This window comes from Coffea arabica, chromosome 8e, assembly GCF_036785885.1.
Source record: "Coffea arabica cultivar ET-39 chromosome 8e, Coffea Arabica ET-39 HiFi, whole genome shotgun sequence".
Lineage (NCBI taxonomy): Eukaryota > Viridiplantae > Streptophyta > Magnoliopsida > Gentianales > Rubiaceae > Coffea > Coffea arabica.
Genome location: NC_092324.1, coordinates 34,492,990 through 34,565,078, shown reverse-complemented (window position 1 = coordinate 34,565,078; position 72,089 = coordinate 34,492,990). Strand labels below are relative to the sequence as shown.

Sequence of the window (72,089 nt, the reverse complement as noted above, 5' to 3'; positions counted from 1 at the left end):
ATATTTCAGGGTTTATTGTGTGTTTAATGCTATCGTTTTTGACATTAGTTGTGCTATAATTTTTTGCTATAGTTGCTAGAAATTTTATTTTGGACATTCTAAACTTAGCTTAGTGACAACATCAGGGAAGGTTGTCACTGCTGCAAATTCAACCAGTGACAACAATTCTTGTCATTGATGAACAGGACTACAAGTGACATGTGGAAGTCAACACTGTAGAGTCGTAATTTGTGACGACTTTTGCATTATCTATGACAAAAATATAGGTGAAGTAATGACAACAAAAGTCGTCACAAAATACTAATAGTTAGTGACGACATTATCCTCGTCACAAAATACTATGAATTTGTGACGACCTAACTAAGGTTGTCACATGGACCCATTTGTGACAGAATCTGTGACAATCAAGTGACAACAGAAAATTTTGTCATTGTTTCTTTTAAATGACGACTTTTTCAATTTTAGTGACGACATTTGGTGGTCACAAAAGACTGATTTTCTTGTAGTGAGTTGACTTTGTTATTTGTAGAGGGAATTGCCACAAACCCGGTAGTAAAATAGTGGGGGCAAATTTCTTTAAGGAAAGTGAATCTTCACGCCAAAACCATTTTCTGTAGTTGTAGTTATTGCTATTTCCTAACAGTATCATATGATCTAGGAAGTTAAAACTTTATCTAGAGGGTTATGGTGACCGGGAAGGCAAAAGTGTTTCCCTCTATCTGGAATTCCATGACCGGGAAGCTGCAGCTAGAATATATGCCGATTAGATGATATGCTTAAAATCCGAAAAGAATGGAAAGGACTGTAAAAGAACAGGTGAATATAGCTCATATACATAATGTTACCTAGAGATATAGTTGCTTAGGACACATACATGCATGTTGTTTGATTATTCCAAGGACTATTTTACTTTTGTTTTGGGCAGCCAATCATATGTTATCTGCTTCAAGCACAAACTGGGCTTGGCCTTTCTTTATGTCTCTAAATGATATTGAAGATGCTTCCAAAGGCTTCCTTGTAGAAGACACTTTGATTATCCAAGTTGAAATCACCCGAATTGCTTTTGTTGAAAGCTTTTCCTAATATTTTGATGATTTGTAAGCCTCATTTTATAGTTTTTTGGCTGCAAAGAAAATGGAAGTAACATATTACTTCGTTAGCTCTAGAAATCCATTCTTTTTGCTTGTTGTAAAAAATCGGAGTTTTTGCCATGTGCTTGAATTAGCCTAACATGACTAGACTTTATCTTGCATTCTAGATCTTGGATCTTTTGCACTGGAAACTTGTTTTAGGTAGTTCCGACATTTTGCAGAAAAATATTGTTTTTGATGATTTGTTATCTTAACCGTGCTAATCATAACAATCAAATTATACTAAAAAATAATCATAATTATTTTTTAAAAAATAAAAAACAACATCAGTCGCACTCATCAAGCATCCCTAAGCTTTTTTATTGTTGGACTTTTGAATTAAAGTGTTTGAAGTTTATGATTTGCTTTCCCAACATCATTATTGGTAATTAGTGTATGTAGAATGTCCTTTTAAAATTTATGGTTGTGCTGTCGTTTTCTTTTTAGTGGAATAATTTCCATAGGGTCACTCTATCAAGCAAGTTTTTGGTTAAGTTTGTTTGCTACAAGTTTTTTAACAACTTGAACTACAGTAACTTCAAAAAACTTCTCAAAATTTTTAAACTATACACTTCAAAATATTAAAAAATTTACACACTTCAAAAATTTTTTATACAACTTCTATAGTAAATTATAGTAAAGTTTTAGACAAACAACCAAAAAACTCACTTGCCAAATAGGGCCTTAGTCTTTCGTGGTCTGAAGAGGCCTCCATATGGGATTTATATGTCAATGCTATATAGGGCAAATTACACTTTACCTTAGTGTGGTTTAGTGCTTTTTGATATAATCCCCTATGATTTTAAAAGTTATATGTAACTTCCTCATAATTTGGATTAAAGTGTCAAAGTGATGAAATTTGTATTTCATAACGGAGTAAACTAAAATATCAAAAATACTCCTATGTAAAGATGAAAACTATTTATTAACCACAAGATGGTTATGTATATATTTTGAAAACCATAAGGAGGTTATATGATAAAATATAAAATCATACGGGGCTAGAGTGTCATGCATATTATATTTATATATTTTAGTCACTTCCACAATTTTAATTTTTAAACAAGGATAATTTCGACATTTTCATAAGTTCTGTTACAAATGATCATTTCCGTCACTGTGACGCCCCCACTTCTCCCAAGGGCGAACCCGAGGGTATTGGCGAGACGCCTGCCTAGCTCGCGCCAGGACTCAAAACACAAAGTTAATAAAACTATATAAACCAAAAGAGTACTATTCACAATATATTCAATCCCAAAAGAGTATTTACATCCTCGAAAGGAGTTATCGAGACTACTATAGAATTCTATGCTACTAACAAAGAGCAAAAGTAGACCCGAAGACGGGTTCTTTATACAGATCACCAAAGTAAAAAACATATCTTAGTTGTCCAACCATTACAAACCAACCTAGCTACACTAGTGATAGTGCAAAAGGGTTTCCCCGCGTCATCCCCTGTTAAGGAAAACAAAGGAAAAGGGTAAACTATATGCTTAGTAAGTAAACGGGGTAAAAGCGTAAATTTCACATTTAGATAAACAACTATTTCACAAAAATGTCAAGTCAAGTGCAAAAGTAACAATACAAAGGAAAGATACAGGTTGGCTCCAAAGCCAAGTCGTTTGCCATGCGTGACCTCCTGCTGACACTCCGTCGACCACAAATAAGGTCCGTAGAACTCCACTTGTACTCCCACCTAACACCTTATCACCCTCACTGGTCAGTCACCTCACAAACTTGCTCGAGCAAACGAAACGAAATTGAACTTGCTTCGCAAGCTCGATTCACAAACTTGGTTCACAACTTGAACCTACAAACTTGGTGACCTCAAGACTAGGTTGGACTGGCTTCGACCAAGCCCCGGCTGGCTCGAATAGTCCATCTAGGTCGGAAGATCGACCCCAACTCACGAACGTCACCCCGAGCTACAAGCTCAAGGGGTTCAAACCCAAAATAATTCATTTAGACATGTCATGTATAATTATGCATGTAAATTAGGGTTTAGGTCGAGTACGATGAAGTACACCCTCGCCTAGGTACCTTTTCATTTACCTTAAACATATAAGTAAGTTATATACAAAACGGCCCGAATACTTACTCAAAGAACCAAGATAGCAAAAGTACGAAAATCGCGTCGCGAAGGATAGCTAGTAGTAGGCCCCACCGGCTCCGTCTAGCTCATCACCGTCTGAAATAGAAGATTGCATCACATTATATCACAAACGGCTACTAACATGCCTAAAACAAGCAAAACGGCAAAATTGGCACATGCAAGTGCGGAAACGGCAAACGAAAACGTAAACGGCCGGCAACGGAAACGGCAGATTTGGCACCTAGAGCCGTTTTGATCAAATTTCAGGCTACGATTACCAGATCTAAGTGCATGAGGTACTGTTACAAAGTTAAGAAGAAGGGCTACAACTTTCGTGAAGACACCTCAAGCCAGATCTCAATGGAACTAGAACAAAAATACATAAAACAGTTCCAGCCATTTCATTTCGGGTTACCAAACAGGCCCGGTTTTAAAAGACCATAACTCACGACTCAGAGATCAGAATCAAGAAATTCCAGAGGCGCTAGAAAGCTTATATATAATGCTATAACTTTTGTATTTTGACCAAAAACTGGATCAGTACGGAGCATAGGGAAAAATGGGTTCAAAGTTCCTGTCAGAACTGTCCAAATTCAAAGGCAGTTCTGACAACCAATCTTGTTTGGTCATAACTGAAGCTACAGGACTCGGATTTCGATGCACTTTATACCGTTTCAAAGCTAAGACCAAGATCTATATTTCTTATGGAGGGGTCAACACCCAGTTCGCACGCTATTCAGGTGAACCGAGCATGGTCAGAGGCTAAATCCAAAAGCGTAACACAATCCAGTGTATAAAATAGGTGCAAGTGTTTTGGCTATAACTCGGGTTACACTGATCCGTTTGACCTGAAATTTTGCAGGCACATTAAGAACTTAAGAATCTACAACTTTCATGTTTTGAGAAACCTCTGAATCCACACACAGCATAAACAAAAACAGAACCCAAGTTCGGATTTGTGGACTGCCCTGTTTCCAGTTTTGCCGGTTTCGAACGTCACAAACGCATGGTCCGTTTCCAAGGTTTCCATGCAGGTCTTCCAACCACTTTCATACCAAATAAACACACATATACTAACTTCTAAATGACCTACAAATGGTCTGAAACTTTCCCTCTAAGTCACTACAAAATTGCCAAAAACTAACCATAATCCCTAAACTAACTTTATTTGCATCACCAAACTTAATCTAGCAACCTACTAACCAAACCCTAACTAACTAAACATTAGCCAAGCTAAACTAACCTAAGGAAGCCTAGGGTTTCATGGTGAAATCTGATTTTGCTAAACCATACAAGAAGAAATAATATATCAAAAAGCCAACAACTAACCCAATCAATTTAATGAACCATGAAGCAAAAACTCTAACCTTTCATAGTCTTGACCGAAATTTAGGCAACTATATCTCAACAAAATAAACCATGAAACTTCAATATAACCATCACATCCACCATACAAGTCCATAATCACAACAAAATACATCACTTCCATGGTTTCCAAAAATTAATCACCCAACTTAAACCTCCAAGAGAGATGATTTACCTTTCAAATAAGCTTTGTAGTTGATCAAACTTCAACAATCAAGTACCCAAGTTGATCCCTTAAGCTCCAAAAGCAAGATGGAAGCTAGAAGTTGAAGAATTTTGAAGGAAATCTCTCCCCCTCTCTTGCTCTCTCTCTCGGCCTCTCTCTCTCTCTCTCTTTCTCTTTAGTTTTTGTTTTGTTGATTTCTTATGATTATCTTGCAAGTCTAAGGTAATAAATAAGTCAAAGACAATAGAAGATATTTATCACTTCCACCAATCAAATAAAAGTTTGGTTATTGCCTCCTAGCCCTTACAACCTTTACTTTCTCTTTCTTACTCCTTTGCCCTCAAACATTGAAAATCTTTCAATTAACTCCATAAATGATAACTTAATCCAGTCTAAAACACTTGATCACACTTAATCACTTCACTGATCACACTCCTATCTTAACCACCTATACTTAATCATACTTTATCCATAATGGAACCCACTAAACAACAACCTTTATAACATTGGCAAAATTAGGGTTTTAAACCCAACTTAAGCTTTCTAATCAATGGGAACACTAAAGGGTTTACTAGTTGGAGGTTTTTCTAACTTTTAAACTTCCTTACCCCATATAAAAGAAATCGAATCCTATAATTACTTACTCCAAAACACACACTAGAATAGCTAGCTTAACTACAACTCAATCTTGTACTTAATACAAAAGCTAGGCTTTTAATCTTAACCCAAATTAGGATTTTCTCATTAACCCTAAAACCAAATTTTATCGCGCAAATAATGAATATCACCTAATATCAAACTTAAGAACTGGCCGGGGTCTCACAGTCACTTTGACACTTTAATCCAAAATATGAGGGGGTTATATATAACTTTTAAAACTATCAGGGGTTATATGAAAAATTGCTAAATCACAGGTGGTAAAGTGTAATGTCTTGACTAATATCTATGGTAGTTTAAGTTTGATAAGTATCTTAACTAATTGCTGAACCACCAATTAGCTTCTTAACTGAATGTACAGTTTTTTAAAAGCCCAGGAAACTAGTAAGCAAATGAGCATAACACCTATGATAATTCAGCCGGCTACACTATGAAACCATAATGTCTTGACTAAGTGAGAATCTATTTTGATCATTTAAGAACGTCGTAATTTAGATGCATATTTGGTGATTTAAGATTTTTAAAATTCTCCTAATATTTATATGCATGATATTCTCTATTACGGACCAGATTAAATGAGGTATTTTAGGTTTTACACCCACAAAATTATAAATAATATATAAATATATTCATATATATATACATACATATATACATACGTACAACTTAATTTTTAAGAGTAAAAAACAAAAATCCCTTGTGGTAAATTTAATATATAGAAAAGGCCATGTAGTTTCAAAACGTACAATACGACACCTTATATTTTGAACTAAATTATAAAGGTGATGGAATCCGTTAAAATTAACGTAGATGGATGAAATGACAAAATGCCCTGATATAACTAAGCAAAAGGCAACTCAACAAAATTATTTGTTTCATTCTCTAGAAAGAGAGAATTGGGAGCTAAGGGGTAAAACAGGTATATTTATTAAAAATTAGGTATAAAAAATTTGTTTTTAGATTCCAATAAGTCATTTCTGTTAATTTTAATGGATTCCGTCACTTTTACAATTAAATTCAAAACATGAAAAGTCATTTTGTACGTTTTGAAATTACGAAGATTTTTTTGTATATTAAATTTATTACAAGAGACTTTTTTATGCAGAGACTTCGATCATGTATATGTTTCTGAGCGTTTGTCCACCATGCTTTGGTACTTTGGTTTAATCCTTTCTCCTACTAAAGCATCATCTCGCATAAGATATCAGTTGCATATTTAATTTGAAATGTTTTCCTGCCAGCAGCGAACCACCTTCAGAAGTAAATAGTTGCTTTCACGTAAATGTAACCAACTAAAATGGTGCTAGTATATTCCTGATGTATATGATATCTGACTGGTAGTCCGTAGATTTCTTACACTTGACACGAAAACGAATTCATTGTCTACAAGTTTTTGGGTTTAAAATTCCGTTACCTCCACCAGCTGATGACCTTGTGAAACATGTGATTAGGTGCAAACAACAAAAGTCAAGGGTGCAAATTTCTTGGGGATAATTGCAGAAACCTCCCCTGACTTTTATAGTAATAGCATTGACCTCCCCTATCAATTTTGAAATAGCACTAACCTCCCCTATCAAAAGTTGGAGGCAATTTAATAGGCAAAAGTGGGTCAATTTACTAAAGTACCCCTGACATAATTTAATTTTACCAAATGAATGTTATGAGTACTTTCATCAAACCCAACAAAACATTTGTTAATAAAAATTACACTAAATTAACTATTTCTGCATAGTTTAACTAATTAACTAAATAACTAATAATCAAATTAATTAATAACTAGTTATCTAATTAACTATTAACTAATTAACTAATTATCTAATTGTTAATAGTTATTAACTAATCAAACTATTTCTGCATAATTAAACTAATTAACTAATTATCTAATTATCTAATTAATTAATTAACTAATTAACTAATCTCTATTTATCTAATTAACTAATTAACTAATTATCTAATTAACTAATTAACTAAAGCTGTTATCTGTCCGAAACTAATAAACTATTTGCATGTTAAACTAATTAACTAATTAGCTGCTTAACTAATTAACTACTTAATTATCTAATTAATTAATTAACTAATTAACTAATTTTTGTTTATCTAATTAACTAATTATCTAATTAACTAAAGTTGTTGTCTATCCGAAACTATTTGCATGTTAAACTAATTAACTGCTTAACTAATTAACTAATTAACTAAAGCTGTTGTCTATCCTAAACTAACAAACTATTTGCATGTTAAACTAATTAACTAATTAACTAATTAACTAACTAATTATCTAATTAATTAATAACTAATTTTTGTTTATCTAATTATCTAATTAACTAATTAACTAAAGTTGTTGTCTATCCAAAACTAACAAACTATTTGCATGTTAAACTAATTTATTAATTAACTGCTTAACTAATTAACTAAAGCTGTTGTCTGTCCGAAACTAACAAACTATTTGCATGTTAAACTAATTAACTACTTAACTAATTAACTAACTAATTATCTAATTAATTAATTAACTAATTAACTAATTAACTAATTTCTGTTTATCTAATTAACTAATTATCTAATTAACTAAAGCTATTGTCTATCTGAAACTAACAAACTATTTGCATGTTAAACTAATTAACTGCTTAACTAATTAACTAACTAATTATCTAATTAATTAATTAACTAATTTCTATTTATCTAATTAACTAATTAACTAAAGCTATTGTCTATCCGAAACTAACAAACTATTTGCATGTTAAACTAATTAACTGCTTAACTAATTAACTAATTAATTAACTAACTAATTAACAAACTATTTGCATGTTAAACTATATGCAGTACACATTACCTATTTAAAGTATCGGCTCTTTATAGGTATTTTACTTTCAAACATTTAATTTATGATAAAAATATCAATGTTTGTAAGTAAAATTCAAAAAGTGTTACAAAAAATATCAATATTCTTACTTTCAAATATTTAATTTATGGCTCTATGCCCCTCCCTTTTTGTAAGAATATTACTGTACCACTTTTTGAATTTTACTTACAAACATTGATATTTTTATCATAAATTAAATGTTTGAAAGTAAAATACCCATAAAGAGCCGATACTTTAAATAGGTAATGCGTACTGCATATAGTTTAACATGCAAATAGTTTGTTAATTAGTTAGTTAATTAATTAGTTAATTAGTTAATTAGTTTAACATGCAAATAGTTTGTTAGTTTCGGACAGACAATAGTTTTAGTTAATTAGTTAATTAGATAAATAGAAATTAGTTAATTAATTAATTAATTAATTAGTTAATTAGTTAATAATTAGTCAGATAATTAGTTAATAGTTAATTAGTTTAACTATTAACTAATTAGATAATTAGTTAAGCAATTGTCAAGCAAATAATAATTGTCAAGCAAGAAGAGGGCAAAATTGGAAGAAATTTCTTATCTCACTTCTACAAAAGCTGTCAGGGAGGTTTCTGCAACAAATTGTTACTGTTCAGGGGAGGTGAATGCAATTTCTAAACCTAGAGGGGAGGTCAGTGCAAATGTCAGAAATCTCATGGGAGGTTTCTGCAATTATCCCAATTTCTTGTGTTAGAGCAATCATAGTTGTCAATTCAGTCCTAACTTGAGTAAATTCAGTCCAACAAAAATAATAAATGTGAGGGATAATTTCATAAAATTCTTATCTTTTTCTTAGTGCCTCTGAACTTTAAAAAATTATCATTGACTTCCCTACGCGTAGCATTTTATAACAATGTCAGTCCCTATCCTCGGGGAAGAGAATATAATTTTATTCAAAAAATTGACAATTTCTTATGTTCTCTTAATTGTCACAGCAAAGTTTATTAGTCTTTTTAATTTATAAAACTGATAAAGAATCACCCAAAATGACCTTTTCCACATTGAAACGCACTTCAAATAAGCTTTGAAGCATTTGTCTTTTTCTAACTTTCAGGCAATCAATTTGGAAAATAATTCAAAAATTCAAAAAAATTTAAATGATTTATGAAACTCAATAATTCCCCCAAAACATTTTATAATAAAAAGAGTAATTTATATTGTTGTTCGAAGACACCTCAAATTAATTTTCAAAGACAAACTGTTTGAACCTAAAAGCACTAGCTGCTTGGTGTTGTTGTCGATATATATTTCATCCTTTCAACCTTACAGCTTCACAATTATGTCTTCGTTTTCAACTTTTGGTTGATATATTTAGAATTTTGCACCAAAAAGTAATATAACAAAAGGACAATTTTGGTATTAAATTATCTTCTTCCTTCTAAAATGATATTTTTAATGTTTTATTTTGAAATGAATTGACAATACAATAAATTAAAAGTAAGGGAGGTTAATGATACTTTTCAAACTTTAGAGATACTAAGTGGGACTATTAGAAACTTGAGCGAGGTTTATAAAATTATGCCTAAATCTTACCCTAACAAAATTTGTACACAATAGTATAAGTAGCAATGTGTCAATCCTTATGGCCATAGGCCAATTCCAAAAACAAGAGATATCATGGGTACACAACGAGCCACTTCTCAACTCAAGATGCTCATGTTTCCATGGTTGGCTTATGGCCATATATCTCCCTACCTAGAACTTGCCAAGAAACTGACGGGTAGAGGATTTTCTGTATACATTTGCTCAACCCCGATCAATCTTGGATTCATCAAGAAAAAGATGTTGTGGTACAGAACTGGAAAATGATGCAGGAACTGGAAATAATGGAAACTAATCCAAAAGTAAGATCTGGACTCAAGTCAAGATGAATTCGTAAATCAATCTCACTTTTATTGAATAAACTTCAATGATACAGAAATGGGAAATGGCGGGAAAAGGGAAGAAGGGGAAGAAGAATGCAGGAAGTAACTTGGGGAGGAAACAAGGATATTCTCCTTCTGGTTACAAATTCAAAAATGGAATTCAATCCTAACAATTACATAATTTCCCTTTTAATAGAAAACTAATCTAACTAACTCCTCCCACTTGCTAATGAAACGGAATTGCATGTGAGGAGGAATCTTCTGGATGGTCTGGTGCAATCGTAGCAAGGATGGCATGAACCCAGAGAAGGCGTGTTTTCCAGTTCACGCCTCCTGCGTTCCTCGCGCCTTTCCCTTCCTTGCTTTCACGCCTTCGTCTTCTTGATGAAATGCTGATGATCGTTCTGCTTAGTTCACGTCTTCTTCATCCCACTTCACGCCTGATCACGTTTTCCTCTATTTGTACTTCACGCCTTCTATTTTCCTGTCCTTTGTTTCATTACAATACCTCCCCCTTAACTGCAAATCTTGTCCTCAAGATTGAAATGTAGGGAACTGCGCTTTGATCTCCTCAGCATCCTCCCAGGTGGCTTCTGCAGGGTCTGTTCCCCACCAGTGGATCAGCCATTGAGTTACCGCAGCATTCTTCTTTTTCACCATTCTTCTGCCCAAAATTGCCTCTGGTTCCACTCTCCAGTGCCCCTTCTCATTTATCTCTGGTAAATGGAGGATAGGAGTGACTCTGTTTCCTACCTTCCTTTTGAGCAAAGATACATGAAAGACAGGGTGGACTCTCGAGGATTTTGGCAAACTCAACCTGTAAGCTACTTCCCCAATCCTTTCCTCTACCTGATATGGGCCATAATACCTTGCTGACAGCTTAGTGTTTCCCCTCAGAGCCATTGAGTTCTGTCTATAAGGTTGTAGCCGTAGGTATACCCAATCACCCACACTGAACTCCCTCTCACTCCTTTTTTCATTAGCATACTTCTTCATCCTTTCCTGAGCCTGTTGCAGGTTCTGTTTCAACATGATATCCAGATGCTGCCTTTCCCTGAGATATTCCCCTACTGCATTTACCTTGGACTGCAGGTAGGGCCCTAGAGCCAGTTGTGGAGGTGAGAATCCATATAATGCTTCAAAAGGAGTCATTTGAATGGCTGTGTGGTGCGAGGTGTTGTACCACCATTCTGATAAGGACAACCACTGTTTCCATCTCTTAGGTTCCACATGAGTTAGGCACCTGAGGTACATTTCAAGCACCTGGTTCACCCTCTCAGTCTGGCCATCAGTCTGAGGGTGGTAAGCTGTGCTGTAATTTAGTTTGGCCCCCATCATACTGAACAACTCCCCCCAGAATTGGCTTACAAATATCTTATCCCTGTCTGAGAGCATGCTTTGAGGAATCCCATGAAGTTTACTGATATGGTCAATAAAGAGTCTGGCCACCTTAGGGGCATCAAAAGGATGTGCCAGGCTGATGAAGTGAGAGTATTTGGTGAATCTGTCTACTACAACCATTATGGTATCTTTTCCTTCTGACCGTGGTAGCCCTTCAATAAAATCCATGGTAACATGGCTCCAGGAGTGTTGAGGGATAGGGAGTGGCTGAAGCAATCCTGGGTAGGCTACATGTTCATCTTTGCACTTTCTGCAGGTATCACATTCTAGGACTGCCTTCTTGATTTCCCTGTACATCCCTGGCCAGTAGAATAGCTGCTTGGCCCTCAGGTAGCTAGCTTGGATGCCTGAATGGCCTCCCAGTTGAGAGTCATGCAGTGCAGTAATGAGTTTCTTCCTGGTGTCACCTTGTCCTCCTATGGCAAGTCTCTTCTTGTATCTGAGGATACCATCTTGATAGGAGTAATCTGGAGCTAGTGTAGGAGTCAGAAGCACCAGGGATATGGTCTTCTGAGCCCACTCGTCTCCCTTATAGCTTTCTATTACTTCTTTGATCCATTCAGGTACTGCACAGGAAATGGCAGTGCATTCTCCCACTTCTTCTCTGCCTTGTCTGGATAGTGCATCTGCAGCCAGGTTATCTTTTCCCTTTTTGTAGTGAATTTCGTAGCTCAATCCTAGCAGCTTAGTGAGCCATTTCTGTTGGAGAGGGGTAGTAATCCTTTGATCCAGTAAGTACTTTAAACTCTGATGATCAGTATGTATGATGAAGTGATGCCCTTCTAGGTAGTGTCTCCATTTGGTTACTGCTGTCACCAATGCTAACAATTCCTTCTCATAGATGGATAGTCCCATGTTCTTTTGTCCCAGAGCTTGACTGAGGTAGGAAATTGGTCTCCTGTTTTGCATGAGTACAGCTCCTATGCCAGAGTAGCAAGCATCTGTCTCAATTATGAATGGCTGAGTGAAATCAGGCACTGCTAGAACAGGGGTGGTACACATGGCCTTCTTTAGTGTTTGGAAAGCCTGTTCTGAGTCCTTATTCCAGTGAAAATTGTCCTTCTTCAACAGCTCAGTCAGTGGCCTTGCTATGGCGCCATAGCCTCTAACAAACCTTCTGTAATAACCTGTCAGTCCCAGAAATCCCCTCAGCTGTTTGATATTGGTTGGGATTGGCCATTGTTCCATGCATTCTATCTTTCTGGGGTCAGCCTGAACTCCCTCTGCTGTTATTATATGCCCTAGGTACTCTACCTGCAGTTGAGCAAACGAGCATTTGCTCATTTTAGCATATAACTGGTGCTGTCTTAAGATACTCATTACCTCCTCTACATGCTTCACATGCTCCTCCAGTGTTGAGCTGTAGATCAGGATGTCATCAAAAAACACCAGTACATGCTTCCTCATCTGATCTTGGAAGACCTGGTTCATCAAGCTTTGAAAAGTTGCTGGGGCATTGGTTAAGCCAAATGGCATAACCTTGAACTCATAAAGCCCTTGGTGAGTTCTGAAGGCTGTTTTTGAAATGTCCTCCTCTTTGACTCTGATTTGAAAGTAACCTGCCCTCAGGTCAATTTTGGTGAAGAACTTGGCTCCATGCAATTCGTCTATCAATTCATCAATCAGAGGCATAGGAAACTTGTTTTTCACTGTAAGTTCGTTTAGTTGCCTATAATCAACACAGAACCTCCATGTCCCATCTTTCTTCTTAACTAGTAGTACTGGTGAGGCAAAGGCTGCTAGGCTGTATGATGCCTAGTTCTAGCATCTCCCTTACCAGTCTCTCAATTTCTGTTTTCTGGATGTAGGGGCACCTGTATGGTCTTACTTGAAAAGGTTTGGCTCCTTCCTTAAGGTCAATCTGGTGTTCATGGGCCCCTGGTTGGAGGCATTCCCTTGGGCTCCTCGAAGACATCCCTGTAATGTTCAAGTACCTGTCTGATCTCAGCAGGCAGCTGTGTTGCACTTCCTTCTTCTTCTACTGCCACCAGTTGAGCCACCACTCCATATGACTGTTTCCTCAGCCATTTTGCCAACCTTCCTCCATTGAGCCCCTTCAGTTTGGTGATGTCCCCCTCCCCTTGTAGCACCACTTCTTGTCTCCCATGGTGGATTTTCATACTGAGTTCTCTGAAATTAAACTCTATAGGACTATGTTTGGCCAACCAGTCTACCCCAAGGATCATGTCGCAGCCCCCCAGCCTTAATGTGTTGAAGGCATGTTGGAACTGGTGACCCTTCATTTCCCACTGTAAGGGCTTATCTAGTCCCTTGGAATCCACCTTCTCTCCATTAGCTACATTGACAACCAGGTTTGGTCCCTGAGTACCTAGTTTAAGATCCCTTGTCAGTTGCTCATCCAAAAAACAGTGGGTACTTCCACTGTCTATTAATGCAGTGACCAGTCTCCCTTTAACAAGACCCTTTAATTTCATAGTCCTGTGGCTTGTTCCCCCAGCCAAAGCATGAATAGATACTTCCATGTGTTCATCTGTCAGTTCCCCATTAATGCAATCACAGTAGACATCCTCTTCTGGCTCTCTGACCTCTTCCCTAGACTCAGTCTCCTCAGCTAACAGGAAATGCACATGTGATTGTTTGCATACATGGCCCAGGGTGTAAGGTTCAGCACACTTATAACATAGCCCCTTCTCTCTTCTCAGGTTAAATTCTGTAGGGGATATTCTTTTGAATTGGTTCTGGTTGGATGTTTTCTGGTCATGGTTCTGGTTGGTGTGTTTTGGGTGGTTTTGGTTCCATCTGAGGGCTGGGGTTATTTTATTGGGAGGTCTATGGTTGCTGAAACTGGTAGTAGCAGGTTTCTGCATTTTCTGGATAGCTTTGAGGTTTTTCTCTTGGAGTTTTGCTATTTCAATAGCAACAGCTAAGGTGTCAGGTTTGGACATTTTGACCATATTAACTATCTCCTCTTTCAGACCACTCATGAAGCATGCTTTGTAATAAGAATCAGACAAGTGAGGTAAGGATGGCATTACCAGGGCTTTAAGCATTTCAAATTTCTCGAGATAGTCAGCCACGGATCCAGTCTGCACCAACTTGTTGAATTCTTCAATGGCCTCCTCTGGACTCCCCTCTCCAAATCTGATGCTCATAGCAGTAGACAACTCTGTCCAGGGAATGGTCTCTCTCCCATGGAAGACTCCATGGAACCAGATATCAGCTCTGTCCCTGAAATAGAGCTCAGCTACCTCCGCCTTCATGTTCTCCTCTATCTCATGTAATTTGAAGTATTTGTTAGCCTTCCTGATCCACTCTCTGGGGTTATCCCCATCGAAAATTGGCAAATCTATTTTAGGCAATCTTCCACTAACTCTGATATCTCTTTTACTGACTGTCTCCTTCTGCAAATCCATCCTGGATTCGTTTGGCCTATCCTCTCCCTTTGAACTGCTGCTTCCTTCTAACTCTTTTCCTCGATCGCTGACTTTGGCCACTAGTTGAGCCATCATATTCATCATCCCCTCATACTTTTGATCCAAACCTTTGAGCAGTTTTTCAGTAGCATCCTGTCTGAATTCCATTGTCCTGATGGCCTGTTCCATTCCATCATTTTTGTTGGAAAAAGTCCTGACCACACTTCCTAGCTCCACCACGTCTCTCCTCAACGCTTCGTCTTGGTTTTTTGTCATCCCTATGGCTCGTGATCGAGCTCTGATACCACTGTTGTGGTACAGAACTGGAAAATGATGCAGGAACTGGAAATAATGGAAACTAATCCAAAAGTAAGATCTGGACTCAAGTCAAGATGAATTCGTAAATCAATCTCACTTTTATTGAATAAACTTCAATGATACAGAAATGGGAAATGGCGGGAAAAGGGAAGAAGGGGAAGAAGAATGCAGGAAGTAACTTGGGGAGGAAACAAGGATATTCTCCTTCTGGTTACAAATTCAAAAATGGAATTCAATCCTAACAATTACATAATTTCCCTTTTAATAGAAAACTAATCTAACTAACTCCTCCCACTTGCTAATGAAACGGAATTGCATGTGAGGAGGAATCTTCTGGATGGTCTGGTGCAATCGTAGCAAGGATGGCATGAACCCAGAGAAGGCGTGTTTTCCAGTTCACGCCTCCTGTGTTCCTCGCGCCTTTCCCTTCCTTGCTTTCACGCCTTCGTCTTCTTGATGAAATGCTGATGATCGTTCTGCTTAGTTCACGTCTTCTTCATCCCACTTCACGCCTGATCACGTTTTCCTCTATTTGTACTTCACGCCTTCTATTTTCCTGTCTTTTGTTTCATTACAAAAGATCACCCCAAATTACTCTGCCTCAATTCAACTTGTGGAACTTCATCTTCCAGACACCCCTGAACTTCCTTCTCACCATCACACCACCAATGGTCTTCCACCCCATCTCAATTCCACCCTGCAAAGAACCCTGAACAGGGCTAAACCTGATCTATCCAATGTCTTAGAAACTATCAAGCCTGATTTAGTAATCTACGATGTTTTCCAGTCATGGACTGCCGCATTGACAGCAACCCATAACATTCCAGCAGTAATATTTACAATTGCAAGTGTGACAAATATTGCATACTTCTGCCACTCGTTTGTGAAGCCAGGTCTTGAATTCCCTTTTCCAGCCATCTATCTTTCAGATTTTGAGGAAGCCAAGGCTCAAATCGCTGCTGAAGATGCAAGAGCTAATGTCAATGAAAATGATCCTGCATCTGAAAGGCCAAACAGGTTTTGTGACAGCATCATGCTCGTAAGGAGCTCGAGAGAAATTGATGGAAAATATATGGATTATCTCTCTGATATTAGGAATCTGAAGATTATGCCTGTAGGTACACTGTTTCCAGAACCTGCAGATGATGATCAGGATGATAAGAATACAGAGCTAATCCAATGGCTTGGGACAAAAAGCAAGCATTCAACTGTTTTCATCGCATTCGGGAGTGAGTATTTCTTGACTAAAGAAGAGATGGAAGAGATGGCATTTGCATTGGAGCTTAGCGGTGTCAATTTCATATGGGCTGTAAGGTTTCCTCAGGGCCAGAGAATTAAGCCTGAGAAGGCTCTTCCTGAGGAGTTCTTGGAGAGAACGGGAGATAGGGGAAGAATTGTGGAAGGATGGGCACCACAGGCAAAAATATTGGGGCATCCAAGCATTGGAGGTTTTATTAGCCATTCTGGTTGGAGTTCAATTCTGGAAAGCATGGTGCTTGGTGTTCCAATTATAAATATGCCTATGCATTCTGACCAGCCATTCAATGCTAGGTTGGTGGTGGAAATTGGTGCAGGAGTGGAGGTTGTGAGAGATACAAATGGGAAATTTGATAGAAAAGTGATAGCAGAAGTAATAAAAAATGTGGTGGTGGAGAAAATGGGGGGAAATCTGAGAGGGAAAATAAGGGAAGTGAGTGAAAAAATAAAATTGAAGGAAAATCAAGAGTTTGATGAGGCTGTGGATATGCTCACTGAGCTTGTGATGAAAAATAATCATCCTTCGAACTAATTCAACAGCCTTTGTGGAATTATGCAAACTGCTTTTTAAAAATGTTATAGTTTGTTCATTTTTCTTGGGGATGTGGAAAAAGCATTCCTAGCTTTGTGAATTGTTACTTTTTTTTTTGGCGAATTATTACTACATTTGTATTTTGTGTATTTTTATCTTTTTTTTTTTTAATAATGCACGTAATTCAGGTTACAATTCTTGTACTAATTTGCAGCTACCTCGCCAACTCCGCTAACTTATTTTAGTGATTTCAAGATTATAGTTATATGACAGAGCATTCAGAGTGGAGCACATCAACTCTCTCGGCAACTCCAAGCAAAAGAAAAAAGATAAGAGTTTTAGTAATTTTTATGAGTGAATCTTATATATACTGTCAATATATATATATATATATATATTATTATTATTACGATTGGGTGAATGATACATGAACATGAACAAATTTTGGATTTCAAATTTAAATTTTGTACATGTATCATAATAATTAACGATAATAGTGTATACACTAACAATAAATATAAAATTAATCCAATTTTTATTATTGTCTTGTCTTAGAAATGTTTGTGAGAAACATAATTTGTTAATGGCCAGCAAGAGTAGACTAATATTATATGGTATTTGGCCTTTAGTTGATAGATGCCATATAAGTTTTTGGTACTGGGAAGTAATAGATTCGCCCAAGTAACGCGGACACTATTACATGGAGAAGAAGAGAGGTCATAATTCTATCATTCTTTCTCTGGCGAACAGATTTTCTTTTTTTTTTTCCTTGACAAGATATATGTCATATATTGTGTCACAAAGATGAAACAAGAAAAAATAACTTGGGTATAGTTACAAATGATACATATGAAAAAATATATATATATGACATATAGATTACACGGAGGAAGTAGTAATTCGGAGAAATCAATATAAAATGTGCAACTCCAATTTTCCCTATTTCTTAACCATTTGGCACCATAATTTTTTAGCAGTTTCATTTCAAATGTCTAAAAGACAAAAGAAAAAAAAAAAAGCAACAGAAAATTTTCTGCTACACATTCATCCAGTTGTTGAACACATGTACTCCTTCAGTACACACTAAAAAGTTCATTTGAAGAGTCGAAGTGAGAAGGTTGGAATTATTTTCCAATTTGGGATACTATTGATTAATATTTGTCTTATGAAAAAACGAGACAAATAATCGTGCTGATTAAAAATTTCGCAGATGAGCCACGATGTATTGATTAAGAATTTGACCCTTCTTCCGATCGCTCAGACATAAATGAATGGTTATATCAATAATCACATTCAATTATCTGATATTAGATCCTGAAAATCCTACAAGTGATAATAGAGTGTAAATAGCCTTCTGAGTTCTGATTAAGCAGATCGAGGTGCCGTCCACTGCTTTCCATTTTCGTTTTTTCTTTTTAATTCTACTATTAATGACTGTTTCTTCCTTTGCTTTATTTCTTTCTCTTTTTGTTTTCTTTTCTTGTTGGTCTAAACTTTTCAGCTAGTACTATAATTTTTTTTTCTTTTATTTTACTCTTCACCGCCCACGACGGCCTTTATTCGCCCTTCCCAACAAGCGCTGCTACGTACCATTCATAAAAGTGTTAACGGTGGTAATTAGCAAAAGTAATTCCCTCACCTCTCACCGTTTGATTTGTCGCTCCTAAAACCGTCGCTGCCCAGATATGCGTCCCCCTCTGGCGGCCTCTTTGTTTCGGCTTTGGTCATGATTCCGGTCCAGAGTTTCTCAGAAATTGTCGTTGGAAACAATTCTTGAAGGAAATCTTTCATTGAATTTATTTTTTGCAATTAGATGCACCTAGCTGCCGTATAGTACATGCAATAGCATGTATAGTTATATTGCATCTAGTTATACTTTTGTAAGATGGTGAATGATAGATGATGATACCAAAATGATTGGTATAACTATCAATCTTGACGGTATGACATGTAATTACACGTACATCCAAAATACTGGATTTATCTAAATTTTTTCAAACATATATTAAATATACTCCATTATTGCATGAGATACTTGTCAAGTGAATAGGTAGTGTAACAGGATTATTACAGGAAAAAGTTGTAATCGAAGATTCTTTCTTCAGATAAACATGATGGGAGCACCTATATTGTCATGGTCTCGACCAAAAACTAAAAATAAAAATAAGCCTTAGTATCATGCCATTTTTAATCAAAAAGAGAGGAGTGACCATTATGTTTTTGAAGAAGGAAACACCCCAAAAAAGAAGAAAAACTGAACTTTAGTAGTTTTTTCATTTTTGTCGGCAAAGAGAATAGCACAACTTTAACAACCCACAAGGGGACCAAATCCAGAATCATGATACTGCACCCAACAACTATGAAACTTGATCCCAAAATCTCTCACTCTTCAAATTATTTTAGAAAATCTAATTTCAAGAGCAATATCCATAATGTAGAATTAATTAAACTAACTTCCCTTGTTTTTTATTTTCTTAAATTTCTATCTTGTTCACATCAAGATAATGGCTCGATGTGTCCGTTTCTTGTTCACATCAAGAAAAATGCGAATTTTGTTCCAGATGTTTGGAACATAATAGGTGAGTGTGAAACCTCCTTTTCCTTTTCCCTAAAATTCTTCTCAAGAAAGAGGGAGGAGAGAAGAAATAGGCAGTGGAAGGACAATGATGGCATTGAAAATTGAATTCTCTCAATAAAGAGGAACAAGAGATGATATTGATATGCGGTACATAACTTTGAAAAATTTGCATGCACTCAATTAACCAAGATTACCCCACTGCAATTGTACTTGTATATATGACGAATAAGAGTTTGGTATTGCCCTTGCTCATGGCAAGTGTCTACTACTTTTTTCACTCAATTACAATCATCAAAGGAATTAATCAAGTGCAAATTAAAAGGACAAAAAAGAAAAAGGAAAACATGTGTCCTCTTTGTTGGACATTTGAATACCACTTGGCACATCAAGTTTGAGCAAGAACTACTTCTACAAGTCAAAATATAGATTCTTAGATAGTTAGCTTACATGGTTTAATTTCTGATTGGTGCATGCCAAGGTTATTATGTGATGTAACATAAAATGAACTCTCATCCTTTACTGTGCTCTATACTGGTTTGCTTATACCAGATTTTTTGCTCAGGCAAATTAACTATAGAGCGAAAGTGAGAGAAGAATATTATGGGATCCCACCTTAGTAGATAGATAGTAACCAAATTCAATGTTGCTACCAAACTTGTTGCAAAAACATTAAGACCTGACCATCATGTGGTTGTGTCTCATGGACCGAATCATTTAGATTTTTGCCTTTTTATCTTAAAAATATGGATGACATGTTTTGACAGTTTCTGCTTAATCAACACAATATCTAGGATATTTGTTAGGTTTGGTGCAACCTCTAAATAGCCTTCTGAGTTCTGATGATGGGTATTTGCTAGGTTTGGTGCAATGTTTATGATTACTGGTCCGAGTGTAAACAATTATATGATGTTTAGTGCACATTCATTAATGGGTTTTGGTTGATGTGGGTCAGAGTTGAATTAAATATGAATTATTATTTGTGGTCCAAGGCACATGGCTATTCGTTTAATTGTTTAGCCTTGTTGCTTTCATGGTCCCTTTTTTTTTTTTTTTTTTTTTTTTAGGGCATGGTCCTATTTTTTTTAAGACAAAGTGGTCATCGGTTCTAATAAAGTATATGTCTAACGTTCGTAACAGGTGAAAGTGATGTTTTACTTAAAGTCCATGATGGTGGGGTAATTGTGGGGGAAAATATCAAAAAATATGTCGGTGGATGTGTTGAGAGTTTGGGTGCATGTAATGCTGAAATAATGATCTTTACAGTTCCTGAGAAAGATGTAAATATGATTCTTAGAGCTCTCGAGAATAAAAGGGATGTTAATAACAGTATATGGTTGTTCAGAAGCCAAAGGAAAAAGGACTAAGGAAACTATACTTGTTTAATGCTAAATAATGTTTTACTTCATTTCTTATTTACGGGTGGCCATGTATATGCATCTTTTGCAGGCTCATGAACCGAAAAATGCCACCAGAGAGTGACCGCAAGGACTCTAATGCAGCTTCTCCAGATGTTGCTGAAGAAGTTGAAGTCTAAAGGGAATTTAATTTTAGTTAGAAACTTCTATTGTAGTTATAAACCTCTAACATATGTTTATGGCCTTATAACTCGCCATAGTTATGTATATTTTTGGCAGCTTTTAACTAATATTTTGGTGGCATACTGATAGGGTGCATTTTGTTAGTGATTTTGTGAATATTTTCGGGTTTATTTCTGAAGTAACCTTCTTTGGAAAAAATTTTCCCAGTATGATGCTCTTTTATAAATTGTTACCATTTTAATCTTTTTTATGCCATGTAAGCTACCATTTTAAATGGAGGAAGATCTCACTTAAATGAATCCCCTCATTGTAGTAATCTTACTCAGTTCATACGCAAAGTTCAAACACCAACAAACCAAATCCAAAGCAAAAATAGGTAACAAACATAAGATTCCACATTTGATTAATGATAAGATATTATAGTTAAGAAGTATTTATATTTTAAACTCTTCAATCATCCAAGTTCCTTATATCAAAATCAATAGGATTTGATATTGGGTTTTTAGAAATAACATTATCATCTTAATACCAAGAATTAGAGATCCTAAATTTTGATCTCTTTGTCCCCTCTTCGCTTCTTAAATCCTACCATTTTCTCCACTAATTTTTTTTTAAAAGTGTTACCAATAAAAAATGAAAAAGAAATACTATAATCTTTTTATAATATTTTAGCGTTAATCAAATATAGAGTCTTTTCCTATGTTTATTGTCTTGGTTTTTTTTTAATTTTTCATCCTTAAATTTTTCTTTTTGCGTTTGCATTTCGTGTGCGAATGTGGAAACCAATAATCACGAGGTAGAAAAAAGTGAATAATATTACAACAAAGGACAATTACGTAAACATCTTCCAAGATTTCTGATAATTTCATGTTTTGCACCTCTACATTCAAATATTGTACTTACCACGCTTTTTAAGATATAATAATCTTCCCATACTTTACAAAAAATTCTAGTGACAATTTTTTGAAAAAGGGAAAAAAGTAATAAAATGCCTGTCAAACTTGAAAAACATATCACCAAGAATCTGCCTATCATTAAATACTGTATCAGTCCGGTGCTACTTCTTTCCTATAGCTTCAATCCACCTTTTACCTCTATTCAAGTTTTCTTATCCTTTCCATAGTACAAATCTCCATGTCTCAAAAATTTTGGTGTTAATCATGCTTTTTAATTGACTCATCTCTCATTCTTTCCATTTGTCCTCATTTTTTCTCTAACCAAAGTTTAATAAACAATTGCAAACACAAATATACAGTTGTAAATTTGGCCAAAGGAATATGGAGAAAATGATTTAGGCCAGAGGTGAGACTATTTAAGACTAGGAGAAAAATAAGAATGTATTCATTGAATAATTTGATTTAACTACTAAAATTTTAGTTATTTGTATAATTTGTTCCCTTACATCAGCCAAATAAAACCCACAACTACTATTTAGGAAAGTTATGCATAATTTTTTAGAGGTGAAGGGAGCGGGAGCTAAATGTAATTGTCATAAATCATAGAGGAGGTTTGTGAAATTATCCCTCAAAACAAGAAGGAGGTTTGTTGATACCAGATCTCACAACATTTAAGATAGAAGTTTATGTGGCATAAAAGATTTTAAAAAGGTAATAATTTATGAAAGAGCATCACACTCGGAATGTTTTTTCTAACGAAGGTTACTTTAGAAATAAATTCAATATTTTTTCTCTTGAATTGTGATCAAATATTATATTAATTAGTAGGTTCTACTCATATTTGGTTAATAGTACGAATTGTAGGAATATGGAGCAAAAAGTGGTAAAAGGAATGATTTTCTAGAAGATCTACGGACAGTTTGGCGTGAGTGCGTCCAAGTCCTGCTGTCAAGTCTGGAAAACTCGAGATTTTCCTGAGCATGGAGGTTTTCTAGTTTGAGCCAAATTCTAAGCCGACTTTGGATGAAGATTGGGAAGATTTCTTACTTTATTAGTTAGAGTATTCAATTAGGTTGCAACTGATGTTATCTTCTGTAGCTTTTCTTTTCCAATTAAGGAAGATACTTTATTTTTAATAAGCTACAATTTAGGAGATTAAATTGGAACCTAGGACGGCTGGCTATATTTTGATTAGTACTTCCAAGCGAGAGATTGTATTGCATCATATCATTCTTTGCTTGGAAGAATAGGAGTTCGTATCTTTTGCGTGGAAACAGTAGTACGACTTTTGTTCCTTCTTCTTGGCCACATGTCCATTGAAATTTATCATACTTTTGCATTGGAATTTTTCTCCGTGATGAACAACTAAATTTTTTTTTTCTAGTCAAAGATCAACTTGAAGATGCAGTTCCAAACATTTGTGAAATCAAAATGATTTTTAATTGTTTCTTTTCATTCATTGGTATTTGTATGTTTTTTTGATATAGTTTCTTATGATTATTTGTTATTTAAATGTCAAGGGTCCGATATTTGAATTAATCTAATAATCTACTGCTGTATTAACCAGTTAAATCCATAATTATTTAATTGGTTAATACTAGTAGTAACTAGTATGATTGATTTCATGTTAGAAAAACATATGATCTAAGTTAAACAAACCCCCGTAGTATGTTTATTAGTCAGAGAAGTGTTGTTGTCCCCTTTTTTTTCATTTGCTCTTTATTTCTTACATTGGGGATAATATAAGATTTAGGTGTAAGGGAGGGTTTCGGTTTGCTAGCTAAGCTCTATTGTTTAGAAATTTTCTTTTCTTTTCGCTAGTAGTTTTTGTTGGTTATGATGAATGTATGCAATCAAAATGCAAGTATGAGTAGCAAATTTATGCTAGTTGAGAATCTTATTTTTCTTGACAATAGATTTGAATGATGAATGTGCTGGATTTGATATATTTTTAACACTTTGCGAGTTTGTTAAGTATTTCATTTATATTTTGCTTTATTTTTCAGTTATTGAGTAGTTATCGTACATGGTTTTGTCATTCTAAAACTTAGTCTATTATGCATGTCAAGACCGTATTTTTGTTGAATTTGATGCATAAATATGACAAGGACACCTAGGATTTAACCCTTTTGAACTTTCTTAAATTTCTTGTTGATCTTGATCCCTATCTTTTGATATTTACAAAACAAATGGATGATACTAATATTTCTTCAAGATATTCTTTCAGTTATGAAGTTATTTGATTCCATGAACAAGTACAATTGAAAGAAGACAAAGGTTGCTGAAAGCTGTCGGACGCTCAAAAAGACTACATCGGACGTCCAACAACCATTGAGTATCTTCGGACGCAGAAAACCAGCCTACCGGACGTCCGATAGAATTGGAGAAAATTTTTCAAACTCTCTGCCTGCTGTCGAACGCAAACAACAGGTGTACTGGACGTCCGACATTACCAACGGCTAGTTGACTGTTCAACTACTTTCTATCCGTTGGAAGCATTAATGAGGCACTTTCTTGGTCCTACATAAATAGTGGTTGGTCAGATATTTCAAACAACTTTGACACACTGAAGATACAAAAGATCTAGAGTGATTTTAGTGAGAAAATACTCTTCAAAGAAGATTTGTAGTCTTAGTGGTGTGAGGTTCATTGTAAACTTTTCATTTGTGAGTGAATACTTCATGAGTGTAACTCTGTGAGGGTTGTCCTGAGGGATAGTAAAACGTCCTAACTTAACCGAGTGGAGTTCGGGGCAAGGAGGAGGTGAACCTTCCTTTGTACACAAGAGTGATTGTAATTCATCAACTTGAAGAAGCTTGGTTGAATTAATCTATAAGCTCAAGAGGAGTTATGTGGTTAATTGGTTTGCAATTCTTTCCTTTTTATTTACTTTTTGTTACGTTTGTGATCTTTACATTGTTTATTTCTTCCATTTAGTTGTCTTCGATCCTTACAATTGATATCAGAGCTTGGTCTCCTTGAGATTAATCTCAATCGGCTTAGGAGTAAATATGACAACTAATAATGCTATATTTTTTGAAGGACATTCTGTCATTAGACCACCTATGTTTAATGGGTCAAATTATGTGAGTTGGAAAGAAAGAATGATTATCTTTTTGCAATCTATTGATATTGAATTGTGGTTTATTATTAGCGAAGGTCCATATGATGCCTCTCTTATAGATAAAAATACTCAGAACTCTAGACCAAAAATAAGAAGTGAACTGATTGCTGCGGATAGAGCTCATCTCACATTAAATGCAAAAGCCATGAATGTGTTATATTGTACTTTACACTCAAATGAATCTATTAGAGTCAAAGGCTGCAAGTCAGCCAAGAAAATTTGGGATAAACTAAGAGAAATTCATGAAGGTAGTGAGAATGTTAGAGAACAAAAGAAATCCATTCTAGTTACAAAGTATGAATCCTTCAAGATGCAACCTCATGAAAACATTGATGAGATGTATTGTAGATTCAATGACCTCATTAAGGATTTGGAGGTGCTGGAAAAAGAATACTCTCTAGGTGAGAAAAACAGAAAAATTCTGAATGCTTTATCGAAAGATTGGGAGAATAAAGTGACTGCCATTGAGGAAACCAAAGATCTAAATACCTTGCCTATTGAATCTCTCATTAATTCATTGATTTCTTATGAGCTAAAACTTAAGTCCAAGGTGCAGGAAGAAGAAGACACAAAAGTGAGAAAGAATATTGCTCTGAAGGTTTCACAAGATGAAGATGATACAGCCTCCGTGAGTGAAGATGACATGGAAGGTGATGATAGTGATATTGCACTCATCACACGAGGTTTCAAAAGAATACTCAACAAGAGGAGATTCAGAAAAGGTGGATCTAGCAACTCCTTCCCGAATCAGTCCAACAACTTGAGAAACAAAGGGAAGCTAGAGTTCAACAAAAAGCAAACTGATAAGTGCTTTGAATGCGGCCAACCTGGACACTATGCAAGTGAGTGTCCAGTGATGAAGAAGAAAGAATGAAGAAAACCAAGATTCAACAAATTTCAATTCACATGGAATGAGTGCAACTCCGATGGTGAAATTGAAGAGGATGAAGAATCTGTTCAATTGGCTTTTATGGCTATTGGAGATGACGAGGTAACATCTTGTAACTCTCAATTTGAAAGTGATGATGAAACTGATGATGATCTTGAATCGTTCATTATAAAATTGCATGATAGCTTGAAAGAATCCTATGCTAGAAACAAGGAGTTAAAACAAAAAATTAATTTTTTTACTTCAAGATAATGCAAATCTTTTTCAACAAAATAAAAAGTTGAAAGTTGAAAATGATTACTTCAAAAAGAGTGAGACTGCTTTACACTTTGAACTTGATAGAAAAACAAAGCTTTGTGAATTGTTCAAAGAGGAACAAGGTGATTTGAAAAGAAGAATGGATGGTTTAAATGAGTTGCTTAAACACAAAAAACAAGTCTATTTTCAAAAGAATAGGTTGAATTCTAATTCCAACGAATTTGCTATTTATAAGAGAAGACAAGTAAGATTTATTAAACCTGTTCATGTAAACAACTCCTTGATAATGTGTAATTTCTGTTGTCAAAAAGGTCACATGAAAAGTGATTGCTATGTGAGAAAAAATATAAAAAAGGCATGAAATGTATGTGGATAGTTAGACATGATGCTAACAAGTAGGAAATATTGATAAGTTTGATGAGATTCTTGTTCATAATACTCTTTTATAATTTTCTTTTGATGTTTCTGATATTTTGAACTGAGTTTTTCTTGATATTTTTGAATATTACTGAAGTTTTATGATGACAAAAAGGGGGAGAAATGGATGCTATGTGTAAGGGGGAGTTATTCTGAGATTATGAGTTTGGCTCTTAAAAGTTTTGGATGCGATAATTGAGGGGGAGCTTATACTTATTTTTGTTTCTTTCCATCCATTGTTTTGTCATCATCAAAAAGGGCGAGAATGTTGATCTTGATCCCTATCTTTTGATGTTTACAAAACAAATGGATGATACTAATATTTTTTCAAGATATTCTTTCAGTTATGAAATTATTTGATTCCATGAACAAGTACAATTGAAAGAAGACAAAGGTTGCTGAAAGCTGTCGGACGCTCAAAAAAACTGCATCGGACGTCCGACAACCATTGAGTATTTTCGGACGCAGAAAACCAGCCTACCGGACGTCCTAAGGAATTGAAAAAAAAATTCTCAGTTTTACATCATACCTTCGGACGCAGAAAACTAGCCTACCGGACGGATGTCCGATAGAATTGAAGAAAATTTCTCAAATTCTCTGCCTGCTGTCAGACGCAAAAAATAGGTGTACCAGACGTCCAACACTACCAACGGCTAGTTGACTGTTCAGCTGCTTTCTATCCGTTGGAAGCATTAATGAGGCACTTTTTTGGTCCTACATAAATAGTGGTTGGTCAGATATTTCAAACAATTTTGACACACTGAAGATACAAAAGATCTAGAGTGATTTTAGTGAGAAAATACTCTTCAAAGAAGATTTGTAGACTTAGTGGTGTGAGGTTCATTGTAAGCTTTTCATTTGTGAGTGAATACTTCATGAGTGTAACTCTATGAGGATTGTCCTGAGGGATAGTAAAACGTCCTAACTTGACCGAGTAGAGTTCGGGGCAAGGAGGAGGTGAACCTTCCTTTGTACACAAGAGTGATTGTAATTCATCAACTTGAAGAAACTTGGTTGAATTAATCTACAAGCTCAAGAGGAGCTGTGTGGTTAATTGGTTTGCAATTCTTTCCTTTTTATTTACTTTTTGTTACGTTTGTGATCTTTACATTGTTTATTTCTTCCATTTGGTTGTCTTCGATCCTTACATTCCTGCCCTTACTTTATTGACCATTAGTGAGCCGCATTTGAGCTGCTAACCCTTTCTTTGTTAAAAAATCATAATTGTTACCTAAGACCCTTTGTTTTAGACTATCTTGTTGAATCTTGTATCGAAAAGTTGCCTTAATTTTACTACATAGAGACTTGATATGTTGAAACAAGGCAATGTATAGAAGCTAGCAAGTGTTGATGAACGAAATTTATTTTGAGATGTTTATGTTTATGTTTATGTTAAACAAAAAAAAAGAAAAATATATTTTGTAAAGTGGTTTTAGGCTGATTGAAAGGTTGTGATCATTGATGAAAACCCATAAATGTGCCGACACTTGCTAAGTTGGTGAAAAATTGGTGATATGCCTTGGGAAGTAAATTGTTGTGAATTTGGTACTTGGACTTGTGCAATAACTTTTTGATGTTCTCTTTGATATGTTTACACCTTAAATCTACCTTTTTATCCTATCCCTTGCCCAAATCCTCGTAATAACCTTATAAAAGTCCATTGGATTCTAGTATTGAATTCACTATTAGTAATGAAGATGTGATATATGAGTAAATCTATCGTAATGCCATTCCATGGTGTCAAATTGAGAGTTGTATTCTACCTTATACACTTTGGAGTAATGAGTACGTATGTTAAACTCCTTGTGAGGATTATTGAATTTGGTGCATTCAAATTTTAAATAAAGTTGTGAAAAGGATACGATGTTTATACTGCTATGATTTGCTATGAAATTCTTACTCTCTTGATTGTATTTCTTAGCATGGATATGTTTGAGGACAAGCATAGTTTAGGTGATGCGAACTCGATCCAGATCTGTCTTGAAGATCCAAGTCGATCAGGCAGCGAAAAGATCTATCTTAACCAGGTTATGGAATAATAACTACCGTGCTAGACCTAAAGAGTACCCATCGCTAAAAACCTAGTGAATTGGTTATTGACTTGAAAGAACAAAATGATGTGATCATTTTATCTTGAACACCACAAGCTAAATACTTGATACATTTCAAAAAGGACCTCACATTCCATCAAAGAATGATAGGGTGCAAATTTGCTATTTAATTTATGATTATTTCCCTATTATTGGGTAGATTTTACTTATATTTGGTATTTGGTACAAATTGTAGGGAGGTAGAGCAAAAAGTGATAAAATGGGTGATTTTACAAGAATTGTTGTCGAGTCCAGAGAAGTTGGGATTTACGTGGTAGTTTCCCAATTCAAGTCAAAGTCATAAGGAGCAGGTTTCCAAATACAATTGGAAAATGATTTAGATTATTAGGGAATTATCTTTTTCTTAGGAAAATTAGGAAGTTTCGTTTACTTTGAAAGCTACAAACTAGGAAACGAGTTGCGGCTACTATTAGTACATGTGAATGGCTACGGCTTTGCTATCTCTTAGTTTTTTTAGTTTCTTGATTAGTCTCAGCACCAAGGAAGGACGAAGAGTTTTCCCCTTCGTCTTGTCTTTTCTTTTGCTCTCTCTATTGTGGAACCTCAGGCAACTTTCGTCAATGAAATTGCCTGAATTATTCTATTTGGAAAGCAACTAATCCCTTTTTCAAATCAAAGGCCAACTTGAAGATGCGGTTCTAAGCACTTGTGAAATCGAATTCTTTTCTATCTCTTTCTTTTAATTCATGGGTATTTGTACGTTTTCTGATTTAATTTTTTATGATTATTTTGTTATTTGAATAACAAGGGCCCAATATTCGAATTAACCTAATAATTTACTGCCATATTAATTGATTAAATCTACAATTGTTTGATTGATTAATACCAGTGGTGACTAGCGTGATTGGTCCCATGCTAGGAAAATGTATGATCTAACTAAAACAAACCCTCGTAACTTGTTTATTGGTTAGGGTTGCTTTTCTAGATTTTAATGCAATCGGGGAATTAAATCCTATAGTCGTACCTATGGTTGTTTCTTGGTTAGGGAAATAGTTAACGATTGTACCTTGACTATCGATAAATTAAGGGAAAATTGGCTGCCAGAGCTTGTTAATAGTTATAACTAATCTATTGACGAGTAATTGAATTATCCTTGCATCAATGATCAGTTGTATGGGCCGTGTTTGAAAAGTTGCACTTTTAACTAGAGTTGTGTCTCCTTTGATTTACTTCTTATTTATTTTTGTGAATTGTTCTTTTCTTAGTTAGCTAATTAGTTATCTTGAATTCACCAAAAATACCTATTTATGCTTTTGAAGGAAATAAATCACCCAGTCTCTGAGGAGACAACCCTACTCACCACTATACTTAAATTTTTATCTTTCTTGAGTAGGTTTTTACTATTGCACAGGCTCGACATCTGTCAAGAAACTCCATAAAAAGAGAACGACTCACTTTTATTAATTCATCTCTCAAAAGTTTATTACTTTGCTGTTAAAAACGTTGCAAAGGGCTATATTTATAGTCTTATAAGTCAGATAACCTAACTCAACTTGGAAAAAACTAAACCAGACACAATTTCCTAACTAAACATGAAAACCCTATTTCTGCGCTAACTTGAGACATAACTTGGCCTATTATTTCACTACTAACTAATGACTAAATTATCACTAAAATAATATAAAATAACATAATGACTCAAGACTTAAACATCAACATAATTCCGACATTAAATATGACTCCTCCACCACTTGAATGAGATGAACGTGCTTCCAATCTTCATTCTCAAGTCCCCAAATATGTTTTGGGACAATTTCTTAACTTCAAACCATGTGAACCAAAAGACTTCATGCTTGTTAGATGTGCCCACGTCTAACTCAATTTGATGGATCTCATGCTCACATCCAATTTGTTGATCATCAAGTCAAGTGTCGTTTCCTTTAATTGTTAGTTCAGTTTAGCTTTACAATTGTTACTGTCATTATTTTGTTAGCAAATTTCCAGATTAGTCCGTGATTAGTTTGGTAGTTATATATGTCATTAGTTTGAGTCGTTTGGCTAAAAGGTCATGTGACCATTAGTAAGCCATGTTGGCCGAATTAAGAGTAAATTTTATTTAATAGTTAATATTTATTTAATTGAGTTCTACTTTGATTAAGAGTCGGGTCGTATAAAAGGCTATATATATGCCTTAGTTAGTAAAGTTTTACATAAGTGAATAAGAATTTGAGAAATTTTTTAAATTTCTTTCTTGTGAGAAAGAGCTCTTTTTGGCTTGTGAGAGTCGTCTTTGAACATCTTAGAGTTGGCCTAAGATACTTCGTCGACTTATCGATCAAGTATTCACCTTGATTGTGGCATCGTTCTACCTATTCTAACCATTCTTGAGTGATCCAAGATTGATTACGAATTCTATCCCAAATGTTGATCCTTAATCTAGGTCCAGGGCTCGTGGTTCACGTTATTGATTCATCTTGGCATTTTGAGAATCGTATCATTAGGTGTGGGGAAGATTGACAGGGTGCATTTTGTTAGTGATTTTGTGAATATTTTTCCCTTAAATTCTGACCAAATATTGTATTAATTGGTAGATTCCAGTCATATTTGGTTAATGATGCTAATTGTAGAAATATGGAGCAAAAAGTGATAAAAGGAGTTATTTTCCAGAAGATCTGCGCATAGTTTGGCATGGGTGCATCCAAGTCCTGCTGTCAAGTCCGGAAAAACTTGAGATTTTCCTGCATGTGGAGGTTTCCTAGTTTGAGTCAAATTATGAGCGGACTTTGGCTGAAGATTGGGAAGATTTCTTTCTTTATTAGTTAGGGTATTCAATTAGGAAACAACTTATATTATCTTTTATAGTTTTCTTTACCAATTAGGAAAGATACTTTATTTTTAATAGGCTACAATTTAGGAGATTAAATAGGAACCCGGAACGGCTGGCTATACTTTGATTAGTACTTCCAAGCGAGAGATTGTATTGCATCATATCTTTCTTTGCTTGGAAGAATAGGAGTTCGTATCTTTTGCTTGGAAACAGGAGTACGACTTTTGTTCCTTCTTCTTGGCCGCGTGTCCATTGAAATTTATCATACTTTTGCGTTGGAATTTTTCTCCATAATGAACAACTAAATTTCCTTTTCTAGTCAAAAGTCAACTTGAAAACACAGTTCCAAACATCTACGAGATTAAATTGATTTTTAATTATTTCTTTTAATTCATTGGTATTCGTACATTTTCCAGTTTAATTTCTTATGATTATGTTGTTATTTGAATGTCAAGAGCCCAATATTTAAATTAACCTAATAATCTACTGCTATATTAACCAGTTAAATCCGTAATTATTTGATTGGTTAATACTAATAGTTACTAGCGTGATTGGTTTCATATTAGGAAAACGTATAATCTAAGTTAAACAAACTCTGATAGCATATTTGTTGGTTAGGGTTGGACTTTTCTAGTTGTTAATACAATCGAGAAATTAAATCCTACAATCGTACCTAGGGTTATTTCTTGGTTAGGATAATAGTTAACGGTCATACCTTGATTATCGATAAAGTAAGGAAAAGTTGGCTGTCAAAACTTGTTGATGGCTCTAACCAATCTATTAATGAATAATTGAACTATTTTTCCATCGATGATCAGTTGTATGAACCGTATCTGAAAAGTTACACCTTTGACTGGAGTTGTGTCTATTATTGATTAATTTCTATTTATTTTCGTGAATTATTTTTTATTAATTAGTTAATTAGTTAATTTCTAATTTTTCAAAAAATCCCCTATAATTCTCACTCTAAGAAGAAACAAATTTCCTTCAATTCCTATAGAGACGATCCTGCTCATCGCTATACGTAAATTTTTATTTTTCTTGAGTAGGTTTTATTATTGCATAGGCTCGACACCTGTCACATATAAATTTGTATTCTGATAACCAAAATTATATGGGTAAAAAAATGGATTAGGTAGTACAGGAGAGAGAATGTAAGTGAGAGGTTCCAGATTCGAGATCTCCTAGTTAAACTAAAAATAAAATATTATGCATTGCAAAATTATATACCAATTTAGTGATGAATAAATTATATACTAAGTTTGGAGGCGATGCAAGTATTCTTTATAATTGTTGTTGAATGTTTTAATTTGGAAACATTGTGTGTTTGGCTGTTGTTTGGGAATGCTTGTATTACCGGACAAATATTACCCAAATTTCTCCAAAAAAAAATGTTGTCCCATCAAAACTCTTTTTAATGATGCTAACAAGGGGTGTAATGTGATGCGACGGCTGAGAGCATGATCCGAACTGAATGGCAGCGGGCTGAGCGAACTGAGAAGGAACGAACTGGTACCAGCGAGGTGACCGAACTGATCTGCACAGGGATGAACAACGAGACTAGTTCCCCATTGTGACTCCGACGATCAAGTCAGTAATAGCTAAGAGTAGAGCAACAGTATTGACTACTGTAGATGGTGTAACTTGTCTTGTCTTGTTGTGCTATGCTTATAGGGCTCTTGGCAATAGTTTCCTTATAGGATTGTGAGACCTACCAGAGAGGGATTCCTCTTAGGATTCCCCTTCTTTCACTAGTAAGTTCCCTCTTCCTTTCTTTTATGTCTTCTTCTAAGCAGTCTAACATTACTTGTTTAGCCCCTAAGCTTAGGATAGCTCGACCTATTCCCGTAGAGATCATTTCATCCTCTTCTCCTTCTAGTTCCTCTTCCCCTAGTACCTCAGGGTCTGAGTACATCCCCTCCCCAAATTCATCCTTCTGTCCTAACCATGAACCAGCCCAACCAGTCGGTTCAGCCTACAACAGGAATTGTCCCCTAGGCAGCTCCAGTTTAGGCTGCGGCTCGGACTTCCGGAGGGTCCGACGTTAGGGAGGCTGATGTGATCCCCTCCGTCTTGGATCAAAAGAACGTAGACGAACTAGTGGGGAAATACGAAATCCCCCTCCAATTCGAGGCTAGGGCTGCCCGACCTGGGGAGGTTGCTTACCGACCTCCTCCTGGGTTCGTGGCTATATATAAGGAACAGCTCATTACTGGTCTCCACCTTCCTATTCCCAATTTCCTCTTTGAAATCCTCACTTTCTGGGGTATCCGAATAATCCAGCTCATCCCAAACGTAGTTCGTTCCATCCTCGGCTTCTTCATGTTATGCTGAATTCTTGATATCTCCTATTCTCTAAGCCTGTTCCGAGCTGTCTTCCAAATGAAGGTCAATGGTCACGTACCAGGATGGTTTAACTTTGCTCGCAGGAGCGGGGTAAAACACCCAACCCGCGAGCTGTTCGCGGGTACACCTTCCATTCGGAACTGGAAGTTCCAGTTCTTCTGTGTGAAGAACATAGGTCTCCCTCCCTCGACCTAGAAGGTCGAGACCCAGGTCTCCAATCCACTTCCCTCACCGTTCCCTGAGTCCGAGCTAGGGCGTCTACTTAGTTCGGACACGTGAAGGAGTTTAACAACTCCCAGCTATGGGCTGCCGGCCTGTTCTAATCTAGGATATTTGTTCCTTCTCATGAAAACAGGCCTCTCACTCCAGACAAGCTGGACACTCATAAATTCATGTTACCTTCTTTCTTTGCGCGAACTCCCCGTTTCTGTTCGTACTGACCAATCATTTTCCTTTCTTGCAGTAAAGAGGTTTTCGCAGCTGCTAAACCTTGGCGGAGCGGGCAGCTCGAGCACTCCCACTCTTATGCCCTCCGTGGCACCAGCCAGCTCGGTCCTTCCATTTCCCCTACCAGTGCCTGTTCGACAGGCCCCAGCTCAGTCACCTCCTGGCGAAGAGCGAGAAAAGAAGAAACGTAAGAAGTCCACAGCCAAGAGGGCACGAACAGAAGTTTCTTTTTTGCAGTTCAGGCGGGGGGGGTCTGCACCTACTCCTCCCTAATTCGGTCAGTATGGGGTGAATTCTGCGGAGTAGCGGGCATCCTCAGAGTCACCACCGACCATGTGACGACACAGGAACGTAGTCCTCCTGAAGCAGCTGGCCAAGCTGAGCTCGCACCCCCACCCAATACACTTTTGTCCAAAGTGGGGTGGTCGATTAACGGCGGAGCTCAGTTCCTTGAGATAGCTCAAGAACTCCTCCGAGGTGCAGTGCTCCCTCGGGACTACAACTTTATTTGAGTCGCGCCTGCTTCCGAATTGCTCCAGCACTATTATTTGAGTACGGCACAGGTCGGTCCTGAACTACCCTTTTTGTTTACTTTATTTCAATTGAGCTGCTCGGTCTACTCACTGCGTGCTTACATGCAGTTGAATGTAGCCGGTTCCGAGCTGCCGAGAAGGTACGAGAACATGGGCGAGACCCTGTCCCAGGTCGGGACGGCCAAGGACAAGCTGTCCAACCAGTTTGATGCAGCTGAGGCGAAGATAGAATCTCTGAAGAAGCAGCTCACTGAGGTCAACACTAACTACGAGCTGAAGCAAAAGAAAAATGCCGACATGACTACTCAACTAAAGGTCGAACAAAAAAGGTCGTCTGAGCTGGCCGGTTAGGTCAAGGCTGCTCGAGATGAGGGTCGTTAGCTCGGTGTTCAGGAGTTCAAGAGGTTAGAGGACTTCTTGAATGACCTGCCTATCCTGAACACCCCAGTCCTGCAGATCGGATATACACGGGCTATGGACGATGTGCAGGCCTTGAACCTGTCTGGCTTCGACATTGGGAGATGGCACAGCTACAATCCTCACGTGCTCGAGCATGTAGATTGGCTGGTCGACGGGTATGCGTGCGGGCTCAAGCTGCCCGACCTCATGGCTGACCCCTCCTTGCTTATGACTACTCCCGAAGCCGAATCAGAAAACCAAGGGGAGAATTAGACAAGGTCTAGCACAGGACATAGGTAGAATACCAAACTGAGCATAGTCAGTTCGTTCTTGTATAACCTCCCCCTTGTAAATTGGCTTTTGAATGAATGAATCTTTATTTCAACACTTAGCAAAATTTTCCATTTATGTCTTTCTTGTCATAATGTCTGAATACACTTGTGCGAATAGAATCCTAACTTATTCACGCTCGAACAGAAGACTTGGGAAAACTAGTATTCCTATTCGAACAGACTTGAGCAAGCCGGTGGTCAACTCGAAAAGACTTGTACGAACTGACTTTTAACTTAAGCAAAACAGTTTGGACCATACATGAACAAAGTGAATAAGTTCTAACGGAAAAGTCTCAAATTGGAATTATGCCATGTTTGCGGGACTTCTTCTCCATTAAGGTGAGCTAACCTGCAGTAGCCTACCCGATCTGCCTCCTTTACCACATAGAGACCTTTCCAGTTCGGATCTAACTTGCTCGTTCCCAAGACCTGACTTACTGAATTTTTTCATAGAACCAGATCCCCTGACTTGAAGGAGAGGTGTCTTGCCCTGGCGTTATAGTGTCGCGCAACCTGCCCCTTATACTTGGCTATTCTTATGAATGCTTCTTCCCTCTTCTGTTCGAGCAGGTCCAAGTTGAACCGCATCTTACCTTCATTTCCCTGGGCTATGAAGTTCTGCACCCTGCCTGATGGTAAGCCAATGTTTGCCGGAATAACCGCTTCTGCCCCATAAGTTAAAACAAATAGAGTTTCTTGGGTGGCAGTTCGAGGTGTAGTTTGGTAAGTCCAGAATATGCTAGGCAGTTCGTCCATCCATCCAATTCGTATAGACCCTATTCGAGTCTTTAACCGTTGCAGGATAGTTCTGTTGACATTTTTCACCTGACCATTAGCTTGAGAGTGTCCCACGAAAGTGAAGTGCTGCTGAATCCTGAGCTCGGCGCACCAATTTCGGAAGGAATTTTCGGCGAACTGGCGACCGTTATCTGAGACCAGAGCTCATGGTAGGCCAAATCGGCAAACTATGTTCCTCCAAAAGAACTTCTGGACCGACCTACTGGTAATGGTATTGAGTGGTTCAGTTTCAACCCACTTAATGAAGTAATCCATTGCCACCACCAGGTACTCGTAATGTGAGGGCCCGAATTTTCAATTTAACTTACTTTTATTTCATTTTACTGGTTTATTTAATTATTTATTTATCCGTTTATTCTAAATAATTTATTTCATTCATTTTAAATTCATTTATATGGGACAGTGCCTCATTTACATTTTTAAAATGTTTCGTTAGCGAATTTCATTTTTCTGTGGATCGTTTAGCGAGAAATAGTAAATGCACGTTTTTCGAGAAAAATTTTGTCCGAGAGTGCAATAATCTTGAAAAATTAAGAATGATCAATAGTAGACTAAGAAAAGTTAATTGAGAGATTAGATGTGAATGAGTTAAGTTAAGCTCAATTAGGAGCACTAATGGCTCACTAATCAATCGTTGACTTTTAGGGCCAAGAGCACCTTTATGTCATTTCTCTTGTCACTCAATCTAGTCACCCAACTACCACACAAACACTCTCTTTCTTTCCTCTCCATGGCCGGCCCTTCCTTTCCTCATTTCCCCTCAAAAAATTTCAGCTTGCTTCTTCCATTGTTGCTCCAAGAAAGCTCTCTACACTTGCTTCTTGTCTTGGGTCTTCATATAAGTTTGGAAGAGGATTTGATCAAGGAAGAAACTTGGTGATTTAGAAGCTCAAATCCTAGTGTTTAATCTTCTTTTGGCAGCAAGATAATCATCCAATAAATCCTCAACTTTTCCTCTTCAATTCATAGTAGTAAGTTAGTAGTTAGTTAGTAATAGCAAGATAGTTGTTGGGTTGTTGATGGATTCACAAGAATCTTGACATTAGGTAGTGAACTTGAGGTGACTTGATAGGTAGAGGTCTTGAGATATGGTGTTACTTGAGGTGACTTGTGTGTTTATTGCTTGTTTGTTACTTGCTTTGATGAGATATGGTGTAGTTTGAGTTGGAAAATTTGGAAAGAATGATAGAAGAATGAAAGTGCATGCTATCTGATTTTTGTCCTGTTGAAACCTTCATGTTAATTTTGAATTTTGATGTTATTTTGGTGCAATAATACTTGATACATGTTGGTGGTTATGTGTATGAAATATCTCCAAAAAAGCTTTCCATTTGGTTGTGTTAAAGTGGATAAAAGTGAGGAAGAAATCTGGAATATTTTTGATCAGGTGGCACCAACTAGTGTTCACATTTTTCGTCATAACTTTCTATCTGGGAGTTGAAATTGAGTACCGTTTGTGGCATCCAAAACTAGATTCTGAGAGCTTTCCATCGGTATAAAATATATCTCCTAACTCATTTCCTATGAGCCGTATTGAACCGGCAAAGATGACTAAAATTCTTCACTGCTTGCATCCGAGAAATAGTCCTAATTGCAGTTTGTAGCTCAATTTTGCCTATCGTGCAAACTAAATTTTAAGACAGTTCCTTCTAGTGAATTATATTATTTTGAATCTAGTTTTCAAACCCATAAACCACACTAAATTTTGAGTTCTGTAGCTCTAGTTATGATCGAATTTTGAAACGCTGTCAAGCATTCAAAATTGGAAATTTTGAAAACAGGTTCCAAAATTCAGTTTTCTTAAAACCATTGTATCTTGATGTAGGAAGGTCCGAATTGAGTTCTGTTTCTTGCTTTTGAAATTAAATTTAGAACTCTATTAGTGGTATAAATTTCAAAGACTGGTTCCACTTCTACGAATTTTGCCGAATTTCCAAACTTCACTGAATTTGCAAGTCTGTTTTGCTCTATCCTGTCTAGAACAGTGAATTTGAACTAAAATTTGAATGCTTTTGAATTGGAGTCTAAGAAAAGTTCTTCTAGAAATTTTTAGTGCTTTGAGTCTAGTTTCCAACGGTATAAAGGTTTCAATTTTTGGACTTACGAAATTCGAGATACAATTTTTTCTAGCGCCGCTCTAACCTGGAAATTTTCTGTTTCAAACAAATACTCCTTTTAAGAACTTTTCACCTTCCTTTGCAATTGTTAGACTGTTTTAGGTGTAATTTCGTGGTTGAATACATGGTTCCTTTGGAATTTTAAACTTTCATTTCAAATCTTGGTTTCTGAAAGTTAAACCTCTCTTGATGCATTTTCTTGGTCATATAACTCCCTTGATTTATAGCACCTCTCTTCATACTTGAATTAGGGACTTCAACCCCTATTCTTATGGCCTCAATTTCCATGAGTTTGAACTCTAAAAAGGAAGCATTTTAACTATAGTAGTTCTTAGTGAATTGCACTAGTTTTATACTTGAACCTTGGAAGCTTAACCTTGACTTTTACTATGAAAATAAGTGGAGTTTTGGATCTGTTTGACTCCATTAGTTTGAAAAATATGAACGCTCTTTGTATTTTAAAGTTGGATATGAGATTTGAAACTTTTGGAAAATGAAAACCATTTACCCTTTTTTCTCGATTTCGTGCCGAAAGTGAAAATGGTACCTTCTTTTGGAATTGAGATTTATTTATCACGACTTGAATCAAAAAAACGACCTTTGAGCTGTCTTTGAGCATTATTCCAATGTTTTAGCTAGAAAATTTTATTTAACTTGACTCGAACTTGTGATTTTGAGAGTGGGTAGCGAGAAAATATCTTTCTTATTAATCTTGGTCGAGCACCTAGGTATTTGTGATTATACATGTCTTAGGTGGTCACGAAAACGCAGAAGAGCTCGTCTGACTACTCGCTTCACTCTTGTTTTGCCCTTGACTTGTGGTAAGTGTCAAATGCATGTTAAATGCTGATGTGATTTAAATGTTATTTGTACAAGTGCTATACATGATACGTGAATTTGCCGAGACAAGGGTGTACTTTATCGCCCTTGTCCTCTCTCTCTTCTAATTATATGATACTTGTTACATTAATATATATGACTTATGCTTGTACATGAACCTGTTTAACTCGTGAGTTCTGAGCGGAAGCGTGTACCACACCCTATTCGGGTGGGAGGTGCCTCTCATACCGACTCAGTGCTATAATTGGTTCTCTGAACGGAAGTATGTACCATACCAATTCGGGTGGGAGGTGCCTCTCATACCGATTCAAAACCATAAATAATTCTGAGTCAATTTGAGCGATGTCTCATCAACCACTTATACTTTTGGGGGGCACCCCAACCCATTGGCTAATCTCGTAACTTAAACCAGCAACGGTTTGGTCGAGAAGTTTGGTGAATTTTGAAAAATATTATAACTTGATCTTTTAAGATCTCACTAGGAATACTCGAATAGTATCGTCTCTTTATACGTGTTTGGTTCCGAATCCAAGTGGGTGTAAGTTGGATGGAGGAAGTAAGCGAAGCACTACGGTCGTGTTACTATTTAGGTTAACGGAGGGTCAAACCCCGATGGCCCAACTTGATCGGAATATGGAAATAGCTCCTGAGAACTCCTGTATCCTTATTGTGTGTTAATTCCTACTTGTGCACTCAAATGAAATGTCATGTTTAAAAGTTGTTTAAAGCATATTATTTGATTTATTGTGGTAATTGCTTGCCTGTTTATTTTCTTGGCCTTACTGAGCGTTCGCTCATCCCATTAAGTTTGTTTTCCTTAACAGGTTTTGGAAGTGGATTGGTGGTTCTAGACTAGCGATCTGGTGGATGCTAGTATACCTTTTGTATGAACTTTTAATGGCTCTTTAAGTGTAATTTTTGTTATTGTTGGAGGGTAGATTGTAATCGTAACTTTTAGCTTTGAAGTTATGGCTTGTATGTTCGAAATACTTTTATTTAAGTCGATGGTTGTTTTGGTGGTTCTATATTAAATTTGAACGAGTACATGAGTCCCGACGAGAGTTGGACAAGCGTTCCACTGATACCGTAGGGTTCACCCTAGGAAAAGGTGGGGCGTCACACGTAACCTCCTGGAGCTCGAAAAAACGAGCCAAGCAGGTCTATTCCCCATTGAAAAAATGGCTACGGGCTCTGAAGGGGAACCATCTCCTGAGTTGGAGCGTGATGAACTGGTGCGTGCAATTGCATAACCTGTATTTAGCCACCAGTTCGGCTAAATCTCGGAAGATGGTAGGCCAGTAGTACCCGAACAGCATTCCTTTTTTTGCCAGAACCCGTAGGGCAGCATGACTTCCGCAGATGTCATCATTTATTTCGTATAGGATGTAGTCCTCCTCCTCAGGCGTCACACTCCTCAGCCACGGATGTAGGTATGATTTTCTTTATAGTACTTCATCCGTGAGCGCATACTTCTATGACATGAGGAGGATTTTCGAGCCTCTACGTTGTTCGAGGGGAGCTCTCCGTTAACTAAGTACTGCACGATTGGGTCTATCCATGAGTTCACTACTTAGATCACTGTTGTGTCCAGCTGTTCATATGCCCGCCTTTTGACGACTTCTACCAATACTTTCTTGTTTAACGTGCCAAACGAAGTGGAGGCCAGCTTGGAAAGGGCGTCGGCTCTTTTATTCCGACTCCGAGGAACCTATTCGAGCATGAACCACTGGAACAGACTTCTCAATTCATACGCCTTGGCGACGTATCTCTTTAGCGGCTCTTCTTTAACTTCGTAATTCCCTAAGACCTGGTTCAGTATTTGCTGCGAGTTGCTGTAGTCCCTTATCGATTCAACCCCCAATTTTTTGAGTCACTTTCATTCTCTTAATCAGAGCCTCATATTCAGACTTATTATTGGAGGCTCTGAAGTCGAATCTCAAGGCATAAGCTAGCTCTTCCCTCATGGGGCTAATTAGGAGGAACCCGACTCCGCACCATTCATTACTTAAAGCTCTGTCGATATACAACGTCCAGGTTGGGATGGCCTGTTCGGCCGCCTCTTTGGCCTGTTCGGCTTCGGCCTGTTCAGTACCAACCCGTCCTGTTGTCTGTTTGGCCCCTTATAGTCCAAATGAGATACCTTCCGCTATGAAATCAGCCAGTGCCTGGGTCTTGATGGTTGTCCGGGGCTGGAAATCAAGGTCATATTCAGACAGTTCTAAAACCCACTTGACCATCCTCCCTGACATATCAGGTCTGAACAAGATCTGCTTCAAAGGCTGGTCGGTCACCACCACGATAGGATGAGTCTGGAAGTATGGCATAAGATTCGTGCTGCGTGAACTAGCGTTAGGAGATATTATTCCACCGCGGAATACCTGATCTCAGCCCCTTGCAGAGCACGGCTGACGTAGTACACCAGCTTCTGGATTGTCTTCCTCCCGAACTAACACCACGCTGACTGCCTTCTCTCCCACAGTTAAGTAGATGAACAGAGTTTCGCCATGACCGGGAGAAGTTAAGGTCGGCAACTTGGCGATATGAGTTTTCAGTTCGTCAAATGCTTTTTGGCACTCAAAGATTCACTCGAATTGGGGACCTCTTCTTAGGGCCTTAAAGAAGGGGAAACCCCGAACTGCCGATTTCGATAGGAACTTGTTCAAGGTTGCCATCCTACCTGCTAGTCCTGTACTTTCTTGATATTTTTGAGAGGAGTCATATCCATGATGGCCTTTACTTTGTCAGAGTTGGCTCTTACTCCGTCTTTGAATATCATGTGTCTTAGGAATTTGCCCGACCTGATCCCGAAAGTGTATTTCTTAGGGTTCAACAGCATTTGCAATCTCCGAAGGACGTCGAATATTTCTCTCAGGTACGTGATGAACTGATCTTAAATTCTGCTCTTCACCAGTATGTCATCCACGTAGACCTCCATATTTCGGCTTATTTGATCCTTGAACTGTTCATCAACCTTTGATATGTCGCACCCGCGTTCTTTAATCCGAATGGCATAGTGACATAGTAATAGGTACCGTACTCGGTGATGAATGAGGTTTTCTCCTGATCTTCCTCATCCATGACTATTTAGTGGTACCCTTTAAAGGCATCTAAGAAACAGAAGATCTCATATCCCGTAGTTGAGTCCACGAATAGGTCTATTTGGGAAAGAGGGTAGCAATCCATTGGGTAAGCTTTATTCAGGTTGGTGAAGTCTACACACATTCTCCAGCCCTTGTCATCCTTTTTTACCAACACAAGGTTGGCCAGTCAGGTCGGGTAGTAGACCTCTTTCATGATCTTTGCCTCTAACAGCTTGCCTACCTCTTCCTTGACGACCTCATTCCGCTCAGGCACAAAGGTCCTCTTCTTTTGCTTCACAGGCCGGATGCTAGGATCTACGTCCAGCTTGTGAACTGCCAGTTAGGGCGGAACCCAGGGCATATCGTCTGCACTCCAAGCGAAGATTTCTACATATTCTGCCAGAAGGGATTCTAACACCTTTTTGGTCAGTTTGCTCAAGCATGAGCCGGTTCTGACCACACGATCTGGTCATTCTTTGCTGACCGAGAGTTCGAGCAAACCTTCATCCGTCTCTAGTCTTTTTTTTTCTCTGCTGGCTCCCAAGGCTCTAAGTAGGCCACTTGAGCTACCAGCTTCTCCTTGCACTTGAGAGTTGCGATATTGCAGGCCCGAGTTACCTCTGGATCCCCTAGCACCTCAGCTACTCTCGCTGGCGTGGGAAATTTCATCCTAAGGTGCAGAGTTGAGCAAACAGCTCAAAGTGCGTTCAGGGTAGGCCGCCCCAGGATCATATTATACGGCGATGGCTCTTTCACCGCCGCGAAGTTCACCGGGATAGTTCAGATTTCGGTGACACTCCCACCATGACCATAAGAGTTATCATTCCCTCAGATTTTACCGGTGGACCTACGAAACCAATTAAGGGAGTTCAGATTGGGATGAGCTGCTTGTCTTCCAGTTGCAACTCTTTAAAAGTCTTGTAGTATAGCACGTCAATGGCGCTCATATTATCGACAAATACCTTCTTCACTTTGTAGTTGCACATTATGACCTCTATCACGATGGCCTCATGGTTGTTAGAGGCGAGAGAAACTGTGTCATCAAGTCCATAGATGATTTCTTCGTACATCTTCAGCCACTTGCTCGGATTCTCTCCACTAGCGAGTGGGCGGTTGTTCCGTCGAGCTGCATGACTGTCACCTCCGACAGGTCCTTCTGCTATGGTATTTATTACTCCCGCCAAGTTTTGGGTATCCTGTTCAAGAGTTTGGTCTTTGCGACCTTGGGGTCGATCTCGAGAATAGTTCATACCTTTTCGTTTGTACTCTCTTCGTCTCTGTTCAATTCGTCCGTTCCGTATGAACTGTTTCAGGTGTTCTCGTTTGATCAGCTCTTCAATGTCTTTCTTGAGGTCCCGACAGTTCTCGGTATCATGTCCTACGTCCCGATGATAAGCACAATACAAGTTTTGATCCCTTCTACTTTTATTATCAACCAACTTTCTAGGAGTTCGTGAGAGACCTTCCTGCTCCATCACGGCGAGAACCGGAGCCTTGGGTGTTATAAGGGGAGTCCATCCCCTCTCTCCTTCAAAGGCCCTGCTCTTTGGCAGACGATCCAGCGTATTCTTTCGCGGCTGACCAGGTCGCGTATCCCCCTGATCCGTGTTCTTTCTTCACCTTTCGTCCCTCAGTCTTTCCTACGCGGTCTTCAAGCGATTGGCTTCTTCTGCATTAGCTTTCTCGTGAGCTCAGTCCAGCATTTTTCGAACTAACTTGGCAGGTTTTTCAATGAACTCGGTGTATAGTTTTTGCACGCGCAATCCATTGATGAAGGCGGCCATGACAACTTTGTCGTCCCGATTTCGGACCTGGAGAGACTCGTTGTTGAACCGCATCATGTATTCACGCAATGACTCCTCAGGCCTTTGCTGAACGGTCATCAGGTGAGCATTGCTCTTAGAGAAGGCTCTCGACGAAACGAACTGAGCTGCGAACAGGCGCGCGAGCTGACTAAAGGATCGGATTGACCTAGAGGGCAACCCTTGGAACTATTGGCGTGCCTTTCCTTCCAAGAACGTGGGGAAGGTTTTACGTTTGACCTCGTCGGCAGCCGTTTGTAAGCGCATGTGGGTTAGAAACGCGAATATATGATCTTCCGGATCCGTAGTCGCGTCGTAGGATTTCATAGTAGGGATTTTGAACTTAGCAGGCAGAGGGTAGTTCTCGATGTCCGGTATAAAGGGAGAGAAGGAATCCTTGTCCGTCTCCGGATCTAACAACAGATCCAGTTCATCTCGTATCGGGCACTCCTCTCTCCTCAGTGAGTACTCCCTTCGAGGAATTCTCTGAAAGGACTCAAGGTGACCTGTTCGAGAGTTCCAGTGGGAAGGCTCCAGAACTTCTATCTATTCACGCAAGGACTCCTTCCGTGCCCGCTTTTGTCGAGGGCCGAGGCTTCCCGTTTGAGATTCTGAAGGCTCCAATCTTCCCACCTTCTTGCCCCTAGGCTCCGGGTCTTGCAGGTCTTCAGTCCGACCCTTCAAGTAGTTCACAATAGCCTCGAAAGTAGGCAGATTGTTTGCCACCGTTTGCACCAGTTGTTCAGGCTGGATCCGCGAGAGCTCCGTCCCCTCGTCACCAAGAGTTGGTCCATGATAGGGATTTTGGGGGTTGTTTCGCTCGTTCCCCTTGGATTCATCAGCGTTTCTCTGAGATCTAGTCCTCGGCATATTTCGCAAAGGAGAAATTGCGTTTTCCACAGACAATGCCAATTGATGCGACGGCTGAAAGCACGATTCAAACTGAGTAGTAGCAGGCTGAGTGAACTGAGAAGGAACGAACTGGTACCAGCGAGATGAGCGAACTGACCTGCATGGGGATGAACAGCGGGACTAGTTCCCCGTTGTGACTCCGACGATCAAGTCAGTAATAGCTAAGAGTGGAGCAACAGTATTGATTACTGTAGATGGTGTACCTTGTGTTTGTCTTGTTGTGCTATACTTATAGGGCTCTTGGCAATAGTTTCCTTATAGGATTATGAGCCCTACCAGAGAGGAATTCCTCTTAGGGCTCCGTTTGCATGCTCTGAAAGGTTCGGGAGCTGCAGCCCACTAGGCCCATTCCGCTGGGAGGCGGTGGCTTTGCCCGACTGGCCTTTCCTAAGGACCGAGCTGACTCACGCGAATTGATATGTCGCTTGTCCAAACTGACACGTGGCCATGGCGGTTTGGCCCCACTACAGAATGTAACCTTCCTTTTTTACCTCTCTATCCACAAGAAAATTTTGTATCGTTGATGACTCAACCCAAAAGAGATTATATTGGCTAGAATATTATAGTTAAGGGACTAAATTAGTCCCAATTAAACTTTAGGGACTTGCAGTTTTTGTTAAATAGTTTACGGACCATTCTGGTCTTTTGCTCTTCTTTCAAATCCAGAATTGTGTTCTCGGTAGTCATGGCTCACATGATCCAACACAAATTGGTTGTCTTTTTACGTATCCTTAGTAGTAGTAATCTGCTGGCACAATTAAGAATTAATTTTCATTATTTGAACACATTGTTTACATATTACTTTCTTTGATTGATCAAAATCCACGCCAAGAATTATGAACCGACGCACAAGTATTTCCTTTGGGTGTTTCTGTGCTTTTTCTTTTTCGATCATGACCTTAAGTTATCATCTTTTGATTGCTAGGGCACTAGCAAGTTATATAGGTGATACATGACTTAATTGTATTATTTATTTTGTCAATTTTGGTGCCATGCCTGTGGATGCTTGGTGTTATGGCCATGAATGAGGAAGAATATATTAAGTGATTAGGTTTCTTGTGACATCTCAGTAGCATGTTTAATTCTTGGTCTTTTGTCCAATGTAATATAGGAGCATATGATTTTGCTTAAGTACTCCAATCCCATGGTTGTAACTTCTTGGTGCGTGGCACAATGTTGAATTCTACAATTGTTGAGGTTTACTACAAGTTTTAATTTGAAGTCATTTAGAACTGGTTTGGATGAAATTTTCAAGTTATTAAAGTAAACGAAAAAAAACTAAGTCATAATTTGCTTTGCAGTTTAATCAAATTTTTTCTGCGTTTTAAATAATTGACATGTTGACAATGAAGTAGCGCAGCCTAACTCGTAAGACGCTTCACCAGTAACTAATAGGTCACAGGTTTGAGTCATCAAGGGCCATGAGTGGGAAGCCCCTGTTGATCCTCTTGAATACAAAAAAAAAATTTAAATAAAAAGATAATTGGAATGTCTTGATGCGGGAGAATTGCAATTTTAGTTCCTAATGTTTGGCATGTGTGCCAAATTGATTCTTAATGTTTCGGCCAAACAAATCTAGTCTCCAAAATTTGTAATTTTAGGTAAATTTAACACACTTAGAAAAAATGGAACAATGAATAATGGTCAATATCAAATTATCATTAGTCAACAACTTTGATATTGCACTTTTGATCCATAATATTTTGATTTTAAATAATTATATTTTCTTTATTTTTAAATAGTGATATTAAGGGTTTTAGCATAAATTGAGATGCAAATTAGAATGAAATAGCATTAAATGGGTAATAATAATTCTAATTAAACTTCTTTTTCTTCTTTTTATTTTATTTCGTTATTTATGCTAATAATATATCATTTTTATTATTTTGCATAATGAGTCCCAAATAATTAATTGACAATGAGTTTTATTATTTTTATTCTAATAATAATTTAAAAGATTAATTAAATATGCCTTTAAAATACGAGGAATATATATTTTTTGTAAATTAATTTGAGTTTTTTTGGCATTTTAATAGGTTATTAATTGAATTTGAATGGAGTTGGTATTTCATACATATTATATGAATCTCTAAATGATTATCAAAATACATAGATATTAAAATAAATGCATTAAGACTACAATATTAGAATGTTAGTTTTTCAATTGGTAGGAAAGATAACAAAATAAAAGATTTTTTTAAAGAATTCCTAAAACTACTTCACATTGATACTTACCTTCACTAGTTTTATAAGTACAATTGCTAACTACAAGAATTTGAAGCGTACATACACAAGATATACAACAAATTTTGTAGTAGTAATTATAATAAACTTGGATTATAAAATTTGCTTTCTCCTTTTCTTTTTCTACTTCATGTTTTATTTATTATTGGTATATTATCATCCATTTATAACTTATTTAATAAAGATATGCTATCTAAGTTATGATTATGTTGTGCCAATATAAAGTGTTTTAATTAATAGTGAGAAACAGTAATATACACATATCATATCAAATTTGAGACTAACTATCTAAAAGAAAAGAAACATATGATATATTATTAGTGTGAATAAATGACATAAATATTAAAAAAGGAGAAAAAGAAGTTTAACTAGAATTCTTGTTACTCATTTAATATTATTGGGTAAAATACACGGAACCCCCCTATGGTTTCGCAAAAAGACACGGAACCCCCCTATCGTTTAGAAACATACACATAAACGCCCTAAACTTCATAACTAAAGTGGAAATAGACTTCTTAACCGGCTGAGTTACCGGCTGCAGGTCGAATACCCAAAATACCCTCATTTATAATAGAGAGGGAGAGAGAATGAGCAACTGACTCTTTTCTCGTTCATCCTGTGTAAGAAAAAAAACCCTAAGACAAGGGATTTGTATACTAAATTGTTGCTGAAATAGCGTGAATCTGAGTTGAAAAAGCCGTGGCTGCATTCGATCGCAAAGAAGGGAGTGACAGATTGGTGGTTGTATCTGATCGTGAAGCTGCATTCGATCGCGAAGAAGGGAAAGACAGATTGGTGAGGAAATCTGATCGTGAAGCTTGTTCGACATTTCTAGGTAAGAATCAGAACTTATTGTTCAATATTCAGTCCATTTAATGTTTAGGATTTGTAATCATTTTCCAATTTGTTTATTCCTTTTCCACATTACCCCACATTACCCCATATCTGTCATTTTTATAGTTGGTGGCCCATATTTAGGTGATTTATCAGAGAAAATGGGGTTTAAAAATGTAAAGATCTTAACTTTTTTAGCTTTTTTTTGGAGAATGTGGGTCTTTTTTGGAGTATGTGGTTGATGTCAGGAGGAAATAATATGTGTCGGGTTTGGATTTGACTACAAATCAGATTTCACTTAATAATCTGATTGTTGTTATAACTAATTGTTGTTATAATCTGAAAGTGTGATGTAGCTTAATATAGTTTATTAATCTATATTTGAATTCTAAAAGTGTTGATTAAATAATTTAGGTTGGGGACCATGTCAGATCCTTTTAGGACAGTGGATATCCACATGCACTATGGTGGGCAGTTTATACATCATCCCAATATTAGGTATACAAGTGATTTAGTGAGAGTGTTTCACAATTGCGACCCTGATGAGTTATCAACATTTTCATTATTCAACCTGTACTCCAAAATTGAAAAAGAAGCGGCATGTGCAAAATTTTGGTATTCCATTCCAGACCATGATGTGGATGTAGGTGTTATACCAATAAATGATGACGTGGACATAGAATTGTTGACTACCTGCTATGAAGGGCTTCCTTATATGCATATATATGTAGAGGCAGGTCAGACGCCTCTCAAAATTATCTCACCAGATGGTAAGCTCTTATTCGAAAGAGTGACGAATGATGGTCCACTTGCTTTACCGTACAATGAAGGTTCTTCAGAGATAAATTCAGATCTGACTAGAAAAGGTGCTGGAGCTTCACAAAATCCCTTTGAACCAACTGCTGTAGATGATTTAGATGGCCCAACTGCTGTAGAAACTAATGATGGCACACAAAATCCCTTTGAACCAACTAAGAAAAACAGCAGAAAGGGTGGTAAAACTCCATCGAGGAAGAGACAAACTGTGGTGCAACCTGTGAAGAGGGCAGCTAGAAAAATTGTCAGAAAATTATTTCAGCAAACAACCAGAATAGATGCTGTCGACAGCCAGCAAGAGGTTTCTTCAATGAATCAAAGTAAAGAAGAATGTGAAAATCAATGTAATTTTGACAGAACCTCTGTTGAGGCCAATCAAGTCAACAATGAACAATATTGTGACTTTGACAGAACCTCTATTGAGAAGAATCAAGTCAACAATGAACAGCAGCACCACAGTGATGGAAACGAAGAACCTGATCCGGATTGGTTGAGAGAGGGTCTAGAATTTGCAGAAGATGAGGACATCTTTGCAACTGCTGGTTCAACTGTACCTCAAACAAATCAGCAAATTGGTGACTTGAATGAGCAGCAGCAACAACATCAGCAACCACAAGGTGAGGAGTCCACAGCACAGCATCAGCAAACTGAAGACTTGAATAAGCAGCAGCAACAACATGAGGAAGAACAAGGTGAGGAGTCCACAGCACAGCATCAGCATGGAGGAGACCAACCTATTGGCCCTGAGGAATGGAATGAACCTGTGACTGCAGATGAAGACTTTCTATATTCTGGTGATGAAAATGGGCCTGACTACTCATATTTCAATGCTTCAGTGGAGTTTAACAAGCCAAATTTTGAATTAAAGGTTGGGAAGAAATTCACTCATTTTACAAAATTTAGAGAAGCACTTGTGGAATGGAACATTAGAGAGGGATATGAAGTTTTATATATCAACAATGACAGTTGGAGGATAACTGCCAAATGTGCAAAAGGATGTTCTTGGAGGATTCATGCAAGCAAAGTTAATAGGACTGACACTTTTCAAATCAAAACACTAAAGGGAGAGCACCATTGCGGTAGAGAGTACACTAACAAGCATGCAACCTCAACTTATCTGAGCAGAAAGTTTCAAGAGAAGGTTCGAGATGACCCTAATTGCAGCTTGGATGGCATTATTAATGATGCCAGAAGAAGATTCATGGTTAATATAAGTAGCAAAAAAGCATACAGGACTAAGAGGAAGGCCAGGGAGGCAATCAAAGGTTGTGATATGGAGCAATATGAACGACTGTGGGATTATGCTGCCACGGTTAGACAGTCAAATCCAGACAGTCATATAGCTATACAAATAGACAGGAGGTCTATTGAGGAAAGGGCAACATTTCAGAGGCTGTTCTATGGCTTGGGTGCTCTTAAAAAAGGCTTTCTTGCAGGTTGTAGACCAATCATTGGCCTAGATGGTTGCTTTTTGAAGGGGCCCTTTAGCGGTCAGCTGTTAGCAGCACTTGGAAGAGATGGAATGACAATATGTTTCCCATAGCCATTGCCATTGTTGAAGCAGAAAACTATAATAGCTGTACTTGGTTTTTGAAGGAACTGATTACTCATATTGGAAGGGGCAATGTAGTGTCTTATACCTTCATTTCTGACAGGCAAAAAGGACTGGTACATGCTATAGAGGAGCTATTTCCTGGTGCAGAACACAGATTTTGCCTTAAGCATCTGTTTGAGAATTTTAAGGCAAAGTTCAAAGACAGTGAACTGAGAGAATTGTTTTGGGCTACTGCATCAGCAACTAATGGTGATGATTTTCAGAGAGCATTGAATACTTTGGAGATAGCTCAGCCACAAAATGGAGAGAACCTTACTGCTGCTGGTTGGTTAAAAAGGCTGCCATATCACTTGTGGTCTAGAGCACATTATGGAATGGCTGCTAAGACTGATATTTCAGTCAACAATCTGAATGAGAGTTTCAACAACTACATTTTAAAAGCAAGAGACGAGTCAATTGTGACTCTTCTTGAATTTTTCAGAAGAAAGTTAATGCAACGATTGACATTGAAGAGGCAAGACATGGAGAAATATGGAGGCAGATTGTGTCCAAACATTGTTGAGAAGCTAGCCAAAAGTGTAGAGAAGAGCAGACATTGTATTGCTATATTTGATGGTATTGAATCATTTGAGGTTGATGGTTTCAACAGAACCTCTGTTGTGAACTTGCAACGTAGAAGCTGTTCATGTGGTGCATTCCAGTTGACTGGAATTCCATGTGTGCATGCTATTTCTGCCATTCAAAGCATGCGGATGAAGGTTGAAAACTATGTCGATGAGTGCTATAGTAAAGAGGCATACTTAAGGGCATATGCTTATAGCATTGGAGCTGTTCCATCTAAAGAACACTGGATTGATAGTGGAATGCAGCTGTTAAATCCACCATTTGTGAAGAAACAACCTGGGAGACCTAAAAAACTTAGGAGAAGAGGTCCGGATGAACCGAGAGATCCACAAAGAGCTTTCAAAAAGGGGTTGCCAGTATACTGTAAGAGATGTTTAAAAGCTGGCCATAATAGGAGAACTTGTAAGGAACCTCCTCATCCCAAATCCAAGTTGTACAAGGTACATTTAAGTACTTGAATTTTTCTTGCACTATGTACTCTTGATAATTATTCCAACAGTAAATTTTTTACTCTGGTTGCAGGCTCCAGCAAGCAATACCCAGCGAGGGGCAAGAACAGCTTCCACTTCAGCCCCAACCAGAGAAGCACCAGTGCATCAAGCATCTCAGCAAAGCAGCACTGCTGCAGTTACTGATAACAACCCCAGTTCTCGATCCAAAAGATTTAAGAAAAATTAGGATCAGGAATGTTATTTTTAGAACTTGTGTCCATGTAAACAAGTTGTAATGGTATATATGCTATCTTCAGAGCAGACATTGTATAATGGATTAACATATTTTGTAAGTGATGCTCTTTTTTGTAATGACATTATTGGCATTATTGCTCTTTTTTGTAATGCCATATATTGGATTGTGGTTATCATATTATGACTATCTAAATTACAGTTGGTTCATGAGTAAACAGGTTGTATGGTTATTATCTTTCTTTCAGACAGGAATACAAATCATGACAAAATTTGAAATTTTTTCATAAACTAAAATCATTACATTATTTGGTACATCATTATACTGCCACTAACCAAACTACTATTTTCTATAAGCAACAATAACTAGAGATAAACAACAAATAATAAGAGACAAAATCATTATCACTTTCAACATCCCCACAGTGCCTTCAACCGTGCTCAACTTTGCATGTAGCCCCGACAAAATGTCACCATTGTTCACAGCCAGCATACCTTCATTACTGTTCACTCTTGGAGAGAACCCAGAACTTTCGTCTAATCTTGTTTCTGGACTTTTACTAGTACATTCAATGCCCATTCCATCCCTTCTTAGAGGATTGCACCATGCCCAAAAGGAGCAGGATTGATCTTCACAAATGTAATACAGCCTACCTTTTGAGGGTTTGTTGGACTCCACGATCTTGATTTTTGCTCTTTTCTTGCAGAAGCACCGAGACCATTCATACCTTAGATCTGTCAAACCTCCTCCAAAATTTGCAGAAGTGGACATGACGACTTCGATATACTCAAAAGTAGATCTTCTCCCTTTTTCCTTTCACTCTTTGATAGCTTCAAATCTATTTTCCCCTAATATGTAGTGCCTTCTATATAGCAACTGAAGGGTAGCTTGGGAATGAAACTCACAATCTTTTCAAAAGAACCTCGCTGACCCATCATCAGTAGTTCGCTCAGCCGGTTATAGGTCTATTTCCACTTTAGTTATGAAATTTAGGGCGTTTATGTGTATGTTTCTAAACGATAGGGGGGTTCCGTGTATTTTACCCAATATTATTTCATTCTAATTTTCATCTTAATTCATGTTAAAAATTAGAAAAATATAATGATTCAAAATCAAAACATTGAGGATCAAAAGTATAAAGTCAAAGTTGTTGATTAACGGTAATTTGATATTTACCATTAGTCATTGTTCCATTTTCATTAATTGTCCTAAATCTCCATAAAATCATAAATTTTGGGCGCTAGATTTGTTTTGGCCAAAATATTGGAAACCAATTTGGCACGCAAACCAAACATTAGAGACCAAAACTGCAATTCTTCCCGATGTATATGCACTAATAAGACATAAAGTTTGTGGAAGTCAACCTAGGAATATTTATGAAAATTCAAGTGCTCAATTAGATCGGATATTTAATGATATTTTAGTCTGTCAAGAAAAATGCCTAGATTCCATGTCATCCATGTCCACTATAAAATAAATAAATAAATAAAATGCCTTTAACTAGTTTGTCATCCAGGAAGGGTACTTAGAAGTTTTTAGTTTGAATCTTGTACCTGACAGTTGAGGGTGGGAATGATATAGAGAAGGATAAAATGGTTGAAGAAACATAAACTTAAGTCCATTTACGTTACTTTAAAGTGCCAAGATTCCTCGAGTCTTAAATCATAAATAAATACTGTCATATCTTTATTTTTTTAATAAAGTGAGAATAGTTCATAAATGTTTAGTATTTCATTTAATTTTCAAATAATTGGAAGAGGCCAGAGTTAGTAAACTTTTATTTCTTCCCTCTATATATGGCAAGATTCACTCCTACATCCTAGCTGATTGACAAATAGAGCATTTAATCTCATAATTTGTAATTTTGTATGCTGTTGTCGTACTGTATACCAGGCTAACATATGTATTTTATTGTGTAAAAATTTATTTTCATCTTTTGTTATGGTAATGAGAATAATATGAAACTTGGCGTTCAAAATCAAAAGAATAATATGAAACTTGGTATTCATTAATTTGGATAGAGAAAATTCCTAATACCTTCATAGTTTTTTTTTTGGATAAATAAGAAAGATTTATTAATGAGACTATTAGAAATCGCCCAGCACAATGTTTAACAAAATCAGGAGGAGAGGTCGATAAAGTAACAAGAATTTGCAGATTTTACGTAAGAAGCCCAATACCTTCATAGTTCATTTGGTGAAATTGAAATATTATAGAGGCAATTGCGAGATTCCAACGACATAGTTCACGAAGAGCAAAGTAAAAACAATCATAGTTTCCTTTCTCTCTTTCAAGTGAACATGGCCCGTGAACTAGAATTCAAGAACTGCGTTAATCCAGCACTAATTTAAAAAGCCGGGCAGTAGCCAAGCAGTCCTAGACTGCTAAAAACATTTGGAGTCCAGTTTTGAGTTCAGAAGGCCCATCTATGTATACCGAAGCTGGAGGAATCCCCTAGGCACACGTGTCAAGGCCAAGTTGCCCTGTTCGAACTCCATTCCCGAACTGAACTGAGGTAACAACTATATGTTATCCAGAAGCGGCAACATAAATCCTAAACTGAGACCCCACATGGAACCCCAAAAGCCGGTAACTTTTGGAGTCCACCCAGGAGCTTAAAACCCACACTAACCCCCCCCAAAGAACCGATGTGGGAACCTGTGACGAGGAACCCCACAGCGGGAAGCCCAACCTAAGGCCGAACCCCCCCCAGGCTTTGAATAGTGTGCTCTCAGGGTCTTTCAACCTCGCCGGCGGTCTTTTATCTGTTATCCAGAAGCGGCAACATAAATCCTAAACTGAGACCCCACATGGAACCCCAAAAGCCGGTAACTTTTGGAGTCCACCCAGGAGCTTAAAACCCACACTAACCCCCCCCAAAGAACCGATGTGGGAACCTGTGACGAGGAACCCCACAGCGGGAAGGTAACAACTATCTTGGTGTGGGATAACTTGTTTTTGGGATAAGATCAAAACTTAAGTTCAAGGAGGACTTTACTTTTAGTGACCTAGTAGGACTTATGCTCTCGAATGGAATAACTACTAGGAGTAAGAGGATAACTCTGAGTACCTTCATAACTTATCATGAGAAATCGTATAAATAATGGTGGATTGATTAAAGAAAAGGTACAATATATAATATATTTATTGTACTCTGTATTCTCGCTGACTGACTTAATCGTCGGAATCATAAAAGAGAGATAATCTCATTGTTCGGCCCATTGCAGATCAGATCAGTTATACTAGCCCAGAATTCTGCTCGGGTCATGCTCCTTGGCAGACTCTTCATATACATTACTTTGAACTTTCATTGATTTTGACTTACCAGGAAACAAGAAAAAAAAACACACTCACACAACAGAAAAGAAACTAAAAACGTCCTAACAATCTAGCAAATAATCATTGGAGTTGACTCACTAGCCAGAGATGGGTTCTTAGAATTTTTTTTCACTATCAAGTTCAAGTTTCGAATTCCATATTTGACAGTTGAGGTAATAGTTAGAGGAGAGAAGAAGTAAAAAGGTTAAAAAAAAAAAAAAAAAAAAAAGGAAAGGAAACAGTTAACGGAGCAAACTATAAAGGTGAAACTCGTAAAAAAGTGTGAAATTTTGTAAATTTCAACTGAGATCTTTAATTCCGGTTACTATTCATGCTGTCCCATCTTCTCAATCTGGTCCCAGGACGGAGACACATGTTATGGCATCTAGTAATTCATCTGATTTTTACAATGTGACAACTTTTTCATCTAATCAATTGAAGATAATCTTTGTCATTCTTTGCTTAATGTTGCTGATAGAAAATGTACGAGTTCTCGTTATGAAGATTTTTGTTAAAAAATAACGACACATGTGTACATCTTGGGAAAAATTCTGCAAAAAATAACATTTTCGTTTATTTAGAACATCACAAAGAGCTTGCACTAAGTACTTTAAATGGAATATGCTTATAAATTTTCTTGTTTCATATATAGTAAATCTACCAAGAAAAGAAATGGAGTGCTTAAGTGATAATCCATCGTGGCATGGGGGCAAACAAGACTTTAACCAGTTCAATCAAATTGACACTCCCAAAACATGCAAATGTAATTATTATTTGCTGTGTATGAAAGCGATTCCACCCAAACGTGTTTCAATTTACAAACATGGCATGTAGGATTAAGAGCATATTGACTAATTAACCCTAAAACAGGACAAATTTTGATCCCAAAAGAAACACCTAATTTCGTTGTGGCTAAACCAAAACGCATTAAGTAACAATAACTTTATTAACTTCAATCAGGCCGACAAATTATAAAAATGTCATTATACAGCCAATTTTCTCATGCAACTTTACAAAGATTATGTAAACAACCCCTTGCCATCTATAAACAGGAGTCGTGGGCAAGAATCCATAACAAATTATTGCAATTCAAATGCAAACTAGATTGAAGGCTATCAAAACATGGCAGCTAAAAGATATCCAAGTTGTAACTTCAGTTGTTCATCGAACTTTAAACTTTGTTACAAGTGTGTAACCCCAATATTAGCAGTGATTTTACACGCATTACATTTATCAGGGGATGACAGGACAAACACTAGCTATCAACACATACCAGATACTCGACAAAGTGTGCTCACTGATTCATCCAGCAGGAATGGAATTTCCAACAAATTAGAATGGCAAACCTAGGTAAACACTTGAAAAAGAATCTAACAGCTGCTACAGACTACCACATCTGATGAACTCATTTGCAATTGAAAGAACCCCTGAAAAATCAACAAAAACCTGTTATTTCGGTCCCAGCTGAACAAGCAAAGAAACAGTTAATTTACACAAAAGAAAAGGAAAAAGAAACAAGAGAGAGCAAGACATGAATAAAGATTTTAAAAAAAAAAACTGAAAAATGATGAGCATCGTAATATGCTGTATGTAGACGAGGGGGCAGTCCCCTCCATCTCTTTCTCACTCTCTTCATCTCCCCACTCTTCTACACTATTTGCATTAACCTCAATAGGAGAGTAAAACAGGCATCTAAGCTCCTTCGCTACCCAAAATGAAGGAAAACCCTAATGGTGCGTGGCAAAGACAAATGGTGCGCCCAGAATTCTTGAAGAACTCACAGTAAATAGTCATTCTACTTGTGACAAAAAACAGGAAACCAACAGAAAGAAGCCATCCTGAACTGCTATATCATTTAGAACAGACAAGAACCCACTCCAGTCATGCAACAGTCTTGCGAAGCAATTAGTGATAGTTAACATAGAAAAAGGAACTGCTTCAAGTTAGCTACTTATCATAATTTAAGACAAATATTCGGCTATGTTCTTGCAGTGCCATACCGAGCTTTACCTAAATAGACAAAATGGCTTCATGCCAAAACTAAAAACAAGAATGCAAAGCGAGGATGAGGAATGGCAGGTCTCATCATATTCTCTGCTCTTTGTCCATTTTCATCTATTTACGGAAAACAACTTGCTCTAGATTGCAGTTTGTTGAAAAGATGCAACAAAAGGTTGTTAAAAGGACAAAGCCCTAAAAACTTGGATGACAAATAGCATAACTACATCCTGACTCTGTTGTCATATAATTGAGTCTACTTGGGGTTTTGGCCACCCCCAAGCGGGGCCGGGGGGGGGGGGGTGTTGCGGTGTTAGGGAAGAAAACGAAACGAAAAGAATCACCTTGCGTAGAAGAAGAAAACAAAGCAAATGAAAGTGTGTAAAGACCAAGAAACCATCACAGAAAAGAGGAAAGTACTGGAAAGACCTCAAACGTCATCATGTTCACTAGGGTCCTGAAACTTAGGTATTTGTAACCATACGTCTTACTCCAAGGGTATCTTTCACAATGTCTACGCTCGTGCACTATTACCACCCATGTACACGGAAAACATTGGTTACCAACTAGGTAAATCGACAAGCTTTAGCCCAAGAAGCATGCCACAGAAGCAAGCCAACTGCAATTGGCATGCGTAACACACCAACGTAATCATCAATATTCAATCATTAGTAAACCCATGATCTAAAATCTTGACAACTGATCATAATCACTTCAAAATTCAAATTTCCGTACTCTTTTACTAATTCCAATCATCTCAACTCTTAACTGTATCTTTTGCCACGTTCATAAAAGTTTTCTTTGATTGTGAATGGTTATTACTTGTGGAAGGTGGCACAAATATTGCACCATAGTCCTGCTGTAAACAGCCTGTCTTTAAATTTTTCCAGTAGCTAACTAAAAGGTTGGAATACAAACCTGAAAGTACTTGATCACAAACAATCATAATGAACCTAATTTTATAAGTCTGGGTCAGAAAAGGGCCCACTGGCCATATTTGCTTTCAAAAACAAGTTCTTCAGCAATTTCACTAAGCCGTCTTCAGCAGCAAGTTTTAGTAGAATATCAAGTGCTTCTGGTCTCTAAGTCAGATGTCTAACTTAAAAATGCCAAATAGGGCTGACAGCCATATATTGTTTTGGATTTCAGATCCCCTTTTATCTTATATGATTTTTCCAAGTCCTCTTCAGCAACAAGTCTAAGTAAGAGTGCTTCTGGTCTCCTAGTCAGATTTCTCAGAGAAAACAGCTATACGGTAGCTCTGTTAGTGAGGCTCATGTATTTAAACATATTTATTAGCAATGATCTCAGACCACTCATAAGGGTGACACCTAAGATCTCATATTTTCTCGTCTCTAGCTTCTTACAGCATTTATGCCCAAAAATGCCCCATACACATATAAATTAAGCAAACAACCATCATATTTCTCAAACCACCAAATATATCACAACCATGTTGAAGTATTCAAACCTAGCACCTTTTCCTGCTAAAAACAACATTTCCCTTCCCTCAAGCTTCAAAGTCATAGAAAACACTAGAGGCTGCTGCAGTAACAATTTATACCATGAGCAAAGCTGCAATGGTGCATTTTGGCCTCCAGGTGTCCTGTGCATTAAGTTATACTTGGAAATCATGTCTCGCATTTATACATGGCTATTTGGCAAGAAACCAAAGAAACCAACCATTAATTGGGAACCATTTTACAGGCAAAGGGTGTTTTGCAAATTTCAGAGCCTTGTAATACAGCTGTGTTCATACAAGGTTGATGTCAGACGCAACAACTTATACTAGACTCAAGCTTCCTCAAAAACATTCCACTAATCCATTAAAGTATACACCTATCCATAAGGAATGAGCTAGTCTTGGAAGCCAATATTACTTATGAACTAATGAAAGACTGAATTCGGCTTTACTTTAGAGGCAGCAACCATATTTGACTTGAAGACCAAAAGCTTGACTTTGGTAAAATCCAATGACATCATCCTAGCTCAACAAAAGAATTGCTCCACAAGCATAGTTTGTGACCTATTTCAACACATGTTGAAATGACCAAAATAACATTTGCCTATAAAATAGGTCGAAATCAACTCCAGGTTGGAGTCTTGCCAAATAACCACATTAGCATGATAATCCAACTTTCCCTTCTGGTTCTGATATTTCCCATATCTTCAAGTATAGTCATTTACATGATTTCTCCCCAACTTGGTACTACTTATAAAGATAAAATGTTGCTAGAAATCATCGGTCATCCAGGTAACGATTTGATAATGGCCAGCTTTCATGTTTTAACAAATATTTCTAGGTGGCTGATTAATAGCTCTCTTTGGTGAACAAATGCCTCCTTTTTACAACCCCACCTTTTGTTCCTTCATTCTTTTCGAGTTTCATGTACCGTTTATGACAATAAAGTTGTGTTCTACAGATGTTCAGCAATGTGGCATCCCACCAGTTGGCAAACAGCAATATTGGATCACTGCCTTCAAGCCTAACATTGTTTCTGCTGACATGGAATATTCCTTGAGCTTTTGAAGCCCTAAAGAGTCTCCAAGTAGTTGCAGAGTTAGCCTTGTTTTGATTTTTATGTTGAAAGATCCTGCTTCCTCAAAATGTGTAGCATAATGTCAGAAAGGCCATCCTTACTCAAACTTCTCAAAGTCAGTTTTGAGACAAAAACTAGCCTGTGTTATTGACTTACTAAGAATAATCAATGAGCCATCAAATTAGCACCATAACTACAAAAGCACAGTTTACATTAGAGTAACAGCATTCATTCAATTATCAGAGCCACATTAAAGTGCAGACTTCGGCTAAAAGCACAACAGGGTGCACGTCAAGCACTCTGTCATGAATGAGCGCAAATACAGTGGTCCAAATGCTTCTGCAGTGCAAGATCAGGTGCACATTAGTATCATTCTTTTTTTCCCTTAACTATGTGATCTCTCTCTGTGTGTCTACTATTTCTGTGTTCGCCTCATAACCTTTCACTACAGTTAACTTAAATGATAAGCAAGGGTACCAAAGCTCTTGCACAATACAGCACGAATTGTTTGCCCCACCTCTCTTCCATTCCTGGTTTTTAATAAGACATTCTCCCTCTCAACCTTGCAAATGGACGCTTAGCTCACTCTGGGGAGTATAAATCAATATGGCCGCAATTCTGCTGACCCAAATCTGTCAGATCTGCCCAGTTCATTTATACTTGTGCAAGATCAAGAAGAAAGTGTTTAAGAGAGAGAGAGAAGAGTGGAATCATAATCAGAGTAAGACAAAACTCCTTAGAAGTTATGTACCAACAAACAAAATTCTTGATAAGTGGTTGGTGAAGAGGAATGGTGAGAAACCATTTCCCAAACACTTTATTGGTTTTTCTTGTACCACAACAATTCAATATTGATGCCGACCAGCAAATGGAAAGAGACTGAGATGGAATGTCGGACTCTTCCATCCATCAAAAAATAAACTTATAGTTATAAACAGAATTCTAATAACCCAACACCTCATTAGATAATCGTCTAATGCACTTCATGGATAAGAGCATATACCTTATAGAAGGGCTAGTACTTCTCACGAATTTTATAGACTCTGCACATTGCTTACATAGAGGATTCAACGGTTAATTAGAGTAAAGAAATTGAAAAAAAAAATCTCATTTTCCAAACTTTCTTCTGCACCTTTACATGCTTAAGTTTAAAGAGATGAAACTCAAATTAGGTGAACAAAACTAGACCCCTTAAGAAAGTTTGCATCACAAGTAGACCACTTTGACTTTGACTATCAGATAAGGGACACACCACCACCCCCATGGTTGCTGAGAATGATCAGAATTTCCCAAAATCAGGAAGCACATTTAGTTCTATCAATGTGTTTTTCTTAAAGACAGGGATATACCCTTAAACACCACCTTCCTCCTCCCTCTTCTTCCCAAACCAACTCTGCCACCAGAATATACCCAAAGATCCACTACCACACACAGCCAGATAACGCACAAGGCAACCACATGTAGACACTTATATCTCTCATCACAGACATACATCTAAAACCACTTGCAAGGAGAGACAATTGCATGCACAAATATATATTTTGAGAACTAATAATGGATAAGGGCCATAAACAAGTGGCATAGCTTGACGCTTAAAAAGATCCAAAATTACCAGATTCATGTTCCCTTGAAGGTATCAATTAGTAATTTCAGCCTATTGCCAAGATCAAAACAATAGCTCTCAGTTAATGAACCTAGTCCAGTAGATACACCTCGTATACTAATTTGATAGTTCCCATGTCAATGTATATGTAAACATTACAAACCTCCCCAATCTTATAGGAAAAGGAAACTATTTCTCTCTTTTGAGTTTTTTCTCTAGATCAATGCAGAACATCTCCAGCAGAGCCATCTTTATCTCTATGTCCATTTCTTTCCTTCCCAGTGTCCATGGTAGCACCGAGCTAATGATCCTGCTCACTTTCTATATTCCCTTTTCTATGTCATATTGCCTTCTCTACGATTGGCAAAAACAAAATAATAGCTTTCTTCTCCAATGTCCTTCAAATTTGCTAATCGTACCATTATTAAGTGGGAAAAATTTAAATTGTGTAATCAAATTATTAAAACTAATTGCATTTATACCTTTTCTGTCACAGAAAATTTCAAAATTGAAGCCTACTGATGAACATTCACCAACTAACATAGATTGCTTTAGTCTTATATCATGTGCTTTGTCAACTTAGACATGCTTGTCATGTAGCCACAGATGTACTCAACTAGTTTTTAGCAGCTCAATTAAAGCTAGAACTCAAAACACGACCATGATATCAACTATGAAAGTGAGCATTTGCGCCCAGATTTCAATTATCATGTGATATACATTCTTTTCTCAAGCGCTTTTGTACACCAATAGTCATTCAAAATCAACTTGTACACAAACATTACAAAAGAATTCAAGCAAATTAAACTATAAAGGAACAAAAAAGACAAATCAACTTTGCCTAAATACCAAGACAAGCTTAATAAAGTTGATGTTTTGGAAGTTAGAACAGGAAGCACCTTTCCAGGGGTAACGAGTTAACAAATTCAGTAACGAAAAACTTAAAAATTCGTTTCATATGTTTAAAGCTAATGTGCAAAGTCCCTATATTATGAGTTAAAAGATCTCCGAAGTAGTCATTATTTAAGTAATACAACACCCCAAAACAGTGCAAATTTTATTAAAAGCTACATAAACATCAACAGTAAAAAAAAGCAAAAGTATAATTTAAATCACCGAAATTAAAATTAATTGTTCTACAATGTAATTAATTTTCTCAACTACAAATACAACCCTAAAGATTGTGAACTTCACCTACGCACTAGAAAATATCCACTACATTTTCCTCAAATTTTCCATATTTTTTTCTTTCTCCTTCACAAAATTTAGATCCAAATGGAGCCTCACTAGTAAAAATAAAGAACCAAATTTGCTGAAATTAATGGAACATAAATCGAAGTAACTGTACTCCAATTCAAACCAAAAATATGCAAAGATAGAGCATATAATCAAAGTAAACTACAGTCCAACAGTTACAGAGTGCTCTTTTTACCTCTAGTTGATGAACTTTTATGAAGTAACTCATTTTGTATTTTTCGTATCCCTAATGTTTTTTGGTCCTCTGCGGCAGTTTCTCTGTTGCCAGCCTATAAATCCAATAAACCTAGAACACCCAAAAAAAAAAAATCTTGGGTTTTAAACAAATTTTGAAGAATGAAAATATAATTGAAAAGAACTGAAATTCTTACCAAAGCGAGGACATGGGCTGCTATGAGAATGACAACCAAAAGGGGTACGGCTTCGAGTATCCATGGTCGAGAAGAAATTTGTTCCTGTTTCGTCATTTTTTTTCTTTTTTTTGTTCTACATACAGAAAGTTTTGTATTAAATGTTCTTCTTCCTTTTTCTCCCCTTCTGTGTTGGGGGCTTTTAGAGCGAACCGGTGCGGATGTCTTTAGTTGGTAAATCGATTAGAGAAAAACTAAAACACCATTTTGGGATTTTAAGCCACTTTTTCTTTCCTCAAAATTTAGGCAGTGTTTGAAATAAAGTAACATATAGGAAAGGAAGGGAAAGCAGAGAAAATTATTTCCATCCATCTTGGTTGGAATACAAAAGGGCAAAAAAAAAAAAAAGAAATAATGAGTACGTTGTTTTGAATGGGGAAGGAAAAGGATGAAAAGCAAAAGTTGGATGTTAGTTACATTTATGCTCGTAACCATGGGCGTTTGGTTCAAGTTTAGGAGTTGAAATTGTATTTCGAATCATATAAAAAATATTAATATGGGTTTTAACCAAAAGTATCATCACAATTAGGGGTGTGAATCATAATCGAAATCGGTAATTCGGAACTTTGAAATCAGAATTTTGTATCAGAATTTTCGATCGATTTCAATTTCGAATTCATCAATTTTGAATTCGAATTCGTTCCGAATTCAATTCGGAATTCAGTAAATTCCGATTTCACCAAATTCATGAATATAAAAATGATTATTATTATTATAAAAATATTATATTACATATATATAAAAAAATATTATATAAAAAATTGAAATCAAAATAGGAATTTCGATTTCATTGAATTCATAAATATAAAAATTATTATTATAATATAAATGTTATATTATATATATATGAAAAACAGATTTGAAATCGAAATAGAAATTTCGAATTCCGATTTCGATTTCAATTTCGAATTGTGAATTCGAAATCGGAATTTCTGATTTGAAAAATCTCATTACCGAATTCGACCAATTCGAAATCGAATATTCGGATTTCCATTCCGAATTACCGAATTCGAAATTCCGAATTCAATTCAAATTCGGTCAGTAAATCGAAATTTTTCGATTTTGCACACCCCCCTAATCACAATAGGGAAAGTCATTCAAAATGTCCCTCACTTTTTATAAAATAACTTTTTTTGTCCCTCACTTTTAAAAGTATACTTTTACGTTCCTTATAAATTTACATTAGTTTTTTGACTAGTTTGATTCCTACCTAGGTTTCTTACTAGTTTTTTATCAGAATCCACCACGTACCTTGAACGTAATCATTTTTGAAGGGCAAAATTATCAAATCAAAATTTACATAATTTGATCTATAGTCCCTCACATTTCATAAAATGAATTTTTCGTCCCTCAAATTTTACAAAATAGTCATCCCTCATATTTTATAAAATAACTTTTTCATCCCTCATTAATCATGTGTACGAATAACTTTTTTTTAAACTCATGTGTATATATATATATATATAAATATATATATGTAATTTTACCTAAATAATACGAATAGCATATAATATATTTCTATTTGATTTCGCCTAAACGTGCTGTTCAGGTGAAATTAAATAGATATATACAAGGATTTAAAAAATTGTCAGTTTTTCACTCATGTTCATTTTCTTTTACTTGAAAATTGAAAACAAATAAGACATTTAATACTAAACATTATCAAATGTTTATGTTGAATTAAATTTGGACAGAAAAATAAACAAAGGAAAAGTATGACAAAAAGAAGTAAGTGATTGACACTTTTAAATTTTAAAACAATCACAAGACAAGAAATTCAACTGTTAGTCTTAAAGGTGGCGAGTAAAAATTTCATAATTAAACTGCAATTTGTTAGCATGACTATAGAATTCGAATTAGGACCGATTAATTATATGGTTTTATTACACAACTCAATAAATGAATCATTACCAAAAGAGAAAAGATCACAAATATTGAATAGATTTACATGGTGAAATCAAATAGATATATATGGGTTTAAAACAAATTTGTTAGATTTAAACCCATATATATATATATATATATATATATATATATATATATTGAATAGCATGTGTACAATTATAATTAGTCTATTTAGATAAAATCAAATGAAATATATTATATGCTAATTGTACTGTTCAAGTGAAGTTAAATAGATATATACATGAATTTAAAAAAAAAACTATTCACACATATGGTCAATGAAGGATAAAAAAATTCATTTTATGAAATTTAAGGGACTATAGATCAGATTATGTAAAATTTGATTTGACAATTTTGCCCCTAAAAATGATCACATACAAGACACGTGATGAATTCCATAGTCGAAAACTTAGATAGGCATCAAATTTGATCAATGTGAATCTGTTAGGGACGTAAAATTACACATTTAAAAGTAAGGGACGAAAAAAGTCATTTTACAAAATTTGAGGGACGTTTTGAACGATTTTTTCATCACAATAAAGTGTTTGATAAATATGAATATGTATCATTTTTTTAACTTTTTTTTGTAAGTGGAAAGTCTCGAATTCAAGACATTTTACTTACAATTCATCCTACCTTACCATCCAACTCAACTTTCCCCCAAATATGTATCATGTTAAAATATCAATATTTATCGTTTCTATTTCTTTCTTTTTCTTCTTTTTTCTTCCTCTTTGACATCTCATATGACAATACTCACATGAGAAAACTCTTTTCTTCTCTATTCAATCAAAGTGATATGACAGGCAATCCATCCAATAGCAACCCAAATACAAAATTTTCAATTGTTAATTTAATTTCAATTGTAGTTCTTCGTGGTTTCAAGATCTAGAATCACCAACAATCAATTGAGTTGTTTTTGAAATTTAAGATTGGCAATGATCTAATCTACAAGGACCAGAAGATAGGGCAAATGTTTGCTTGTGGGTAACAAAAGAGGAGAAGTTGAGGTTGACGATGGCAGATAAAGGCAAATAGGTGGACTTTGTTGGTGGTGGAGAAATGGATAGAGGTGGGTTTTAGTGTGGTACATCCAGGATTAGAGGTGCAGCTACTATTGAGGAGCTACAACATTGGGAAAGAAAGGAATTATCGGTGAAGAGAAATAGAGGAGAGGGAGAGATGGTCTCTTATAGGGAGGAAATCGGAAAAGGCAGTGATGAGAAAGAAATGGTGATGCAAGGATGAGATGAGATAAATAAAATTCATTTTGGAATTAAATATGAGAATTGACAAAACATCCTAGCATTGGAGAGTTATCAAAAATTTTAAAATTATCCCTAAATCTCAAATCCCATATATTTTATGCAAACATTAAGAATGGATTTCATTCCGAGTCTTGATTCTTATACCATCAAACCAAATGCCCCCTTAAGACATTTATGCAAACACTAAAACTGGATTTCATTCTGTGTCTTGATTCGTATATTCTCGAACCAAACGCCCCCTTAATAACATTTAGAAACCATTTTGTTCAAATTCAACAATCACCATGCATGTGATATACTAGTAATTAAAATGGATTTTTGACAAAACCCATAAAGCATTGGCAGACCGATATGTGATGTAGGAATGGGATTTTGATAATTAGGAATGGATTTTTGATAAATTCCGTAGAGCATTTGGCATATCAGAGTAGCAAGAGAGGGGTGAGATATAAAAAATGGGGTGAAGGTAAGGCGATTAGATTTCAAGACCTCTAATTTCTAGGGTGTCAATCTTAGCTACTACATTGACCAAGGCCTCCCCCAACTTTTAGATCAATTTTACTCTTTTTAAATTTTTTTCTTGATTTTGTCTTTTTTCTGTCTCTTCTTTTCTTCACTTTTCTCCAATAAATCCTTGGAAACAAGTCGTTTCCACTTCCACCCTTGAAACCATATTGTCCACTTTCACCATCAATATCCGCAGTCCAAAACAATGAGGGGGTGCTTGGTTGGAGGGTATAGGAATCAAGAATTGGATTGAGCCCCAAAATTGTTGCTTGGCTAATGGGTATAGGTTTTGAAATCTTAGAATGATTCATGAAAAATCAGCCACTCTCAATTCCCAAGTAGATTGGAGGGTTTTGATGAATCCCACATTTGATTCCAAAATCTTTTAAAAAAATTATTTTTGGGATTTTTTAAATATATACTGGCTCTGTTTCTATATATTAATATTTATTTATTTATATATATAATATTTTTTATTTCAATTTTGTTTTATAATATGTATATTAATATATATTTATATGTATATTAATATATATTTAATATACATATATAAATATATATATATTAATATACATATTATAAAAAAATTGAAATATATATTTATATATTTATATAAATATATATATAAATATATTTATAATTATTTATAATTATATATAAATATATATATATTTATTTCAATTGATATAATATATCTAATATACATATTAATATTAATATAATTTATATATATAATAAAATATAAATATTAATTGAAATATACATATTAATATATGTTAATATACATATTATAAAACAAAATTGAAATAAATATATTTATATATTTTAAATAAAAATATTTATATATAAATATATATTATTTATTTCAATTGATATAATATGTATAATATACATAATTGAAATATACATATTAATATTACTATAATTTATATATATAATATACATAATTGAAATATACAAATTGAAATATACATATTAATATATAGTAATATACATATTATAAAACAAAATTGAAATAAATATATTTATAAATATATAAAAATATATATATTTATATATTTATATAAATATAAATATATTTATATTTATAAATATTTATAAATATATTTTAAACAGAAAATTAATATTTGGTGGATAGGTATATGGGATAAGCATTTGAACGAGAAAGAAGAAAGATATGAAAAGAAAAAAGAAATTAAAGGTAAAAAATTGATTATTAAATTTGATACCCATTCCTTACCAATATTTACCAAGCACCCCCATTTGTAATCATACATTTGTCGAAAACCAATACTAACTTTTTTTGTATGATTCCAATTACAATTCCAATTCCTAAGCTTGAACCAAGCGCCCCCTGACACTATCTTGCTCTCTTTAACGTTTACAACATTTTTCGGACCTGGAATTTGGTCAAGGTCACAATAAAACCATGAATCTAATAACCTTAATTTCAACATACCAAATTGGATCCATCAAAAATTTCAAGGATTATTACCACTTTATCCCCTTGAACTATAGGATTGCTATCAATTTACTCGTAATGTTATATTTTAGTTACTTTACTCCCATACATAATTTAACTTAATATGTTAACAAATTTTGGACAAAAATACCATTTTATTTTATAGTACTAATACATTGTTATTATCATTTTCCCTTTAGACAATAGTGATACAATCGCTTTATGACCTAATATTATTTTCAAGGCATTTTACCACATTGTTAACCTAACCACTATGTTCAAAAAAATTTTAATGCATTTAGCCTTTTTTATATATAATTAAAAAATAAAAAGTTGGAATGGTTAGGGCTTCTTTGGATAGCCATTTTCCACCGAAAAATGGTCTTATTTTCCGTGAACATATTTCCCTATCACCTTTTTACCTCACATACATCAAATCGCTACAGTAATTTTTCAACGAAAAATCCATGGAAAATGCAATCCAAACACACTCTTAGTGTTTCTCTTTTTTTCATACTAAGAATTCCAAAAATATAAAAATAAAAGGATTTTTTCTCATATTTCTTTTTCACACTTATAAATACTAGGAAAAGGAAAAGAGATGGGAAAAAATGAGATAGAAAATTAGATTTTGCAAAGAAAGAAAATAAGGAAGAATATAATATTATCAAATTGCATTTAACGTTATCGAGATTGGAATTGGAATTGGGTGGTAAGTAGAAAGTTAAAGTAATTTTAAAATAATAAAAAATTGAATTCTTTCTTATTTATATTTTTAAAAAAAAAAGAATTGAGAGCTCTCACTCTCCCCCCTATCTTTCTATTTTTTTTCAATATTAATAAGATTACCAAGAAAAAATAACTAAAACTAGAAACTAGTTTGTAGAGAGAAGGAGAAGAGTTTTCTTCAAGCTAGAGAAAGAATGCGTCTTGAAGAAATGGTGTAAGAATGGTGTGTTTACAGTTTTTGACATAGAGGATGCAGGTTTTGATATGGTTTGGACTGGATCTACGAGTTCTAATGTGGATACCTGAGATGTTTGAGACTCATACCAGTCAAAGAAATGAATGTTTTGTTTTGTTTTTTCTTAAAAAGTCATAATAGTCTTTTTGTATATTTTTTCGGGTTTCTCCCTGATATTTGTCTAAAAAATGATTTCTTTTAAAATGGTTGTGGTTTGCAAAGAATTTAGATCTAAGTTTTTGTTTGGCAATCTGGAATTCAGGAGGTTTGTTTTCTACTTTATTTTCAATATGAATTGATTACTCAATTCGAGCAATTCTGGTTTGAAGACCATCTAATGGTTTATTGTTTAAAGAGGCTTTGAGAAGACTAGAGTTTATTTTGTAAGAAACCATAAGCAAAGACAAGTAAATATCAAAATAAAACAAAATGAATTAAACTTGTGAAATAACAATAATCCTCCTCCCTTTGGCACAGAATCCTTCAGGATCCATGGAGGATAACCATTTTTCCAAACCAATTATAACAAAGATAGTGAGGACACTACAAGCAAAGATCTAACCTTTTGAGAAAGATTAACTATACATGACAACCATATTTCCATCATAACAAAGATAGTGATGAGGTTACAAGAATAGATCTAACCTTTTGAGAAAGATTAACTATGCATGATGACTATATTTTCAAACAAAATCATAATATTAATAGTAAAAAATCATGAAATCAGATCTAATCCTTTGAACACTTTACTGTCTTGGATCTCGGATCACAGGAATCTCAACATCCCTACAGAACTTACTGCCAAATCCCATGGCCTTACTGCTGGACCGGAGGTTGGCAATTATAGGTCCATGTCCATCAAACAGATCCAAAGTCATAAATCAATACTATCAATACTATAATAGGTTTAAATACATTAGATAGTAATCACGAAGTTAACCAGTCTCATCAGACAGATCTAAACTTGTAGATCTATACTAGCAACACCATAAATAAAGAAAGATGATAATCACGAAATTAAGCAATCTCATTAGACAGATCTAAACTTATAGATCTACACTAACAATATCATAATAAGTAAAAAAAGATAGCCATCACCCTACATTCTAATATTTTCAGGATAAAACCCAATATCCTTCAACATTCAGACAATACAGAGGACGTCTATGGATGGAGCATAGATGGAATATTCAAATACAATTTTCTTATGGCATCTCAACAGATGATGACCACAGTTATGTTTAATCAAACATCACATGACTGCAATCAGTTAGTTGCTTATATCCTATTCATAGGATTTATTTGGCAATTTCAAAAATGGTGGGAAGAACGTGCCATCATAGAAGACAAAAACAACATTTTCAAGGATGAATCTGATCTACAAGATAGGACATCCTCCCAGAAATAATGGAATTCAATATTATATTTACCCTGGACATATTCACATCTGATGATGACTCAGGATTAGCCTAAGAGGATTCATCAAAATTATTCCCAAACTCCAGTAGATTTCAATATATATTCCTGGCAAAGTCAGGCAAAAACAAGGTTCATGAGGTAAACTTCCTCAAAGGCTTTCTCAGACCTCAATACAAGAAGATTAACCTTTGGAAAGAAACAACTTATGAATAGGACCAACAAGCAGGATGGCTTCCCAAAAGACCTACAGGAAATCAAGCCCAAGAAAGAAATTTTGGACCCCTTTACAAACAGTTTGGCCTATCTAGCTACCATACAAAGCCCAATAAACAGCCCAAACTTATAAACCCTTTCTCCCCTATCAAACAACCAACCTTATCCTTTTTAAAAAACCATGAACCTAGACATATAACCCAACCTTACAAATTCAACCAAAATCAATATTTTTGAAGCCCAACTATCAAATCCTTTGATCGAATCAGATGCTGATAAATCTGGACGAAAAGAAGATTACGACAGTTATATTTCAACATTTTCTTCCTCAATCACCAGTGATGAAGGTGCAAAAGAAGGACCTATGGTCAAAAATCAAAACCTTCTTCTCAACATCATTGAAGAAATGAGACAACCTTACCTGGACCAAACATCGAATCCTTAAACCAAAACCCTTCTCTTTGATATTCCAGAAAAAGATAGCTTCAAAATCCCTAAACAAAACCTTTGCAAATCAAAACTCTAGGATTTTTTAGAAATTCTTGACAAATTTCCTATTCGAAATCCTCAAAAAGAAACGACCAACCTTGTGAGCTTGAATTCTTAGTTACTTCAAGAATATTGGGTCCAAATACGATTACTAATTGTTGGCAATTATGTAATCGAAACTAAAGCCCTATTTGATACAGGGCTAGATTACTGCTATATTCCTGAAAACCTCATTCCAATCCAAATTTTAGAACTCTTAGAAAAACCAACAATCCCAAGTTCAATATCGAATTCAAATTTCCAAATATACAAAACCAATTCTTAGTTACCTTTTTTTTAACTAAGTATCTGACTAACCATATCATTCTAGGAGCATTCTTTCTCAACCAATCAGTTCCTTTCCAAATCACTTGTAAAGGGATAATATCCCAACCTTTTAATTCTATATTCTTTAAACTAACTAATTCTTTGTGTAGAAGCATAGCAGAAGAAGGAAACTCATCGTCATACAATCCAGAGAAGAAACAAGCAAACAGCTAACTCTTCGACGGATACTCTAATTGGGTACAAACTTTTTTTGAAGAAATATCCAGCAACCAAACTAATGAAGAACAAACATCATCAAACTGGAATCAAGCCAGTGGAAGCCAAACATCAAATTGGATTTGGATCCTTGATGAATCATCCTCAAATTGGATATCTTCATCTTCAAATTGGATACTTGCAGAAACAACTTCAAGTTGGATACCTGATGAA

The 72,089-nt window shown here is 36.2% G+C and overlaps 3 protein-coding genes and 1 long non-coding RNA gene across 4 annotated transcripts in view; 1 reads left to right on the top strand and 3 right to left on the bottom strand.

The window, feature by feature from the left end:
* Positions 1-15,262: 15,262 nt before the first annotated feature.
* LOC113704701 (beta-D-glucosyl crocetin beta-1,6-glucosyltransferase-like) lies at positions 15,263-17,039 on the top strand. The gene is made up of 2 exons (XM_027226577.2): positions 15,263-15,301; positions 15,735-17,039. The coding sequence occupies exons 1-2, from the start codon at positions 15,263-15,265 to the stop codon at positions 17,037-17,039; spliced, it is 1,344 nt and encodes a 447-aa protein (XP_027082378.1).
* A 19,082-nt stretch (positions 17,040-36,121) lies between these two features.
* LOC140012744 (uncharacterized) lies at positions 36,122-41,753 on the bottom strand. Its single transcript, XM_072061038.1, has 2 exons — positions 41,570-41,753; positions 36,122-36,603 (listed from the first exon to the last, which is right to left on the bottom strand). Exons 1-2 carry the CDS (start codon positions 41,751-41,753, stop codon positions 36,122-36,124), a joined length of 666 nt encoding a protein of 221 aa, XP_071917139.1.
* A 14,472-nt stretch (positions 41,754-56,225) lies between these two features.
* LOC113703342 (uncharacterized) lies at positions 56,226-63,445 on the bottom strand. The gene is made up of 3 exons (XM_072062167.1): positions 63,068-63,445; positions 62,872-62,982; positions 56,226-56,725 (listed from the first exon to the last, which is right to left on the bottom strand). The coding sequence occupies exons 1-2, from the start codon at positions 63,161-63,163 to the stop codon at positions 62,923-62,925; spliced, it is 156 nt and encodes a 51-aa protein (XP_071918268.1). The 5' UTR covers positions 63,164-63,445; the 3' UTR covers positions 56,226-56,725; positions 62,872-62,922.
* An 8,294-nt stretch (positions 63,446-71,739) lies between these two features.
* LOC140013107 (uncharacterized) overlaps positions 71,740-72,089 on the bottom strand; it is a 1,108-nt gene continuing 758 nt past the window's right edge. The window contains exon 2 of the long non-coding RNA XR_011820178.1: positions 71,740-72,081. This is a non-coding gene — a long non-coding RNA (uncharacterized lncRNA). The remainder of the gene's footprint in view (positions 72,082-72,089) is intronic.

Bases quoted from the DNA above. Each gene is read 5' to 3' on its own strand.
- LOC113703342 (XM_072062167.1), bottom strand. From the start codon at position 63,163: ATGACGAAACAGGAACAAATTTCTTCTCGACCATGGATACTCGAAGCC. The intron at 62,983-63,067 runs GTAAGAATTTCA...TGGGTGTTCTAG, and splicing joins CAGCCCATGTCCTCGCTTTG to GTTTATTGGATTTATAGGCT.
- LOC140012744 (XM_072061038.1), bottom strand. From the start codon at position 41,753: ATGCCATACTTCCAGACTCATCCTATCGTGGTGGTGACCGACCAGCCT. The intron at 36,604-41,569 runs GTATCTCATTTG...CTCTGGTCTCAG, and splicing joins GGCTGATTTCATAGCGGAAG to ATAACGGTCGCCAGTTCGCC.
- LOC113704701 (XM_027226577.2), top strand. From the start codon at position 15,263: ATGATGCAGGAACTGGAAATAATGGAAACTAATCCAAAA. The intron at 15,302-15,734 runs GTAAGATCTGGA...CGTTCTGCTTAG, and splicing joins TAATGGAAACTAATCCAAAA to TTCACGTCTTCTTCATCCCA.